Source organism: Hippocampus zosterae, chromosome 20 (genome assembly GCF_025434085.1).
Source record: "Hippocampus zosterae strain Florida chromosome 20, ASM2543408v3, whole genome shotgun sequence".
Taxonomy (NCBI): Eukaryota; Metazoa; Chordata; class Actinopteri; order Syngnathiformes; family Syngnathidae; genus Hippocampus; species Hippocampus zosterae.
The window spans coordinates 3821093-3893181 of NC_067470.1; the positions used below are offsets into that span (position 1 = coordinate 3821093).

Consider the following 72089-nt stretch of genomic DNA (forward strand, 5'->3'; position numbering starts at 1 on the left):
TCCTGCTTTTAAGGTAATGCTTTGACGCCGGTCAACACTGACATGATGCTCCATTACAGTTCAGCCGGTGAGGCCAATTTTTCACCGAAAATTTGGGGGTGGATAATTTCTGGTACTCTGGCGTGATCGCATTTAATTTTTTTTTTATGCTCTTTTGAGGCGGAATACTGTAGACTTGGGTCGGATTGCATTTGGGTTATGGGTTGAATGCAAAGACTGTAAAAATGGCAATGATTGTCCAACGTTTGAAATAAGTGTCTCAGAGTCTGGACACGGAAGCTGCCAGATGGCAATGATTGAAACGGACCTGATGAGCTGGCTGTGGTCTGGCTAATCCAATGGGCCTTGATGACCCATTTTCCACATAATGTATCCTGGATGGGAAATGAAAACCGCCACTATATGCGCGGCCAGGAAAATAAAGAGCCAGAAGAGACGCATACAAAAGACCGTTAACAACATAAGGAAAGCAGGACGATCAATGCGAAACATTTGGAGTGCCAAAATGTGGACAAAAAATTAAAGATAAATGAAGGAGAACTCACAAATACTTTTAAAATTGACGACAACAAAACCGCATCGGTGATGCGTGCTCGGTTTCCTCTCTGGGGGTGGGTCTGGATTCTTGCTGGTAGCCTGGCTCATGTGCCAGTTTGGCAACTGTGTCAGAAATAGAACTTTAGAAACACATTTCTCACACGATGAATTAGGCGAAGCCATAAAGGTTGGCTGGTGATTTTACGGATCTGGTCTATGGTGGCACACCGACACGACTTGGACCCCAAAACCCGACTCAAAACAATCCACCAAAGTGAGCGGCAAACAACAGCGCAATAAACTAAACATTCTCATCCATCTTTTTATGGACAATGATGGGAACTTTGAATGCGTCAGCATACCAAGCGACTTTGGACAATGAAACGTTCTCAACTCTGTGGGAACAGTTCTGAGGATGTATGTGGTCTCCTTGTTGCGACATAACTGTGCACCACTGCGCAAAGAAAGATCCATCCAGACGAGAGAGATGCATTTAGCGCTGGATGAAATCATCATTGATACAAGCTCTGGACACGTGTACGCTCATGCGCCCGTAACTTCCTTTGACTTGATTTCTTTCCTGTTCAAACAACAAAGACAGACCACGTTCGCATTCGGAGCACAGATCTGTCAAAGTTGAACAGCGAGCACAAATAAATAAATGAATAACGTGGCGAGCGGGATCTTCCGCAATCGACAGAGTGCCCCCTGGCACGCGCGAGGCGGTAAATGACAATCAATGGCCTCCTTTGTGAAGGCCGGCTCAAAAGGAAAAAAAAAACGGCCGGGAAATATTTGGGGCTTGTCAATTAAACGCGACATACAATACGTCAAACATAAACATCGAGCCAGTTCCATTGTCACTCTGTCAAAACGAATTTTTTTCTGTGCATTTTGTAAGCAAAATTTGCTTGCTGAATCATGATTACCAGTACCATTTCTTTGTAATTGAGGTTTTGGAGTGCATTCAGCAAATGAACTGCTTCAAGGCAACCATCTCCGTTCTACCTTGAGAATATCTTTCAACTGTTGGACTCAATATTTTATGTTCGAAAAGTTGAACAGTGTCCGCGGATGTGGAAGCTTTGGGCTCTCCTGTTCTGTTTCATAACTAAAGCGAAGTAGGGGACACATCTGAAATGCCACTGTCCTAAGGGAAATGGATTTATGGCTTATTAACGTTGTGCTAAGCTTAGTCTTGACATTTCGCTGCCCTTTCTCAGTCAAAGCGTTTGAGCGACACTTTTGTTCCATGTGTAACGTAACATACCGGGATTGATAATGCGACTCCAGCGACGTCTACTATGACGAGCAAAGACACTCCGTGAGCCGCCGTCCCGCAACTTCCATGCTCAAAATGAATATACGCTCAGTTGAATTTTAAAATTGCCATTTTTGGGGATAAAATTAAGGACGGTTCATGCTTAAGAGAATAAATGCTAAAAATGGAATCGAAAGCGACGCTTCTATCACGGCACTACACAAGACACGTTCCATTGTAGGCATTGATCTTTGGGCGACGACTGTTGGAAATGTCCCCCCCCCCCCCCCCCCATGATGATTCATCATGTTTTTAATAAGAGGCGTAGTGTGTTTCGGGTTGTGTCACCATATATACGCAAAAGACTACTTTTACTTTTCCCCTTTAATAAAACAATCCTTAAAAAAAAACGAATCCAGCGGAACTTGTTAGCGAGGAAAATAAATGGATGTCATAAATAATTTATAGAGCGAAGATGGCAAAGTAGCCTCTTCCAAAGTCATAGACTGGAAACCAAAACCGTCACCGTTGGGTTTGCGGAAAGCATTTTCCTCACAGGATAATTTGGATTTGAGGAGCCACCCAAGCACAAAAACTCTCCTTCACTACAGCCCTCTCCTGTATTTGTCAGTTTGCATTTCAAGCAAGAAAGTGTTGTTGAGACTCATTTTTGGGATCTTTAAATTGACTGTATCTTTTAAAAAAATATGAATGCCCACCCAGGAATTTTCGACCAAGTGTGCCAAGAAGCGTCGTAATAAAATCCTTCACGTCTCCTCATTACTCTGGAGAGTGACATTTTTTTTTTTTGCAGGTAGCCCTCTGGAGAGCATCTGGGGAGAGGCTATGACAGAATGTAATGAGTCTGTTGCAGACATGGCTCCCAGAATGGCCTGGAGTTAACAATGTTTTGCGCTAATTAAAATGTTAATTAAACCATTGCTGTAGCTCGGTACGGCGTGGCGGTGCATTTGGTTCGCTCGATTTTATAGCTACAAATGTCACGGTGGAAGCTGGGGTGGTGGTGGTTGGATTTTCCGAAACGTGAATTGGCAATGTCCCTTTTTTTTTTCATGTAGAGTTTCAACATGTAAATATTTATTTTGAACAAAGCTCAGGGGCATTTTTGTTGAAATCACATGCGTTATATTGCTCTTTTTTAAAATCAAATTGTTGACATACTGATCAACATTATCCTCGTGGAGGAAGAATGGAATGGAATTATACATCCAAGTACGGGCGAAAACGTCGTTGATGTGATGACGTCGACGCGCCAGTTGAGTCTGTGTTTACCAGGTCACGTGTTACCCGCGCAGTAAAATGTTGACATTTCAGTCTACAAGAACTGCAATCGGAACTTGAGAGAAACCGAATCACGGACGTCGTCGAAGAAAACCAGCAGGTTCAATCGTGGGCACGTGAATGCAAATGGCAGCTCCTGCGACCGAATCAAATCCGTTGGGAACTGTCTGTTCCTCGCTGCACAAAGGCCCCCGCGCGCGTTCAAAAGGAACGCGGAGCTAGCGATCTGCGATGGATGCGCGGCGCCGAAGATAAAGATAGATGAGTAGTTAGTCGGCGCCGTGGTGCTGCCTGAAGGAGAGTTGCTGTGTGTGAAAATAACTTGAACCTGAGAACTACGCCGCTATCTTCCTCCAGATTGGACACCTGCTGTGCCGCTGAGAGGATTTACATCATGTCACGGGAGACTGCTCAGTCATTAGCTTTTGGAGTCCTCACGCCTCCGGCTTGTTTCAAATCAAAGCTTTGTTTTGCATTGTTGCCCTATTCCGTACCAACCCTGGAAAGTGCCGAAACATATTCACTCGATTTCTGCCTCGACTGTCAGGTCAGGTTGTTGTCAATTGTCGGAGTCCCGTTCATATTTCGCTTCGACGAGCAAGTCTTTTGACTCCCACGTCCGCTGCTTTGCAAATGTCCATTCGAAGGAGGAGACACTATTCTTGTTTGACTGAGTCCCGAACCACAAAAAAAAAAAAAAGGCCGACGGTGGAGGTGAATAGCAGTAAATCTCGCTAGCTTCTGCTCGGCCAATTGCCGATCCATTTAGAAGATTCGTACCAGTGGTACTTTGGGACTGGTGAAGTGATACTATTTGTTTCAAATAATAATCATCATCGCGATCCGCATTCGTGGGATTCTGTTGGAAAAAATACGTTGCCATCCACCCTGCTCGTTTCTGATGAGTTTCCTGCTTTCTGCGGTCCCATTGGCATGCAGCACCGCTCATTTACCCCGCTTCCGGACTCGTCGGCTGTTTGACCACATGGCCCGCCATCACCTCACCGGGACGTCGTAGCCAACTTGAAATCCAGGCCATTGATCATGAAAAGTTTGACTCGTATGCCTCGGGCCAAACAAACGTTTTTGTTTTTTGTTTTTTTCACCGTACTGAACTCGGAGTCAAAATCAACCCAGGCTGTTACTTTTTTAGCAACTTCAGAGAAAAATAAAGAAAAGAAGCCTGAGCGAAGAACACACATTGGATGAAGGGCTTTTGACTAGTCAAGTAAGAGGGAATGACAATAAAGGCCTGCTGTGACCACCACACAAAGCAAGGGGAAGGCATCCCACTGCGCTTGCAGTACGAATGTGCAGAACGTGTGCAAAAAAACTCCATAGGGACTGAATAATTCCTTTGCCCCCTGCAGTAAAAAAAAACAACAACAATAACAAAAAGTCGACCAGATCACATCACGAAGGACTGGAGTCACGCCAGGACGTCGCCATAATGCTAACACTTTCCCCGCAGCTGTTGGCCATGATGTCAGTCTTGCATTGATTGCAACCAAATTCTTTTCTACGCTGATGACGGCCGGCGTCCTCCGGGAAACACATTGACACCAAATCAGACCATGACCCAAAAAAGGGGCGAGCGCATCTTCTTGAGGCGTTTGCCGGAATTTCATGTGCAAAATTGCAGCGGAAACGATCTGTTGCAGCACGGCTGCCTTTTATGGGTTATGCCTGTCATACAACCGTCATTTATGGAGCGTAGGAGGAATTCTGAGAAGGCCCCAACGACGCCGGTACTGTGTATTCTACTTCAGGGTGTTTACCCAAGGCCATCACCGGCGGAAAATGATTCCCGTCGCTGGCATATTCAATAGTGTTGAGGCACACTTGGGCCGAAATTACACTATTTAGTCTGCAATTGATTTTCATTTGATATCTTGTCTGTCCGTCAGGGTTGTCGTCCAACTAAATGATGAAGCGTTTCCCAACTGCTCCTTGGCGGTAGGCGTTTTGTGAAACAACTGAAAAATGGCATCCTACTGGTGATTGAGGTCACTTTTGGCATGAGTCTGCTGATCGATTGTCACGCAAAATCCAGAAAGCTCGGCAGCTTGTTCACTCTCAATCAACCCCCCCCCCCCTCTCCGATGGATTTGGCAATAGATTAGGAAACTGCCACATCCAAACAGCGGGATGCATGTGATCAGAATTGCGAGAATGTATACGCCCGCCACATCCTCAATGGACAGAATTGATAGGCTCACCGTTTTCCACTTTTTCCCTGGAACCTGGGGTGCACCCAGCAGCAAACTTCTTCGGAAAAAATAATCATCTTGAGAAATTGAAAATGATGCCCTCAGGTAATTACTTGTGCTGAATAGATGTGAGGGCATCCGCTCACCAACATTTATCCACAAATGCAAAAACTCACATTTTTCTCACGGGAGTGCTCTCAAGGTGGCGACTCTGCAATATGTATTCAGAATTTGTATCGATTTATTTATTTTCCGCTTTGGGGCGCTCAATGAATCCGCGAAAGCTTCGTCGCGGCGTCTCACCGCAGACCCTGCGCCATTACGCTTGCCGCGAGTGTCACGCACATCACCCCCCACCGCCCATTTGAGTACGTTTGCCATCTGTTAACAATGTTTCCAACAGCAGGTGATTTGTCATCACAAACGGTGCCGAAAAAAAACTGTGTTGTAAGTCAATCTGCCATTTTAATTTTCGCGGGTCATGGTGCAAAATGACGCAAGATGGAAGATGCGCTTTTTATCATCTCATTCCAGCAGTTCCTTTCGGGGGTGGTCCAGACTCGGTGGTACAGCATCACTGGCCCCTGTTACCTCCGCCGAGAACCGCTACTGAGTGAAATGCAGCCGATAGCATGAACTGGACATTTAAGATATCCTTTATTTGTCCCGCAATGGGGGAAATTACAATTAGACTTCAGAAAGGAAAATGCTGGGTAGGGAAAGGGAAAAAAACACGCTCGAACTATCCTCTTCTGAGGATAGTTTAAGTGCAGGATAAAAAAAAGACCCTAGCACATAAATAAGCATATGACAGTTACAACAAGTCACAAGACATAACATGTAATAAGGGGGGTGGGGGGGGGGGATGAGGGAGGTGACCGCGATGTGGCCGTCCTAACCAGCCGCATCAATATTGTGGTTGAGCTCAGTCCCCACTTGAGTCCGAGTGTTGGACATTCGCGCCAAACCATCCAGAATGACCGGCAGCCTCTTCACTTCCAATAAAGCCGCTCCCGTCAGTTGAATTTTGCGATAGAACAAAAAGCTGCCAACACCAAACAGCAGCATACCTGTTATCAAAAGGCCAATAATGTAGATGTCTTCCACATCCTCCACGGACAGTATTGCTAGGCACACCGGTCTCCACTTTCTCCATGGATCCAGGGCGTATCCGGCAGCAAATGTCCCCGGAGGGCAAGCAGGCTCCCCACTGCCTGCTCTTTCCGTCGAAAAAATTTTGTCGATTGCATCAAGAGACCAGCCAACTAATTCCGTAGTTCTTCGGATTAAAATACGGTAGGAGGCTAGGAAAAAGTTAGACAAAGACAGCACAAAGACTAAGTGGCGAGCAGGGAGAGGGTGCGGGGTGGGGGCAGGAGCTGTGCAAAAAAAGCGTCCGCCTTCGTCGAGAGCCAAGCAGAAATGATTTACATGCTACATATAGACAGACTAACACTATTTACACTCATTAAGTGGGTATTGATCCCAAGTGTCCTGTCTGTAAATAAGGCAAGTGAACCAATACCAGCTTACACGTGCACAAGGACTCCGACTGGTCATGCACAGTATAATATCTCAATGGGCATATTTGAAGAAGAGTGCAGCAAAGTGCTGTCTGGGTAAGAGGATCTCAAATGATATGCTGCTGAAGGGGAAGAATCTCATTTTGCATGTATAACTTCAAAAAGGTCACAAGAGGAGCAGGCAGGCGTGAGAGAACCCGGGAACCATCGGGAGACAAGAAGTCTAAAGGCACGGGAGGCAGTGTTGTGCTGCTCTGATATTCTCTCAACACCTCGCGTGCCCGAAAACGTTTTTGCCCATCATGTGTGCCACTATGTGCCTCTGGAGTGATAAATGCTTCATCCGGGAAATACACAGATGAATGACACATGTATTGAATTTGGATACACGTGATCCAACATAAGTGATATTCCTATTCAGAATACCGATCGTGGGAATGATTTTCCACATCCCCGAAAGCTCCTCCCAAGGGCAACGAGAGTGCAATGTTTGTTTCCAGTTGACAATCAAGTGGTGCCATCTCAGTCCTCCCAAAATACAGCTTTGCAGTCTGAGACGCGTGTACACAAGACTGCTGAAGGTCAACTCTGCCACAGGATGGAGTGTTCATGGCCGTACAGCTGGAAAATGGATGGTCACGTTGCGCAGGGATACAGGGAGATAAACCCATGCAAATAGCGGTCAGCGTGATGAAAGGGAAAGCGCTTGGAGATTGAGTCTGCCTTTTGTGTGTGCGTGTGTGTGTGTGTGTGAATTGTTTTTATTTGAAATACCCTCTGCCTCCGTCCACCATGAGAGCAAAATCTAAGCCTCAAAAAGTCCAAGTTTGTCAAAATGACTGAAGGGATGTAGCACAATTGAATCTGTGCAGTAAAAAAAAGAAAAAAAGGATATACTATATATATATATATATATATATATATATAAACAAAATAATGTCTGCAATTTAAATGAACCATTGGTTTATGCAGCGAGTAACATCAGTTCATAAGCTGCAATAATATCAAATATTCATTAGTTTACCCTTGCATAAATCTTCTACATCTGTAATTTGCAAATTAAACATCCCATTTGTTTTGGACAGAGATCAGTGATAAAAGTAATGCCATGCTAATGAAAGTCTCTCTCTTCCTTCGAGATGGCTTTGACTCTTCCTCCAGGCACACAATGTGGATGCAGCATACAAGTATATCTCCAGCTTTAATGACTTGCCCTACCTCTGCAAAGAAACAAAACAGCCAATGGGGATTTTTTTTTCCCATTTATTTTGCATATTATGCAATATTGTAAAGACGCCGATTGAACACATTTGAATCTAACGGTGAACAATTAGAAGTCTAGCATCGACGCGTTCCAATATTTCCATGGGAAAATGATGACACACTTGAACTAATTGCAGTGAATTAGATTGTAGCCATTGGGGACATTTGCATCGAATAATTTACGAACTCAGAAAGAATTTAAAATGAAAAGAAATGTTTCGAGGACACGTGCTCAATGAAATTCAAATATAGCAGCAGGAAGTTAAGTATGCGCTAAAAAAATAAATAAATAAAATAAAGAAACAGAAAGCCATCATAGCACTTCACCGACAGCCACGACGACAAGGTGCGACTGAAAGCGGTGACATGAAAGCTTTCTGCCTAATCACGCAGATGAGAGAGAGCTGTTTAGACGGCGTTGGCAGGCGAGGGCCGGATTAGCCGGCGCGGAGCAAGCAGGGCAGGGCGAAGGACAAGAGTGAAATCTGACAGAGCGGGTGAAACAAATCAAACCAAATGAAGGCAGCACAACAAACAGAAAGGAAAACTATTGTAGGAGAAAAAACGTGGCTCCTTTTGGCTGGACGACTGCAAATCCAGACATTCTGAGCGGCTTTTTACCAGTTAGCGTGCGAGCACTAAAGGTCAACTTCTGATGAAGAAAAATGGGCACGTAGCAGCTGAATCGTAAACGAAGCACAAGTTTGAAGTTGTGATGGGAAATGACGTTGATCATATTTGACTCGACTCTAAATCCACTTGCAACCTGAAACGTTTAGCGGCTCCGTGTTGTTATGGCAATTATTCAGCCCCCCCGGGACGATTTGATCTGTGACACCCGTCAATGGCGCGACTCCTTCAATTGACGTCTTCATGAAATGATGACATCGAGGTGCAACCCATCCATTTCTCCAAGCTGTCCCTCCTCGCGACTCTGTTTCCACCTGTGACGCCTTAACAGGATTCTGAAAAGAAACTATCATTGATTTTTTTTGTTTTTTTTCCTACTCTTTGGTCATCTGCACACATTGTTGTCTCGCGTATTCATAAAATGTAAACAGATATGGACCACATGAACACCAACGATGTCAATTTATGAACGTGGGTGGAAAAGTAACTTGATAGACGCTTAAATATGCAGTGAAAAGGTGGTCAAGTATCATCTTTTGAGTCCTATTTCCTGCATGCTATCCACAAACACAAATGAATTCCCCATCGTGGAACTAACAACTATCTCCATTTAATACAATACACAATGAAAGCTACTAAACATGGAAAGGGAAAAAAAAGAAGATGAAAAGGAGAGGAAGGACACACAGAGGTCAGCGCTAACAAGACAAGTGATCTTCCAGATCAGAGCATGCCACACGTGGGCTACAGTAACAGGAAAGGTGGCTTATATAACATGCATCTCTGCCCTAACCCCTTTCACCTGCTTTATATATTTATTCCTGGGCAAAAAAAATAAAAATAAAAAAAGTGCAGTGGAGAACATCAGAGCCATTAGCGACATTTCCTGAATCAGAATATATGCATTGTGAGCGCTGTTCAGAATTAAGTTCAAGTCTTCGTCCCAAGTCCGGAACGCATCCGAGAGCAGGACTCTTGATGCAAAATCCAATCGTTGGATGGCAAACCGGAAGCTGTTGATATCGACCAAAGGCAATAACGAAACAAAACAATGGAATGGATGCACAGGCAAGAACTTGGATGCAATTGCATCAGCTCGTGCAGTTCAAACGAAACGTGGCGACACAATTTAATGAATGAACGCACAAAATGGGAGGGGAACAAAATATTCATCATAGTACAACTTTGTCGTATTTGTGGATCAGGCCCAGAACTGATGGCGCAATCGAAAGTGAGAGTCAAAACCGCAACACCGAACAGAACTTCACCACGACACAGGAGGGGCACGCTGAAATGAAGATAACGCCTTTCCACTTCACCGACCTGAAACATAAACACTTTGCCGCATGACAGTTTTGCGGGTCAAATGACGAGGAGACTTGTTTCATGAATCGATAGTTCGGCATGGTAAGTACAGTCAAACGGTGCACGAGAGCGAATATGATACCAGGAAAAAAAAAACACGAAAAGACAGGATCACTTTGTCAAAAAGACTCCACACACAATCATCTGTTCTCCTTTCAATATTCACGCGCTGCACATTTTTGTTTTTCATATTTGATTGAAATATGAACACGGAGTGGCCTGCAAAAAATTAAAATAAAAAAATCATATTCACGCGTAGCCCCTTGTACGTTTCCAGATTATGCCGGGTTACAACCACAAATGTGTATCATTCGGATTTCGTGTGATAGACCAACACAATATGACGCACAGGTGACATGGAAGTAAAATTATTGTCGTTACGAATAAAAATCTGTAAAGTGCCACATGCAGAAGTAATCAATCTCAACAATCTGGTCTATTGCAGTGACATTAGCAAATCTTAAGTGGGCTTTATCTGGTTTGCACATCTCGGGGTTGACATTTTTGTCTATTCTTCGTTGTGGATGCAAATTTCTTGGTGGCTTTGCACTTTCTTTGTTTGCATGTCCAAACGCTGGTTTAAGCTTCTCCACAACATTATCACTAGACTGTCTTGTTTTTTGCGGGTTTTTTTACAAAACACTTACAGGGGTCATCAGTTCACGATGATGCCGAAAAATGTGGATTACAAATCCGTCATACACGGATTAAGTTACAGAATCTACAATTGTTCATCCTGTACTTATCACATTTACTGACAAACATACAGATTCAGGAACCACTGATGTTCTACTTTCCTAAAAAATGCATATGGAAAATTGGAGCTCACAAGTCCAATCGGAACGCCTACTTGTTCCTTGTGAGGAGATTTAATTGATTGACAGCCAAGTGCTCCAATCATGACAGTGCAAATCCCTGACTGGCAGGCCAAAGCTTCACTCATGACAGTTTGCTCCGGCGTCGTCTCATTTGCAAATTGATTGGATATTTTCTTATTTAAACCAAGCATTAAGATGTCTCAAGTCATCATGCAGTCACCCAAGTCAAAGTCAAGCCTCATGCCTTTGTGTGTTTTTTTTTTAATGGTCTCAAGTCATCAAACCAATGGCTCAAAACTAAGTTGACTAACTGTATTTTGATTGAAGCATATCAGTCACGTGACGATGAAAAATTGACCACGTTATTAAGGTTTAGATCCGTTATATGTCACACCACCCGAATGCCCCAAATTGAACTTGAACTAATCTGACAGAAAGGTGTCTCCTTCATGTTCTTATGTGCAGACACTCGGCTTCTTTCCTAGTCCCCGAGGGTATGAAGAGAAATGAGAATTTTGTCGGAGGATCCTTGTTTTTGCGAGCTATAACCAAACAGGATTTGACAAGTGTTTGTTTTTTTTCCTCCCTGCAATCGCAATACAAAACACAAGTACATTTTTTGGACTGATTAATAAAGAATGAAGCCAGGACACCCACTGCCAATGGCACTGTTGGTGTTGTGCGGACATTACTAGATGTCATGTAAGGGTAGTGGACATTAAAAAATAAAACAAGTGAGAAAAATACAGAAAATTCTCCACAAATGACTTGAAAATAAGGCAAAAAAAAAATCCGTTAAAAAATTGGTTGTGAGGCTGCACCTTTTAGTTTCATAGCATAATGCAGTCTTTTGAGGTATTGCACATCCTGACATACCTAATTTCCATGCAAAAAAAAAAAAAAACCTCCCACTCCAAATTGGCAGGCACTCTCCTTTGCACAGCTCTCTGCCAGTCAACCAACAGATTCCTTCGGGGCATTCCAAAATCTTAATCTTCTTCTGGTGAAGCCAGACTTTTGTTCATTTCAATTTGCAAAATGAAAGTCCTTTCCGCATCCATGTTTGGCTTTCCAACAGATGGCTGAAAGTTTGGTTTCAAGATATGAAATGTTCATAAAGCTCAGAGACATTTAAAACACACTTAAACTTATAAATATTATAATATGAGGTCAGAGTACTAATATGATATGAGCAGTACTTTTTAAAGTATTCCTTAGTTTTTACTCTGGCTTGCACAGTTCACAAAGTAGGAAGTACAGCGTGCTTACTTCAAGATGTTTATTTATCCCTTTATACCATTGACCAGGCATACGTTGTTTTCCTTCAGTAAGTGACAGCCATCTGCAGTTTTGGCTGATGAGCCAAATTATTCTCTGCGTATTTGAGGTTACCAAATCCCAAAGCATTGCAGGGTGCTTAGCATCGATGTGTCTGCACAAAACACATTCTCATTCATTTGGGCCTTTTGTGGAACAAAACAATCAAGCTGGGCTCGAAAGGCACCAAGTACATTACGGTGAAGGATTCTGGAGAGCCCAATAAAGACCCTTTTATCAGTGCCCGTTTCAATTGATTACTTTTAATTAGTGAAAATAAATAATGCAGGCTTTGCAGACACACAGGCGTGCACGTGCTCACGTGCACACTGGCGAAGGAGAGACTCTCAAGGAAAGCCTCTGGATGCTTTTCCCTTTGTTGAAATTTCTTTGCGGACTTTCTCTTTACTGGGACTCAGTAACTCACGCGAAAATCCAATCGCAATCCTTTTCACTGGGTGATTTTTCGATATTATATAAAATACATATGATACATTGTTGCAGTATATAATCGAATGGCTTTTAACGTTTACATTATTAGTAAAATATATTGTTGCTTTCGTTTCCTCCTTTCTATATTTTAATCGTCGTGCGATAATCACGTGATCACGTCTGGCGTTGGATGGTATTGTTTAGATTGCCTCTGACGTCACTTCCTTTCAGGTACGTCGCAAGCCACTCACCTGTTTGTTTGGTTGACGTCCTGCTTGCAACTGTTGCCTGTATGCGAGTTGTAACTGCTTCAAACGCATTAATTGCCGGACAGATACGTGCCATTTGTGTTGCCCTACAACTTGAAAAAAAAAACAAAGCAAAAAGTGAACTGGTGAGCTCATTCACTTGTTTGTTTTAGCATGCTGATTGCTAGCCGCTGTGGAATGCGACCCGGACAGACGTTGTTGGGAGCGAGCATTGACCTGAGGTAATCTTATTTACGTTCATATCAACATGATGTTATTCAGTTTTTTTCCAAATGGTTTTGAGTTACTTTATTTCCATTTAGTACAATGCTGTTGCTTATTTAGTCATTTGAATTAGTAGTTGACATTCATTTGCCAATGCACACTTGATGTCTGCACACGTTGTGCAGAAAGTGTGACGCATTGATTCATGGTGCAATATTTGCAATGCAATGAAATTCAAAATTACATGAAATTTGAATGTACGTCCACTGAAAACTGAAATGAATAATGTTTCTAATCCTATTCCAATTTGTATGCAAATATCAAGGGAGTTGATGGTGAACGGCCATAAATTAAGCTTGAAGAACTCCCAACGGCAACAATAGTCAGACAATGCGCTAGGAGGCCTTGCAACCTGCTCTCCCTTGAAACATCAAGCAAAACCACTTAATAAACTGAACATCCTAATGATATTTGCATGCACTATGTGGATATGCAGGACTCTCAATTGGCAGGGGGTCTTGGTTTTATGAATTTGTTTGTATAAACAATGTAGAGATTGCCTTTTTTGTTCTTGTCATTTTTGCATTTTGCATCACAAGTCTGTGTTTGAAACAATTTCATTCTTCCTCCGTGAGCTGAACCTGAGATTTCTGAGCCTAGCTTGTGTATTTGTGTGTGTGTGCATGTACATTTTGGTTCCTTTATTAATTATTATAGCATCTGTACACTAAGTATATGGTGGTTACATCAACAAGAGGATATAAACGCTTTTACAGTCCCTGATTTTTATTTTTATTTTTTCAGGGGTGGGGGGAACAAGAAACAAGCGTAACAAGTCAAAAGACAGGAAGACTTTTCGTTTGGGTGTTTTTGGGTCAGGATGCCTAAAATTTCCAATTTAATGTTCTTGAGTCGTGATAGCTGGAGACATTGTTGTGGATCATTCGGCCTCTGGACCTTTAAGGACTTTTTGCCAATTGATTTGTGGGGCTGTTGGTAAGGACTTTGTGCACAGTTTTTTTTCTTTCATCACGAAGAATCCATTTGAATGAGCTTTTTCTCTTCTCAAGGTGTCTGTTCATCCATTGTGTCGTTACAAGATATACCTGTGCTGTCATTTTGCTCCTGCTTCTGTCCAGCTTCACGTGTCTCCTCAGATCAGCTCTCTCCCTCCACTCGCGTCGCTTCCAGATATGCCATGGCATTTGAAAACGCGGGCTATATACAATACATACAGACACTCGGGACACATTTCACATTTTTCCCCTGCCCCCCTTTCCGATCAAGGTCAGCAAAGGGAGGATGTCTCTAAAAGATTATCCTGACAGATTATCCTCTGATGTGAATTATTTTTCCTCCGCAACTGCTTGCGCAATGTTGATGCATCACAATTGATACTATTCAACCTGTGAAAAATTCTCAATTGCAAATCCAGACTTCAGATTGTGACATGAAACAGAAAATAATGCCCATTATGACTGGAAGCTTATCCTCCTGCCGGAAACAAAAAGAGGACCAACTGGTTGTGTTGAATGTTTGTGCAACTGTCTTTCAGGTCTTTCACCAGAATAAAAAATGACAATTTCATAACTGCAATGTCGTTTGCGGATGATTTGGAATTTGCTTCCAGCAGCCTCCGTCGGCGTTTCAATGTGAGTGAAAAGGTGAATGTGAGGCTTTGTAAATTCTTTACAATTAAACAAGTGTACACCGTTTGCCGTTTTCTATTCACGATTTTTGCCGTTATATACACGTAGGCCAGTTCGAAAGACATACAATGACACGGTATGATATCAAACAGACGGAATCCCAGAGGTTTAAATTGCACCGGTGAAAGTGATTTATTTGAATATTCGTCTGGTACCTTCAGAGTACAAAATGTTGCAATGTTTCAGTACAGTTGGTACACACAAACACCAATTTGTTTTTTCTTCAAGAAACTTAACAGCTCGTCAGACAAGACTACATTGAAACAAGGAAGTACATTCTACTTGAAAACGCAACTGAAAAAATAAAACGGTTGCGGAAAAGGCATCCTGAGCTCTTCCACTTTGCTGCAAGCGCCCTTCCGTTTTTGGGAAGCGGCCGTGCTGCTTCACGGTAAGCCTCTCGCAGTCCAGTCACGCGTCCTTATCGTGCAGATTCAACAGCTATTTGTCATTCATCTGTACCAAGAGCCCAGAGTCAAAAGTTATACTACAGATGAATGAAAGGAAAAGTTTGGATGCCCCCCCCCCCCCCCGACCCCCTAAAATACAGTTTCCCCATGTTCATTTTGAAGAGATGAAAACCCACTTTGAACTGATTACATTTCACTGAGTACATGGCACAATTTTTACACATAGTCAATCACGGGCCTTTTAAAATGGAAACAAAAAAAAAACCATGCAAATTGACACGTTGCACAGATGTGTTATTCATTACATCTAAAAGCATTTTTACCAACCTAATTTTCTCAATCATCTTGTACTTTCCCCACGTCAAAGACTCTGAAAATCTGCGTCAATATGTCTTTTCCAAGCACAGCACAATTACAAATATTTCGACGGTGATTCAATAGTGACTGTACAAAACGCCCCGGGGGCAGTTAGGAATCCGAGGGATGGGACGGACGGGCCTGTCCTTCAGTGTCCACACATCACGGTCATGGGCAAGAAAGTTTTTGACGAGCAGCCGTCTCTGATGTTATCGCAAAGCTTGACGCGCTATCGGTCGTTTCAACCGCCGTTCTGAATTGAGTTCATGTCGTCTTTCTCTTCTGTTGAGACCGCAGCTAAACGATTGCTTTGTCAGCGCAAGTGGAGTCGAGACTCGGAGGCAAGGCGAGCCCACAGTCCGATTGAGTTATTTTACCCTCATTATGAATGTTACCATTCTTCGAACCGAACAAAATAACCGGCAGTCCAAAATTTGGGCAGCAACCAAAATCTCCTTCTCTCCTCGCGTTGCAATTATCACACTAAAAATGATTACCATTTTTAAACCTGCAGTTGGCTTCACTAAGAATTGATGAAGAACAGCATCATTTAGTTAATGGACTCTTTTCAGGTTGAAGTCAGACCATTTCCACTCTGTCATTTTCGGGGTTTGGCTTCAAATCTCCCCTTTGTAATAAATCAAGACGCAGACACATTAAAAAAATGAAAGTATGTGAGCTTATTCTTGTTCTTACAAAGACAACAAATAAAGTGAAGATTGCAGTTATGCTGCACTTTCTTGGCTGCTGTTGACAATTTTAATAATACTTTTCAATAAATTAAAAAGTGGTTTGTTGGAAGGTCCTGCCTACTCTTCCATGTTCTGTGAGATGTAGCAGTGCCAATTCAGATTTGCGTAACTATAGCAACCAAGGACAGAGTTGTTGAATTCCATATTTGGGAGCATGGCGAGCATGTGTCAAAACAGTATGAGCATCGGTTGTATTTTCAATTCTGGAGGTGTGACTTCATCCACATCCAAATTACACATGTGAATTTCTATTACTACTACTACTCCTACAATAATAATCGTTAATTCAATATAATCGATCACCTAGACCGCTCACTCGAGTTGCGGGTGTGTCGGACCCCGTCTCAGTTGACTTTGCATGAGAGGTGTTGTACATCATGGAGTCCTCCCCAGCCCATTTCAGGATACAAATAACTATTGATAATTCATTAAATTTATAAAGCACCTTTCATTAAAATAAAAAAAAAAATCAATATATATCTCAAAGTGCTACATAGCTAAAACCAGCCAAACCAGAAATCAACACTAAAACAATTACCGTAGATCGAAACAGAAATAAAGACAATTATTTGCTAAAAGCCTCATGGGAAAGTGATTTCTGGGCAGTTTTGGTTATAAATTAGAATAGAACTTGCCTTTATTAGTCATTTCATGGGTATATTTGGCTTTTACAAGAGCAAAGTGGACAGTAGCAGCACAAAGATAAAGAAGCAGAAATGTAATCAAAGTATATATTTACAGCATCAGTCAATGAAGAAAGAGACAACAATGGTTAAAAAGATACTAGAGTATATTCTATAAAATGTGATTATTGTGAACCGCAAAAATAGTTAGCAGCATTTTAAGACAAACAAAACTATACAATTTGATAAATAGCACGTTTTCAAGCTGTTGGGAAGGAAATTAACACTTGGGTCACTTGCAGTAGCGTCATCAGCAGAGCCTTGACACCTTTCAAAGAATACTATGTTCAGAATACTAGTTGCAAATGTGACCAAAATCACACCATACATGTACAATTAAGATGAAAACCGAATTATTAGTATCAGCAGCGGATTAGAATCTATCGATGAATTAATAAAAACACAGCAGCAGGAAGAAAGGAGCTGCAGTACCTCCTGCAAGCATTTGGGGTCAAGGAGTCCGACATTGAAGCAGCAGCTGAGTGCTTTGATGGCGTCCTGCATTAGGTGGGAGTCGTTGTCCATCAACCATTCCCATCTCTGCCATTCTCCCAAGGTATGTCCCAGGACAGACCTGGCCTCCCTTATTAGTCTGTGACAATTTCCCCATCCCAGCAACCAAGATGCCACTCCCAGAAAAATGTCTGTTACCACAATTGAGTCACGCATGCCCTCAGGAGGGGCCCACATTATGCCATATGATCTGAGCCTCCTCGGCAGATAGCGTTTGCACTTGATTTGTTTGCACAGACGCAGTAAAAAAAAAGTGATTATAGTAATTCCTTGTTGTCCGCCCGAACAACTCATTTGCTGTAAGGTCCACTTGTTGGAAAGTACGTTCTTTGCCGAGCTGTTCATTATTTGCAAGTGGGTAGGCTGTTTCCATCACTGTCTCCTTCATCTTCTCTGTGTTGATGTTGAGCCGTTCCATGAATTTGGTCCTCTCTCTCAGAATCGTCATCCCTGACGTGACAAGATGAAGAGGAACGGGACGGGGATTGTTCCCTGTGGGACTCCGGTGCTGTTGACTACTGTATCTGAAATACGGTGTCCCGACTTTGTAAACATGCCCATGAGAAGAACATGTTGGATGGCAATGTGGCACGTCATGGTCGTCAGACAAAAATCTGATCGGCTTGATTATTGGATACATTCGAATACAGGCAACTTTTAAAAACAAAACAAAACACTCAATTGGGTATCTCCACATTTTCCCATATGTTATCTATGTCAATGCTTTTTTGTGGATACTTTTAAAAACATGCATCTTGAGGTTAAATGCTGACTCAAAGTTGTCCATAGGTGTGAATGTTTTTTTTTTCTTTTACGTGCCCTGTAATTGGCTGGAGACCTTTTCAGCCCGTACCCCGCCTCTCAAAGTCAGCTGGGATAGGGTCCAGCTCAGCCGCGATCCGAATGAAGTGAAGCAACCCGCGACAAAAAATGAAAGATGGCTGTTTGTGACTAATAAGGAGTCGCACACAGTGATTTATTTGTTTTCATCTTATTCCATTAGTGAAGACTCATAGCAGATATGACAATGACCTCTGGAAGAGACAAAGCGGAAGTGGTCTGACGTCATGAGAAAGTGGTCTGTAATGCAGCGGCATCACTGTCATTACCTGGTTTCAAGGCAGTTTTGCCTTTCAGCGTGAGATTGTCGAAGCAATTAGTTAATAAATGCTCTGCATGGATGTTTATTACTTTTTAGATCTTACATAAAGTAGTTTTGCCTCCCAAACAACATATTTGCTCAAGAGACTCTCTGTCATAACTTACTCAGAAACACAGTGTTTTATTATGCAAGGTGTGTGTCAGCAAAATGCAAAGTTGGCGGAACCCCATTATCCCCTCTGGCCAAATACTCAAATTATCTTTGTAATGAGATATCTATCATACAGGAAGGCAAGCAATTTCAAAAACGTTCCTTGGACAATAAACGTCTTGGTCAATTTAAATGAATTCTTCAGTGGTCACATACTGGGAATTATTCATGAATTGTGACATCCATTTTATTCATTCAGAGGGTGCAATACAAATAAAAATGGCAAAGACATGTTTTCGTTTTTTTTTTTTGTCACATCAAAGCTAGCACATCGAAATAAAGCAAAATCTCAAGTACTGAAACACTGAACTCCAAGTGCTGACTCATGTTCAAATAATGTCGTTACACTCCTCCCCTTTTAGGCCTTGATCAACAAGCATGCACATTTGAATCACAAACGAGATGTAAATGTATGCGCACGAGATCATTTGAACAGCTTAAAGACAAATGAAATAAATGAAGGCGAATGGTAACAGTCAAAAATGAAAGTCGCTTGATCTTTTTTTTTTTTTAAAGTTGTTGAAAGGGGCCTATTCACAATGAAAGGCAGGGACCATCAGGTGTCAGTGTGAGCTACGTTTACGGCACAAACATTAACTCTAGGTGTTTAAAATAAAACAATGTATATATAATTTCATATATATATATATATTTATAACACAAATATAGATTCTTATTTTTCCTTGTTCATTTTCACCAATGAACACATGAGCCCGGAACAGCGAAACCATAAGAAAGTGATTCCTCCATGTGAGTTATCTAACAGGAGTCCATTTTCACATTGGAGCATTGCACCTTGGGTGATTTTAAAGATGACCTTTATACCAAAGGTAATCCATTTGATTCCAAGGAGGCAGATATAGATATATTTTTTTCTAGTGGCTAATAATAATGTGCTCCGTGCAAGAGCTTGTAGTGGCTGGGAAATGAGGCTATACTGTGAAGTCCGCATGGTGGTGTTGGAGGAGGACATAAAACAAGCAAATCTCTTGTTCACTTTAAGAGCAAACAGAGAGAATGTGAAATCTGGTTTCAACCGAGTCAGTTCCTCATACATATCCCCTCTGCATATTATAACAAGGCCTCCCTCACCAAACCGTAAGCCAGAAGGATGACAACAAGTCGGTAGCAGGCTGATATTCTTGTACCTGTGAAAAGAAGAAAAAACGAGTATGTTAAGTTAGCCACACATTCATGAACACGCTGTCACCCTAAAAATTAGCTCGTTCGGGAAAACGGGTTCCCTCCAAGTAGACATTGGACTTTATTCTGGGCAGGCAGTTGTAACAGGGTTCTGCATATTCAACTTACAAATGCATTTCCATGCCGAATGTAGCACAGCGTTATTTCATTCGCTTCAGTCCATTAGGCTGCAGTCGCAGTATTTATCAAGATCATTTCAGAGTCTGCAAACAGATATCGCGCTAATGATTTCCTGCATGAGTGTGTCTAAGAGGCCACAGCTGGAACACCATCGTAACTTTTGAACTCAAAACTTGAGAACCCATCACGACTGATTCATAGGTACAGTTATGCGGAGCAGTTTTTATGCTCAACGTAAGAAATGAGGCTCGGCTGGTCCGTCAAGTGGTATTAGGACCCTGCGATGTGATGCCAAAAGTTGATCTTTTTACATTCTTATGACAAAATGATGATCTACAGTTAAAGGGGCAAGCTGCAAAAACAACCCCAGAAAAATGTCATTTCAAGTTGAAATTGCCTTGCCAACAACACTTTATTGGCATTCATATGACTGCCGGGTCAGATGAAAATAGGCTTCTAAATGGCAATTTGTAAAGGGAGACCATTTTCTTTTCTGTCTGGAAGTGTTGTGGGGCGGAGATCCAAATCACAGCTTATTAAAATCTCCAAACCATATCTCTCCCCACAACACAGTCATACATAAGCACAGATTGAAGTCAGACAAACAGAGCCACAGATGAGCTATAAACACTCTAAGCCCAACTGAAGCACGATTACCTGCACGGACAAAGTTTCTTTATCTTGATGTGGTGTGTCTGTTATTGTTTTCATTTTCCCATGTTTTTAATTAAAAGAAAGTCTGCTTAAGTGTCAAATACCATATTTGACCCCTCTGTCCACGCTCCTCCATTAAGCGACTCCAGTCGGTCCAAAATGCTGCTGCTCGCTTCTTGACTGCTCAGTGTAAGAGGGAGCACAGAACTCTTATTCTGGAATCCCCGGACTAGCTCCTTATACATTTTAGAGTTCATTGTAAGATTCCATTATTTGTTTTCAAATGGCCACGCCCCACCTTCGCTCTCTGAGCTTCTCCGCCACAACGCTGCCTCAGATCTGTGGACCAGACACTTTTAGAGGTACTGAGGACGAAGCAAAGGCTCAGAGGGGTTTGCACCTTTTCTGTTGCTGGTTTCTTTTGACTCTGAACCAAATAAACACAAAACTACTTTTTCTTATCTTAAAAATGATGACCCATTTTGCTCGGAGTCTTGAAAATACACACACACATAAAAAAGTCAAACCACTTGCCTGATAAACATAATTTCCTTGGTTAGACAAGGGACATCTTGTTATTTGATAAAGCTTGCCAGGCCATGAATGAGAAGCAGTGGGAACAATTCTGTGTTTACAAACGACTCAAATCTGACTTTGGCAGGCAAAGGTTTCGGATTAGACGTGGGCAAAACACGCACGCTGGAAACATGCCCAGCCTGTTTATCCAAAATACTTGTTCATACTGTCTTCACGTTCGTTCATTTGAATTCATTTTGAGGCAAGTCAAGTTCACCTCTCCAGCATCCTAGGGGGAACATTTTCTCCTCTTCCTCCTGACCTGCTTATTCTCTGACATAACCTTTATTTATTTTGTGACGCAAGAGGTTTGGACTTACTGGTAGTAAATATTCATGATCGACATCCAGGACAATAAGGTGAAGTTATTTTACTCTTTCTAAGCACGCCTCCAGTGTTCAATTTATTTGGCATTACTGTACTTGTAAAGTGAGACAGGCAGTCAACTGCAAAAGCAAAACTGAATCGTTGGGGCACAATGTTGTGCGTTCGCCCATGTCGAGCTAATGTTGAAAATGCCAAAATTGGACCATTTTGTTCTATTTAACCAAACACAAGTTTGCCCAAATGTTTTGGTCGAGTGAGACGGTCCCGTGAAATATCGATTTCAAGCCTGCGAGGCAAGTTAACAAAGTGACTCACCAGCACCTCCATGGGGAGCTCAGACTGGTTTAGAGCCACTTTGATCTGTCCTGAATGGGCTGAAGAGGTACGTGTCTCTTTGACTTGTTTGCCTTATTGTCTGGTGACTTTGTTGTAAATTGTGTTGTCTGGTTTGTTTGAAGTCTGCCTCCTTGGCGGGGCCATTTGTTAATTTTTGGCTACTTCCAAAATTGGTTCTTTTAGTCTTTGTAGTTGGAGGAAATGCGCATTTGTTTGCAAGCGTTTCTCCATTTGTCTCACGACATCAGTGAGCGCACATTCTGTGATGCTCTGAGGGCTGCCGTCTAAATCATTCCATTTTCTTCCAATTTTGGGGGGATATTATATAATTAAACAGAAGCGATTTTATTACTTTCGACAGGAGACAGCCTCAGGAGATTTTTGGGATTTGACAAGGCTATGCTTTTTTTATTTTTTTTTTAATTGTGAGGCTGGACGGTTGCCCATGGAAATAAAATGAACAGTTCCACTTGCTGTTCAACACCGAGACATTCAGAAGTAAAACAACAAATGTTCCATGGGGTCATTTGAATTTGTCATTACAACCAGCTGGTAGAACGATGCTCATCCTGGGGAGAGGGAGGGGGGGCATGATAAAAACCTCAGTGGTCCCACCTGTGTTCCTGTTCGCCAAGGTGCCCATGGCCCCCATGGCTGTGCAACCCCACAGAGACACATTTATCAGCGTCAGACACATAGCACAAGCGATACCCCGCGACATAGTCGTCAGCGTAATGTTGCCGTCCGATAATCTGCGACACTGCAGCCCCCGGGGGTTGATTGAACTTGTTCCCATCGTTGAGTCGTAATCTGTGTTTCGCTTCGGGTGCGGGAGGTGTTCCCAGCCCATCGCGTGACTGACTTTATGTTTCAACTGCCTGACCGCTGGGGAAATGATTGACATTTAAAGGTGGGCCAGTAAATTTATGAGTGAAATTAGTTTGATAGGGAGAGAAATGGGGAAAAAAATATGGAGCTAATGAGAATTTAATCTCCTGGGGATAAAATGTGGACTATCGCAGTATAACGCCAGCTCTGCCGAATGAAAAGCTGAAGAAAAAAAATAATAAAATCCGACTGCAAACTATAAAATGGGCAACATTGCTTTTTAACTTGTCAGTGAAATTTGAAAAGAACTTTTGTATTCAAGGTGAGTTGAATTCATTACTGAAGCCGCATATCCAACCAAGCTTGCGTTTTCACACCGGGCGTGAATTAAAAGCCTTGCGCAACCACAGCTTCAGCATGGCCAATGTTCTGTGATGCACATTTTCCCGCGGCTATCTCTGCCTCCTCAGGATTTCATTTGACGCGGTAATAAATGCATTTTTGTAATTGCCTTTGGAATGCAGCTACAGTTTGCTTTTCTTCTTTTCACTCACACATCATGTATAGTATTGGCCTGGCCCCAAGATACTGAAATATTATCTAACGAAGAAACACATTTTTTTTTTCTGCGGGGAAAAAAAAAATATGAATGTATCTTTGTCTAAATAAGTGTTGGTAGTGCTCCGAGATACTGTTGGTTTAAATGTATTTTTATTTATTTATTTATTTTATTTTGGGAATGGCACAGCGTCGAATTCGAATGGAACAAGGTGCCCTTGTGTGGCTCAATGCGACGCGGCGATATTGTAGGAGCCGGGGCTCTGAATTGTGACGAGCACAAAAGCAATCCTGGAACAAGGGAGAGACAAGCTTGCGCTGGTGAACAAATGAAATAGCCATCATCTCGAGCAGATGGCCAAGACCACTCTTGCACGCAGGAGATACAAGAGCCATGTGGATGCATCATCAATTGGCCACTAGGGAAGCACATTTCGTCAACAAGATGATGCCACCTATTGAATTACAATGTTGGTTTGTGGCTTTTATCTTCATCCAAGGCTGTTCGTCAACGAGGTGAAGGTTTTTGTTGTAACTCTTATTATTCAGGGTCATATTTTCGGTTTTAATGATCTCTGAATATGGATACAAATAATATTTTCATTGGTGGCGATCAATGAAATCAAACTCGAAAGCAGAAGTGTTCGCCTCGACTTACTAATCGGCTAATGTTGTGCATGGAATCCGCCCCTGACTAATGGTTCGGAGTTCGGAGTAACGGCAGATTGCAGTGAAGAACGCAAAAGATGCGCAATAAACCAAACGGCATGTTTTTATCTCAGTTTGACCAATCGGAGCCAATTTAAAGTTGGTATATTTAAATGGTGATGCACATTTAACCTTTGTACTGACAGAGGCAGCCCGCTTGGCACTTTTGCTTCACAGCAGGAAGATTTCACATTTTTAACCACTTCAAGTCTTTGGATTTGCTTTTACTTTGAAGGGTGAGCACAGCGACTTAATCCCAAATCAAGAACGTGAGCTCGACTAAAAAGTAGAATGCGTGTACTGGTGGTTGCAATGGGCTCGAGTCCGCCTTTGCCAAGGATAAGATGTACATAAAATTGTGGCGCAAAACGATGTGTTCGGCGCAAAGGAGCCAACATCAACGATTGTACTCGTCATAGAAATTGTACGCTTACTGGAGACGCGTCATGAAGCCCCTTATCTGGAGCAGCACAACAGCCTGTTATCGCTACTGTGAGTGTGGCAGGCCGGCGTACGTGCATCTTTGCATTCCGTGTTTCGAAATTTGTTTGTCAGGTTGCACGTCTCACATTTTGTTTCATCGCTGCACGTAGGCCGACATCAATTTTTGTCACCTCCCGTATCTTTCACAGACGCAATATCATGTGATTTACCCGCAGCGCGGATTGATTTGAGAGAAGATCAAATCAATCTGGGGGATCTCAATTTGTTTCATTTCAGAGTGCATGTGTCCACGCGCGCATAAATAATCACTCCCGTTTAATCTGGCTGACTGAAGTGTGGAAACCCTCGGAATGGAGACATTTCCATTTTGTTCTCCCGGCCTTCAAGCGTGAGACGTGCATTCATCAGACCACACAGAGATCCCTTTGTTCTTGTTTTCTGCACCTATGCACACTGCCCCTTTAGCCTGATCAAGACTCTCACTGTGATTTTGATGACTCCCCGTTGTTGTTTTGGGAAATTAAGTCAAGTGAATTGTTAAATAATTTATGGATTTACTTTTTTGTGCCTTTGGAAGCTTTATTTAAATGATATGAAATGATACTCATTCATATACCTGAGCTGGGGGTGTGTTGATCCGCATTAGAGGACGTGTGAGAAGAAGATGAGGAGTCCACTTTCTGATCTGAGCTCATGCTGTCGTGACCCAAAGATGAGACGGACTTTCTCGGTTTCTTGTCTGTCAGGTGCAGAGGAGAGCTTTTCTTGGGGGGTTGCAATGGACGTCTGGCTCTGGCGGATGCATTGACCCTCAGCCAAGCTTGGGCTTTGTAATCCACAATCTCTCCGTAGTTGGCTTGTGTCACACGGCACTCGTACAAGCCCTCGTCACTCTTGCCGACTCTGGAGATCTGTAGCTTGTGGGAGATATCGTTGCCCTGCACTTTGACTGTCTGCATAAATAAACAAAAGAAGACAACTCTCCAGTTCCATTTTTCAACTGCACTTTTCACTTTGCTGTTGTTGTGAAAGCCCTATTGTTTCATAATTAAACCAAAGCAAAAAATAAATAAAACAAAGGTATGTGTTACTAATGAATCGTAAATTCATTAGTAACACAAAATACCGTACCGTTGACCTGTTCATTTGATCTTGGCCCGTCTCTTTTGAATATAATTAGCTTCTTGGATACGCCCTGCTGAAGACGGCCGTGTGACTTATGAAGAAAAGAGCATGCATACGAATTGGGGGCAGGAAAAGGGAGGATGTTGGAAACTGCAGTATGATTGAATGAATGGAACCCATTTGATGCTAATAATACCCCTGCCTCTATATTCGGCTGATGAGCTCCTCGGGAAGAAAGTGTTGGGGAAAATCAGTTGCCATTGTCTGGCTGCATGCATCTGCACTGGAAAAAGAAATGGCGTGTTGAATTGAAATGACAAATGTTATTTTGTCAAGTGGCTACACACAATAGAATAATTTGGATTTTGATACTCGCATTTTTGTTTTTTCATGCACGAAAAAATAACAGCATCATATTTTTATTTTGAAAAGAAAATTCATCTGATAAGCTCTACAAGTTCATCCTTGACCAACAGAAACTGTACATAATGGGACCCCTTATTTAAAAATAAAGAAATTAATGGATAGAAGTTGGTGGACTTTGGAGCCCGTGGGCACTTCATTTACTGAGTGGCTACTGGGACAGATGCTTGGTGATGGAAGAGAAGAAAGTAATAAAGCTAAAAATTGATCTGAGTCATAAATACATTCATTAAAATCGTTCACCTCTCTTTTTCCTTGAAATTATCATCGGACCAGTGTTCTCAATCAAAAAGAAGCTCTCTCTTGAGAGTTTGAGGAGATTCATTTATTCTTTGTAGGGGTCAGGGACAAGGCTGAGAGAGTTTGTGTATGTCAAAGTTGGTTTATCGGTAACCCATTGAGTACACTGGTTGGATTCATCAGTCGGCGTATGCGCAGACTAGTCTTTGATCGCCAATCGTGATTTTGGTGACTGGGTATGGAACATGAGGTGGTACATTGTAACATCTTTAGGCAAATGATCAGCAAGCTGCCGTTTTGTCTACGTCCGTTGAGCAGGCTTGAAATTTGAATCCTTGTCACTGGGCTGCCTTAATCAGATGCTTGAACAAAAAATGGTTCGCTGGACAAGCTGGCCTCAATCCACTCTTTGATGAGATCCTGCCAAAGGATGAGGACCCTGGTCTGGACTGCTGTCAGACACTGTCATTGGAGGGATTACATATGTGCCACTTGATAGTTTTGCTCACCAGTTGACGTAATTAACCGGATTCCCATATGTTCCACATTTCTTTGGTCAAGGCACATCCTTGCCAGTTAATCTCCTTTGGGATCTTGATGTCACTTTTATACCTTTTGGAGATAGTTGATAGTGCATCACCACAGGAATAGCACTCACATGTACAACCAGAGAAACAGTGTGATTGTCGAAGGTTTGGGGTATCTTAACCAGCGTTTTATTTGACTTCTGCCATTCGTCTGCGATAGTAGACACTTTGTCTTTTGTGAAACAATGTACTGTGGCTATCAGGATACCATCTAAACACAAAAGTTTGCCCCAACAGAAATGACCATCCCATACCATGGCAAATGTCATTGCGCTGTATTGCTCCTTGGAAAAATGCTATTATACACCCTCTCATTATCATTAGAAGGTAGAAAAATAATTACTGGGGAGTGAATGATTGTCCCCGAACAGCTGTTTAACTTTCAGCATTCAAGTATTTCTAAATTGTCCAATTTCTGCCACTTAGCACTCTGATTGAAATTCAAAGCGGACTTAAGAGAAGCACTGGCTTAATGGTTTTGGACTTACACTTATTTTTGTCCCCTCGTCATCGGGATGAGGCTCCGGTGTTATCTCCATCTGTGAACAAAGAAGCGAAGAGTTATTAGAGCTGAGAAAGTAGCCAAATCGCATTGGCTCCATTTATTTGGACGACATTGAATTGGAACCCCATCAGTATCGACAAACGCGACTTTCCAACAACAAAAGCTCCCATCATCATTCCAGTGGGAAAGTTTATGTTTTCAATTCTAAGCTAATATGTATGTGTTCTGATTTGTCACCATCGCCTACACTTTCCCATTTATTTCTATAGCCACCAAAGAATCTCAAAGGCCTTCACAGGTCCACTGTTGACAAATATTAATGACATATGGTATATATATTTTAGGTTTAAGCCCGCAAACGGTCCGCGAGAAGCTGCAAAACAACAGCGAGTCACATAGAGCAACATATACAGTACTGTACTCCATGTATATGTAAAAAAAAAAAATGTATATATATATATGTATATATATAGCTTTATGTAATATGTTTGAAAAAATCCGCGATGCACTGAACCCGCGATAAACGAATCGCGAAGTAGCGAGGGATCACTCTACAACGCTTATTTTTTGTGATTAATTTGTGGAATAATCACAAACGGCTGACACTCCCACACTTAAGAAACATAAAAGGGCCTTCGTAGCAGAGCTCTGCATGACATGGTACTTCCAGAGAGAGAAATATGCCTCAAGACCATCAGTCTCTACTGTTGAAGTATTATCACCGAACAAAGCTGATGGCAATAATAAAAACTTGAAAAGTAGTAAAGTACATGAAGGAGTTACACCACAGGGACACCCCCCCACACCCCTCAAAAGTTTTTTGTTGTTGTTGTTGTTGCACTACGCTAGCATCATTCTGGACAACATACAGTGCCTGACTTTGCATTGTTTTTAAGAAGCATTGCTTGAGGTTGAGTGATGCACCGGAACGGGCTTGCCTCATGCCTTCCATGCCCGAAATGAAAAGAAAAGGGCTCCTTCTGAGCATTTGCTGCAGAGAACGCTTGATTCTGCTGTAATTAGCACGTCGAACCCAGCGCTGCTCTCGGGAGGCCGCTCTATAGACAGGTGATTAATGAGCTGAATTACCGCCGCGTCCGGCTTTCTCTGTCCGCATGTAGCGTGACTCTGAACGTCTTGGTTTCACAGATGGACCTGACATACTTTATTGTATCGGAGAGACGTGGTGAACAGGGGGTGGGGGGCGAATCATCCGTCGCCCTCTGCCGTGGCGTGAGACCGTTTCATGTCATTAATCTCAGCCTTCCCCTCGACAAACTTCACAGCCGTTTTATGGGCTTCCCGCGCAGCCTATATTTGTCACCTGAGAAGGATAAAGTTTTGAGGGTTTCACTGGTGGAGAACTGTTCGGCCGGCTTTTAAACATGAAGCGTTTGGAATGGCGGATGGCATGTCGCGACGCGGTGCATCTGTGCAAATCGTTGTTGAAAAAGAAACATGGCGAGTGACCGGCAAAAGATGAGCATGACCCGGACGCTCCTGAATTGTCCCGACTTTATTGTTCAAGTCCTTGTCCCGATTGCCTGATTTTAGTTGCCTCGGCTGAATAAAAATCAAAGCACCGAGGAATACCAATGTAGCGGGGTCGTGGGAGTCTTGGTCAGTAATCATCATCAATCATACTTGGAGCCATCTCAAAGATATTTTCAGATGGGACTTTGTGAATCGGGTCTATTTTCGCTTTCAGGCTGGTAGAGCGTGTTCCCGAAGATCCTGATGGTGGAGTTTCAGTGGCTCGGTCATGAGTGAAAGGGTCATTATTTCCTTTTTTCCTTTGCGTGACGTTTCTCTGCGTATTATCCGGAGGCCTTTCTTAGTCAAAGCCACCAGCCCTTTAAAAAGTATCTGAAATTCAATCTTCCGCCTCCCCCGTGACAAAGCTCGTCCCCTGACATACTCGGCCCGTGCTTCGCGAAAAAAAAAACGTTTGAGTACTCGTAAAATATGCGCTACAATTACCCGGTCTAATAAAGCCTCGTTGATGCCCCGAAACTCAATTATTATAAAGAAAAGCTGTCAGGACTTCCACTGGAATAGAAATGAGACAATCCCGTGTTACATGACAGTTCGTGATGATTTTCACCCATGACGAGTTAAGTGTGTGATCGAAAGGATTGCCAGAAATGCTAGCATGCTAACAAACCTGCGTGTGATATCGGCGGTGTACGTACGTCCATGTTAGTTCAAGCATACCAGTTCAATGAAGGGAATTCATGTGCAACAACAACAAAAAAGGTACCCCGTAGGAGGTTTTCATGTTGGAATCTACTCTGGGATCTTGAGTCGGCTAACAATTGTCAGCTAATGAAAGCGCTTTGATGCGAGCGTGGACCTGCCTGAATGAATGAATGGAGGACTGAATAAAGCAAGCATTGTTCTTCCTTTGGGGAACCGAACCCGGCGGGGGTTCCCTTCTCTCTGGGTGAACAAATCGAGAGAGGAGGGAAGACAGCTGGGCGGGAGATCACAGGCAAGCTGTACTCTCCAAACTCTCAACCAGCCACTCGCCCGTGTGGAACAGGGCGCATATATATTTTTAATACGGTCATCGTTCGCACCTCATCGTTCGCACCTCATCGTTCTTTTCTGGAAACGGCCACGCGTTAAGGATCAATATCGTGCAACATCGATTCATAGAAAGAATATTCATCTGCAATAAAAACTTCTACTCAAAGATTTCTCCTACCAATCCCCTCTTGGCACTGAAGTATGGTAATGTCTTTTAGACGGAATTAGTTTTTGAAACATGACTTGAGCGTTCAATTTAATTTTATATTTGCGTGCGAGTTCATCAAAAATAAGAGTGTGATGCAATTATCCATCCTGACCTGTCATTAAATTAATGGGGTTTTTTTTGGACTGCTTGCACGTTGATGGCAATTGATGTACTTGAATCACTGTTCAGTCAATACAAGTTTTAATCACCATTTATAGGGTGTTTGGAAAGTCACCGTGCCCTAATCAAGTTTTCCTATTTCAGATTCCAACCACGATACGGGTTTTTAACAACAGAAGTACGTGAGTGCCAGTACAAATCCAACGTTCCAACTGTCTAGATCACAGCTGCTTTGCTTATTTTTTTTGAGAAAAAAAAAACACACCCTTTTCTTATCAATGAGTTGACGGATAAAGTGTAATGTCACAGAGAATATTTGATCACAGTCGAGGTGGATTGTAATGCAATGCCTCATTACAGTGCTCGCTGACTCCTGCTTGAAGATGTTTTTGGGTCGAAGCTGAGTTGTTCACCCTAATTACAGCCCACAGTTGACAGGAGTTCCTTTCACATGCAAACGCTAATCCCCCCTTCACAGCCCATTGCTTTATGACAGGGGACATGTTAATTACATGTAAAGCCTTCAATTGTACGTGTAAATACATGAAAGCACACTGTTACTGTTTTTTTTTTTACGCCAATGAGGGAATGTTCCCCGGACAAGTAAGGAAGTTAAGATCAAATAATGTTTCCCAGTTAAGGCTTATTAGCACAACTCAGAACATTTCAGGAGTGGCATCACCAGAAATTGATCGTCTTTCACATCATGATTTGCACCTTCAGCCAAAGGTGTGGTCCCGTTTAGCAGTTCAGCACATGGATGGAAAACTGTACTGTGTGCAAGTGCGAGTTGCCACCGCAAGCAGATGCATCAGTCCCCTCAGTACCCAATAAATTATCATTCAAATAATGACACTAATTAAACCACACAAAGATTGTAGTTTGTATTTACTGTAACTGAGGTGCTTTTTGCTGAACGGGTTCATTACCTACTTGCCAAATGAGATGGCCATATTCTCACATTAATTAAATGCAGCCATGCAGCGTGAAACGTAAACGGCCTTGATTTGAGAGAAAGACGATACACGGTGTCTTTTTTTTTTTTTTAACAATACAATCACCCAAGTCCAAATATCTAGCTTTGAAACTGTTTGCGCCCAAAGAAAGAACAGAAATGGTTACATTGCTTTATAGAACACTTTAAATTGTCCCTAGGTGTAAGTATGAACGTGAATGTGTGTGCAACCAGTTCAGGGTGTACCCCACCGACTACCCAAAGACAGCTGGGATAAGTTTCAGCACACCCCGCGACCCTCGTGAGGATAAACGGATTAGATAATGGATGAAAATTGTTCATCCACTAGTTGTGAATGTGAGCGTGATTCATGGAGATGTGCCTGTACATCAGAATTTATGTAACAGGTTTCTCTCAACTGTAGTGAAACCAATCCACACCTTGCCTTAAAAAGACAGCGCCTCTGTTGTTTTGGATCTTTTTTTATTTTTATTTTTTTTACAAGGCACTTCTGTTGGCAGCTTTATTGTTTCACAAGCCAAAAGCCAATGCAGCTTCTGACTATTTACGTCTGCGGCAGGCAAGGCTAAAACATCAGTAAATATGTCTAAGTTCGAAGCAGAGGAGAAGAGATAAAAAGGGTATTAATGGGATCTCCCTTTAGTTTTTTTATTGAAAGGAAGTCATTGTAGCTCATCATTTAAACCGGGCGGCAGTTGCCAATTATTCAGTCAGTGGAAGATATCAGATGCACTATTAATCTTCAGTTTGGGGGAGAAGGTAAACTAAGGGGACTTGTTTTTGAGTAGGCATGATATAATAGCGTACATTGATTGCTAGATATTTGTGGTTCGGCATTTGCAAATGTACTTTAAAATTTGCAAAGAGCATGTCCGTGGTTATTACCTGAAAAAGTTTCGCTCTTTTTGGGCCAAAACCATGTCCAACATAAAAATATCACTTTGGCACCATTTTGTGGCATCAAGTGGCCGAAAAACTACGTGGCCGTGACGAGAAGAGCTCATATGTTATATAATGCGTCAGGCATGGTCAGCATCAGTTCATTCCGAAAGAAAAAACATTGTGAAGGCCCGGTGACGTAAATTTCAGGAGAGGCATTTCAAAGCGCCACACGGCGCTGCAGTCATCTGACTGTCATCTATTATGCAAGGCTGTTCAAGAGAAACCCGAGGGCAGGTAAAATAAAGGAGCAGCAGCTTGAAAAAAAAAAAAAGTATTTGAAATCATAAATGAAAGCGCTGAAGACATTCTTACCCATTTCAATTAGAAACAATGGCGGCTTGTTAATAGAGGGCGCGAGAGTGCCACCCAACACTCCACTGTCATAAGACAATAATGTGCTGTCTATTTTTAGATGAGAAGAATGAATAGTACAGGAGTCAAGTTGTTTGCTTCAGCTCAGTGTGATATATTTTTTTAAAAATTCTGGCCTGGGCCACTTAAATCTTAATCCATTAACTCTGGTTAAAAAAAAAAAAAAGTTTGACATGCGGAGTCGCGCCTCTTCAATGCGTTACTGTAAATAGGACAAAGGAGCAGAATTCAAATGCAGCTTATCAACCAGTTACAGTGCTGTCATGGTCGGAAGACTGTCGTCGTGTCAACAGCTCTCTGTGACATGTCCGTCCGTGGTTGGGCTATTGGAAAATGGAGGAGACAGGAAGTCATTCGGCATATTTACCTAAGACCTTTTGAGAGGAACCCTGACCAGGAGATTAGCAGAACCTCAACGAGAGAGAGCGCTGACTCATACGGCGCTCCATAGACAGACGAGGCTAAGGCTTTATTTTGCTTTACTACCTTGTTTTCAAATGTCAGGATATGACTCAGAATGGATTGAGACCGATATCATAAGGTAATATATTGTTTTGTATCCTCTCTAATTGCAGCATGACACCTTCATGCTTCCAAGGGAGTGTGACCCAAAACTGGTTGAGATGGTTTACTGTTGTTGTCTGTACGATGCCGTCAACCTGCTCCAAGAATTATCACAGTGTAATTGATTAATATACTGTAATAGAAGACATATAATAATAATGGTGACTCCTGGCTGGAGAAAAACTTAATTTAAAAAAAAAAACTTGAACTTGGAGACAGTCACAAGAAGGAGTCATGCATTATTGCCCATGACGAAAAAGTTTTATGCCCATCAATCAGGATGCCCCCTTTGTGTATGATCAGCAATGGTGCTGCCCCCCCCCGAAAATTTTGGGTGCCGAGAGGGGGCAAGGAGGCCCCCCTCAGGTGCCCTTTGCACGCCCTTGGTAATATCTTTACAAAAACAGCTGAGTTATGTGAGTGTGTCAGCACCGAATACCAGATCAAAATGTTGTCGATTTAGCAATTTAATCCCAAACGATACTTTCAATTTGCTAAACAGGAACAGACTGTACTCGACCTTAGCCGTTCCACTGTGCATCTATTGCCTAGAAAATTATCTATTATTTTGGAGTTGACAGAAAAAAATGGCTAAAATTGTCATGCATCAGTGCATATTGTGGGATGCCGGATGATATCCCCACTGTCACGGTGCAAGAAGCGCGAGAGACTCAGGCCAGACCAACAGTCACGACAGACTGACACATTAATATTCATACATGCTGGCAAGCAAGAGACTCCAATTAACCTGAACTGATGTTTTTTGGTCTAATGGAGGTTGGCGCTCGCACACACAAACCCAATCCTGACATAAAGTAGCCTTCACCCAGTGGAAGTTTTTGCTCTAATCTGACGAGTCTAGGTTTACACTGCTTTAAAAATAATGTCTTCTAAAAGTTTCTGCAAAAAAAAAAACTTTCAAAATGAAAGGGGTGGGATTATTTTAGTGCAATACTGTGTATCACACTGTTGAGGATGATTTCAACGGACAACGTGAATGAGTTCAAACTTGCTTTGAGATACGGGGGCTTTGAACAATTTCCTGCCCGTCAGAATTTGGATCCTTTCCTTGCATTGAATCCACAGCAGCAGGAGGCTACAGCTGTCGAGATCACAGATGATATCACAGCAAGCCTCATGAAAGATCCTGTTTTTTTTTTAACCATCTTGAGCCACAGTATCCAATAATTGTACCGGCATCTATCCTGGCCTTGAAAGTCGACAGCAACCTTCTCGTGACCTCACTCGAGCATGAAGGCAAGGGTATTGTTTTGGCAACGTTTTTGTGTTTGTGAGTGATATCACGCACTTCCCAGAAAATGCAACACATTCGTATTCTCAAGTGCGATAGTGTCTATTCAATACAATTGTGCTTTTTTTTTCTTCTGGCACAAAATTGGAATCCAGCTTGAGAAAACCTTTTGCAATGGTCATGAGGTGTAAAGATGTACCGGTATATTAAAAAAAGAGCCAGCTTTTATCATTCCAGAGAGGTTCTGTGAGAAAGTGATGAAATAAAAGGGAAAGGAATTTTTTTATGATGAAAAAAGGATAACCACGGCAGGGACATTTTATTTCTGATGACCTCTAAATATTTCAGACATCTCGCTTTGACAATGCCCCCATGATGAAATCCGACGAAAAGTGCGAGCGACGGATAAAATGACGTGTGCGTTTGGCAAATTGGAAAATGGACAGAGGTGCCGTACGGGTCTGACTGCGATCTGATATTTTGGGATCGGTCCCGACTGATCCGACAAATGACGGCGCGCTCGTGACACACGTGTCCAGTACGATCACTGTTATGACTGCTCGAGTGCAACAATACATTACGTGTAATATCCTTGGACTGCTATCCAGCCAGCGGGCCCAAAAGCAATTAACGACGGAATCAATACCCCGAGTCAAAACACTGTGACAGCTCTATTATCCCTGGATGTAGGAGTCCGAGTGGGGTGCCATTTTTTTCCCCCCCTGCGTGTCTACATACGTACACTGTATATCAGTTACTGGGCACAGTTTGGCTTGGGAGCGATCCGATGCTGTCATCGATTGTTCTGAATTGGAAATAATTTGAAATCTAAAGCATTCGGATGTCAATCAGCATCCGGGAACAGACAAAATGCACCACTGTGGCATCACAGGCATTACCTGCGTTTGATTTTTATTTGATCTTTTTTCTTCTGAGAGATTTTCCACCTCTCGTCAATCCTCTTGCTAATTCCTTTGCTCTCCTCGCTCTCCCTACCTGTCAGCATCGGTCTTTTGCTGTCGAAATACAGCCCGTCATCACATCAACAGCACTTTTATCGAATCATACTTTTTTTTTTTTTTTTTATGTGATCCGACTCATCTCGTCCTCCGATGAACCAAAAAAGTCGTCACATAGCAGTAACTGGTATGACACTGGATGTCATTTATTACAATTTGGAAGGATATTTATGAAACACGACATTTGGATGGATTTGTTTGTTGAATAGCTCAACATACCTATCAGAGTTAACTTCCTCACTTATCTATTACAGTGCTCTTTTTTTTTTTTTAATTGGATTCAGCATTGTACATTTTACTTCAATCAAATAAAGCATTTCAATGGATGGAAGGTTAAAGGATTGTTTTGTGCACTAACCCTCCCAACCCCACCACCAAATACAATTCCAGTTTCATCTTAGACAAGGGCGATTTAATTCTCGGTTAAGATGAATCCGACGACTGCAAATCATTTGAGAAATTAATCATGATTGCCCATAAAAGTCCTCTCCATTGGCTGTGGCCTCTTCAGGCAAAGCATTATGGTCTCGACAAATCACCCTCTTCACTTGATTGGGGCAGGGGCCAGCGGCCATTTGCGATCGAAAAAAAAATCCCTTGTCCCACCTCATGGTGTCAAGCCGTCTCGTCTTCCAACATATACTCGATTGCCATTTTCTTGCTGTTCTTGTGCATGCGGTCCAATTAGGTATCGACATTTCGGTAAAGCGGTCACGCCGGGCACAAAGTGTTGTTGTTTATTTTCATCTTAGTTTATTTGTGGTGGTGTTGTAGTTGCGCTTGTGTGTCATTTATTATTTTTTTAAGGTGATAAGTGCTCAAGCATTCTGTGTAGAGTGGCGCAATGTTCCATTCCCGGATTAAAAATCGGAAATGTTTAGAATTGCCAACGGATGAGACGAGACGGCGGCAAAGCCCTAATTTTTTTTTTCCTTCTATATGAAACTCCTTGACTCACTCCCACATAGTTTCCTGGCACTAAGAAGTCGCGGCATTTCAATCCAAAATGGAGCCCCTCATTTCACTTCAACATGGTGTACTTGAAGATGAATGTATACAATTGCATAATATATAATATGGCTTTCATGTCATCTGCTAGAATCTTGGTTCCACACTCGAAGTAAATTGCGGAGGGTCATTTTGTCAAATCTAGTCCTTTGCTCCCATCTTCTGGGATCTTGAGGCAATTACAGTACAGCAAACCTTTTTTGGGATGGGTGGGGGGGCGGTGTCAATGACTTGGCAGCGCTCATCCACAATCCCCCGCGAATAGCGGGTGGTCTCTTTCAAATTCTTTCCATGTAGTCGAATGATTAAATACATTCATCAAGTATTTGTCTCCGGTGTCTGTCTGTTTTAAATGTTAATGCATCATTTCAGATCACCCATTCATAATGAGGACCCTGCAGACAATTCTAATCCGCTTTGTGAGCCCCTGCTTCGAAAAGGTTTATTGTCAGCCGAAGTCCTGAACAAGAGGACGCGTTTAGTATTACGATGACATGAATACTACGAGTACAAAACTAATTAGAAGAATGAAAACAAATGTACAATGACTCCGTTTCTGTCCGGGCGCCCATTAATCAAGCGAGCGCGGCAGCGCAACTGACTTTGCTGCTGAAAGGTCGCCATCCCAGTGGATGGGGAGGACTCTTGTCAAATCAAAAGCCTTTCTAGGGGTTCCTACACCAGCGTGAAAAAGCGTTCCCGTGAATTTGACAAGTTGTGTCGTGGCACTGAATCGGATGAACTTTCCTCCAGTTGACGGTCTCGCAGCGGCGTCAGGACGAGGCACTGGCGGCAGAGAGAGAATGATATCTCCAAGATGGTGTTCTCTTGCGTCACATCTGCTTTTAGTTGGACCACACTCACTTTCTGACCCCCTGACGTGTGAAGATGCTTTAACCTCTGTCATGTACAAGAGGATTGAACACAGACTTGGAAAATATGTCCCGTCAGTGAATATGTTCACCCCTAGGATGAAAAGAAGACAAAATGGAAGCTCATGTCATTTAAGAGGCGTCTACGTCATCTATACCCCATTTTCAGAACTCGACAATAAATCAATGTTTTGTTTTGATTTTGCTTCAACATATATGTCAGAATTGGATTCATTACACTAAGTTGGACACTAAGTTGAAACGTTGGCGGTTGTTTATAACGCTCTGTCCCTTATCTTTGACATCGTTGCCCGATGTCAAAGTAAGAACCGTCTCGTTTTTTAACTCAGACAACTTGGGACCTTTCGATTCAAGGCCTGCACCCAGAATGAACCCCAGATTGTAATAAGGCTTTGCCACCGCTTCAGTGATGTGAAATTCTGTCGCTCCACTTTGGCAATTAACACATTACATTTTTTTTCCATTACAAACCCAAGGCTAAAAAAAAAAAATAAGAAATGAAAATATGCGCCCGGTTATTTGGAAAAAGTCAGCCATTTCACTTGCTGTGATTACATTCGGAGAGACCATTTGGAACGTGATATAATTTTACGGTAGAGCGCGCAAAGAAACTACTGAGGCGCTCGACGCGGGGTACATGAGCAACAGTTAATGGTCTAACAGGGGGCTTAATCCGGCTAAATTCCACATGGCTGAAGGAGATTTAACGTCGCGTGCCCTTGCGGTTGTCGCACCAAGCCATTCAGTAAGAGACGGCAGGCGGAGTACATATTTCATTGCATCTGCAACGTAGCGCGGCCATTGGAACGGTGACGGTCGCAGTTGCCATGAAGCAGGCCAGCCAGCTCGTAATGAGCAATTGACGTCTCACTCAAAGGCATTCGCTCGTCTCCGGAGGAATTTAAGGTTAAACTGATAATTTTCCGTCTCCTTTCTGCTTGGCTCTCGACGAAGACGGACACTTTTTGCATTCCTGCCCTCACCCCACCCTTTCCGTGCTCGCCCCTTAGTCCTTGTGCTGTCTTTGTCTAACTTTTTTCCTAGCCTCCTACCGTATTTTTCATCCGAAGAACTAACCATGGAATTAGTTGGCTGGTCTCTCGATGTAATCGACAAAAATTTTTCAACGAAAAGAGCGGGCAGTGGGGAGCCTGCTTGCCCTCCGGGGACACTTGCTGCCGGATACGCCCTGGATCCATGGAGAAAGTGGAGACCGGTGTGCCTGGCAATACTGTCCGTGGAAAATGTGGAAAACATCTAAATTATTGTCCTTTTGATCACAGGTATGCTGCTGTTTGGTGTTGGCAGCTTTCTGTTCTATCGCAAAATTCAACCGACGGGAGCGGCTCTATTGGAAGTGAAGAAGCTGCCGGTCACTCTGGATGGCTTGGCGCGAATGTCCAACACTCAGACTCAAGCGGTGACTGTAGCGTAACAAGTAGCGTTGTGCCCCCCGCCGTTATCTAATCACCAACAAGACGTGCTGGAAAGCTTGCTTGAATGAAGGAAGCAAGTCCCCGCTTCGAGCGTTGACTGTCTTTATGTCATTGTTCGGCCAATCAAAAGAGCGATTTTGATTCACGTGGGAAAGTAAATGAGAGTAATGAGAATTATTTTGCACGCACGTATGACTCTTGCACTTATTTCCCTAGAGGCTCCAAGGACCGCTATTGCGTCACAACCCCATATGTTGCCCCCCCCCCCATCTGCTCATCCCTGCACTCCACCATCTTATTCGTCCAAATGCAGACAAATACAATCAACGCGGGTCAAGCAGTCGCTGGTCAGCCAAGGATGCCGTTTTAAAATCGGACTTTTGTAGGCACGCGCAAGGGAGAGTAAGATCCAGATCGAAAAAGGTTCGGCGAAACCCGTGCGAGCGTGTTTATTTGTTGATGGACGGCAACAGATGAAAATCATCATCGTGCATTCCAAAGGTCATTAATTCTGTGCCAAAGATGTCCGAGCAATGTTGTCCCTCACCCGGTTTCACTCGGAGCTCATCAAAAAGTGATGCTTGATGTGACATGATGCCGCTAATAGAGCTTTGATCCCACCGGGTCAAACTGTGACACACTGTGTCTCGGGCGTGGAGCCAATCACGCTGAACCAAGACAATCACTGTGACTTCACCGCGAGTGCTGCAGTGCGCTGCGGATGCAACGGCGCCGCTGCCACCCACTCGCGCTCGACGCTAAATTGCTATTATTTGATAGGAGCCGCAGCGATCCGCACGGAGGGAATCAAGCGAGGGAAGAAAGTCAGCCGTCAAAACTGCGCACCATCTGATTTAGTCTCCATCGCCGAGAATTCACATGTGATGAGCAAAGATAACATTCCAAACGCATGACTGAGCGGATGTTAATCATGGACATGTCGAAGCAAGGATGTGGGAATCCCTCTGGACCGTGATAATAACGCAGCTTGTCAGTGGAACCTTACAAAAGCGGCTTACATTTGATTATTTTAAATGAAGGCCTCGATTGTTCTTCTTAATGAAACTTTTGAAGCTCGCTCGGACCTTATAGCTCGCTTCCAGAAATGCTGATAGGGCCCCTTGGGTTCTGGGGAAAAGTTGAAAACGTCAGAGCGCAGAGCTAGCTCATCTGAGAGAATGAGATTCCAGAAGTGGACGAGGGAGGATGCTCGAGCTCTTCGCCGATATGGTCAGAAGAGTCATTAAAATATATATATATATCCAAAAGGCAAAGTGTTGACTGATAATTTTTGCTTCCTGTTTTAAAATGTCCCAGAGTGAAACTAGTATTTGAATTGAGTCTGTAATGATTCAATCTGAAGGGCTTCCGGACACAAACGAGCATTTGATTAATGAGGTTTATTTTGAAAGTGGCATTGTAATGAAGCGAACAAAGTGAAGCTCCTCCCCTGACTTCAACATAGTTGCAATGGTAACAAAATGGTGGCAATATTCGAAATAGCTGAATAGGTGAGCCCACGTTGGCTTTCAAATTACACTTGACATAATCTTGCATCAATACAATGTTACAAAGAACTGAAAATCAAATAAAGAATTAAGCGCAATTGCCCACCCCGGGGAATTCCAACACACGCCGGGGCGAATTTGCATCACAATGCGAAAAGAGTCGCTGCCATTGATTGTAAAAGAACAAAAGCTTTTGTGACCGCTGACTGTACCTGAGCCTGACAGGGAGCTTCAAGCAGTTCAAGAGTGAAATGAGAACAGGAAGCATCTGTCAGTGTGTGAATGTGTGTGTGTGTGTGGGTCCACCAAAACGCAAGCAGCATCCCACAGCGAGCTCATGTTCACCGCAAAGCATTTGGAAAGCATTACAATCATTACCGACCTGTGTGGGCTACGAGTCTGATGGCAATAGTTACTAGAATGATGCATTGTACATGACGACTCCGGGTGGCGTGATGTCAGCTCACGCGCTGGAGGAGGCTGCACTTGGGCAGCAATCACGGCGCCAGACGCACGCTAAGGTCCAAAAGAGCACGGCGTTTCACGGATTCAATTATTACCTTATTGTTGCACCCACCCCATGCAAAATAGATGGCGTGCTATGATTAGGTTGCATTTTCTTGTCTTCTTTTTTTTTTCCTTTGGTCAAAGAGGGCCGGTGCATCTGTTTGGTAATAGTCAATTAGAGTGCATTTATATTCGAACCACGGGAGTCAGCTTATCCCGTATTTAGCTGCAGGGCAGTCTTGCATGATGTCCTCTCTGCTATTTTCTTCTCTTTTTTTGAAATATCTCCCTGAAATGGAAATGCGGTTGAACGTAGCCCCCATCGGGTACCTCCAGCTGCAATGCACTTCAGGCAGTGTTGGGAGGTATTAAATGTAAAATGAATTTGTTCGAAATTCAATTGTACAAATGCGCACGAGCCAATTTCTGTAGCGCGTTGGGCTATGTTATCTCGTCCTGTGCAGCACTAGTCTTTAGAAAATGATGTTTTATGATACGGCAGGTTAGAGACATGCAGATGCACGGAGAGAAAAACAGGAAGGTTTTCAAACAATATCAGCTCGTTCCCTCATTTTTTTTTTCAACAGGAATATTTTGATAGCTCCATATCATACAGCATATTGTCGAGCTGCTACGTTACATAACGGTATTCATGACCTACGAGCGTCATTGTTTCCTATTTTAGGCTCCTGCCGATATTTGATGAAGCAATCCATTGATTGTAAGCTTTTACAAGTCCTCTCTGAAAGGAGCAAAAGCTCTCCCTTCACATATCTGACTCGGCTTTTCTTGTTTTTGTTCCTTATATCCAAGCATAATCCTAAATCAAATAGAATTAGCTGTGGAAAGGGATTGTAAAGATTTACTTAGTGTATTGACTTCACGGCAAACAGCAGAGGCCGGATTAGCTGGGGCGAAAAAAAGGAAAAAAAAATGTGTGATCAACTTTGACATCATCAGAATCCACACTAGCAGAATCGAAGCCTCTGAGGTCGGGAAAGAAAACTTTTGTATTCATGAGAATTAGTGCCATTCTGAAAAGTAATGTTTTCAATCTTCAAACCCCAATGTTTGTGTTGACTTGTTTTGTCAAACATTACATAAATTAAAAAAAGAAAACACCCCTTCCAATATACAAATCCATTGGTGCTGAGTTCCAGGGGTCGAATGTAGTTTTAAGTTGTAATATTATCACTCACTGCTAGATGGCAGAAATGTCTTTATTACACTTACACTAGGTCTTAGATTAGGGCGGCCCGGTAGTCCAGTGGTTAGCACGTCTGCTTCACAGTGCAGAGGTACCGGGTTCGATTCCAGCTCCGGCCTCCTGTGTGGAGTTTGCATGTTCTCCCCGGGCCTGCATGGGTTTTCCCCGGGTGCTCCGGTTTCCTTCCCACATTCCACAAAGGCTGCCAGGCTGATTGAACTCTAAATTGTCCCTAGGTGTGAGTGTGAGCGCGGATGGTTGTTCGTCTCTGTGTGCCCTGCGATTGGCTGGCAACCGATTCAGGTTGTCCCCCGCCTACTGCCTGAAGACGGCTGGGATGGGCTCCAGCACCCCCCGCGAACCTCGTGAGGATCAAGCGGTATGGAAGATGAATGAATGAATAGGTCTTAGATTGCGATTTCGCCCAACATGGTGTCCGCCTTACATAATTACATGGATGATTCCGTTCATTTTAATTCCATGAGCGCGATATTCTTCAGAGTTCCCCTTTAGGCGAAGGTTCGAATTAGCACCCAATGCTAAGTGGCACGTGGGTATTTTCACAAACGGTTAACCCGCAAAAAATTTAGCACGTCGTCATTTGAAACTAGTCCAAGTGTAACAATTCCAAACCTTATGGGTGTCAATTACCCGCATATTTTTGCTATTTTTCAACAGGGCTCAGGATTCCTATCCTTTCAGCGGAATCCTACTAGTAGTGCATCGATCTGTTTTCTCTCCTACTTACAGTTCAGTTCAGCATGTACTACTACTCCATAAGTGGCTTCCTACTCCTATTATTAATATTGGAGGGAAAAAACCACTTTACATAGTACAATATGTATGAAGTAGTGCCCTTCAATTATTTAATATGTGATAAACAAACAGCAGCGAGAACCCAGTGAATAAATTTGTTGTTCACATACAAGCCAGTGTTTATATTGATTAAAATGAAATGACTCCTGACGTGCCTCATCCACCCACTTTACTATCATCAAGGGTATTCTCGTATGCATCCTCCATTAAACAGTCGCTTTGTAGAGACGTTTTCATCGAGGGAGCCGCAGCAACGCGCAAGACTGTGTTTTGTTTTGAATGGGTAATATATTTCAGCCTTTCTATCAATAAAGTTGCCATTTTGGCGAAGGTGGGGAAAAATAGGGGGGCTTATAGAACACCTTGATTTAGTGCCGGATTGAATCAGAGCTGCGGCTGCCATACCCTCAGTAACGAAGCGGCAATTTGTGTTTTTTTTTTTCAATAGCAGCAAGCGCCTCGCTCATATTTGGTTTACCGCTTCTCATCTTCCCCTTTCCTCCGTTTCTTTTGCTCTGACTTGAATCAACATCATCATAGTTGTTGCAAATCCTTTCAGCAGCGTGACTACTTTTTCTTTTCGGGGGAGGGAGGGAGGCGGACGAGGGTGGGGGCTGATGCTTTTTTCCAGCATGTGAGTGATGCTGTACTGGCAGCGTCTCATTTTAAATGCAAAAAAAAAAAGAAAAAAAGTGGTTGTGAAAAGATGAGTTGTAACAATGCCGTCCACATGAATTGTCCTTTTTTTCGGGGGTGGGGGGGGGGTCGGCACTTTTACGTGTGCCAAACGATTTCAGAGTTAAGAAGCCTTTCTGCTTTGGAGAAGATGCAACGCATGTACATGGAGTATGCCATCCATTCAAATTGCTCTGACAAAACGTTCTGCCACGACTGTTTGTTTTTGGGCATCTCTCAAGTAAATGAGTCACTTGAGTTGCGGTTCCAGAAGTAAGCCCTGTGTGCAACCGAGAACAATTTGTTCATATTTAGTGAGGATTTTTCAAGGATTAAAAAAAAAACATTTATCAGCTGCCCCCTTCTCTGCCACAGCCCCCTTAGGTTAGAAACTGCTCTTCTGATGTGTTATCGGCTCCACACAGGCCCTTATACTGTACATTCGGTAAGGTTGAGTTAAGTGACAGAAATAAACCCGGTGCCAAGTCAAAAGTCTCCAGACTAGTGTTTTTTTTTTTTTGGCCTTTGGAACACTTGACTATATAGTGCGGCTCTTCTAGAACAACGCTTATTTACATTTGATGTCACAGCTTTAGGCTACATTGTACTTGATGTTGAATGAACAGAAGCTGCATATCGGATGCTGCGGGGCATCGCAGGCATTGTGACATTGACTGAATTATACATGTACCGTGGTAATGTTGGATCGTGCAAGTACTTTAGTATGTAGCGCTCGTCGTGAATATTGATCGTCGTCATCAGTCTGCAAAAGTCAATTTCGGTATTTGACACGTTCAACGTGACTTGAACTCGACCTTCACGGGCTCTTTTACAATTTAATGGTGCACACATCGTGTCACGGAAAAAAAACAACAACTATTAGTTACTAGCTTGGCTGTATGTGCGACTTTGTTTTGTCCATAGCATACCTTTATTTTCTTTTTTCTGACACAGTATTGACACCAAAGTATTGTCAATACAGTGAAGGAAATGTTATTCACCACTTAATTCAAAAATTGTATTTCCAATAATATATTCTATTCCACTCCATGTGTCCAAACATGTGGACTAATATGACTTGGGCAGCAAAATTCACCTGTTTTTATCCATCTCAGGGGGGGGAGCGGCCATTTTGTCACTTGTTGTCGACTAAAAATGACATCACAGTCGCCCAGGGCTCCGCATGACTCGTGTGTTTTCTAAGCTCGGTAGAGGGCCGCAAACACATTTCAATTTTCAAAGCTGCACCCGCACGGTTGGCTGACAATTGGGTTTAATCATCAGGGCATAGATCCATCCCGCCTTGTATCACTTGGCAGACTGACGTGGAGCAACAGTCATTATGTAACAAAGATATATATTGGGGGAGGGTGGGGGGTGGGGCACTTGAAAAGCGTGCCAATATGGTGGCAAAATAGAGCAACGCAGCACGCCGCCGGCACAACACCGGACCTCCCCGCCATTTTTGAAGTGCACTCCCACAAGACTTGCCGCGAGGTTATCACTGCGGATTGTGCCCTTTTGAACTCATGCAAGTGCAGTGATTGCCGTGCTGCTGATAAATAGTTTACTTTCAACCATCTACTATATCATTTGGGATTTGTGAATCTCAACCGAATTGTTAAATATGCACTCGGTGTGCATCCTCAAAGAGGTCCGATAGCAACGCTGTGTACAAAAAATAAAAAATAAAATCCAACAACAATCTTTAGTCAGTTCTTCCAAACCCATGAGCGAATTCTCAGCAATATGTGTTGACTCGCTCACAAAAATATATGTCCTTGGATGTTGGAAGTAAAAGCACCCAACCCACACGTTCCCGCTCTCAGCCAATATTTCTTTGATTGCCTAATTGCTGCCAGTTTGCTCCAAATGTCAGGCACATCACTTGGCATTCATTTGCCGTGAGCTTATGCCGTCATCGTTTTGACAAATTCCGCTCTCGCCCTTCCCCTACTGGACAAAACAGCCTTCCAAGTAATAAACGCCGGGTTCGAGTGTAATGTCTGCATCAGTAGGCCTCTGAAGCCCAACACCCAGGAGTCATATGGGATCAAATCCACATCAAAGCCTGGCCAATGATGTTATAAAAGCCGCGCAACAATAGAACAATAATTAAAGCCTCATGGATTTCCACAACAGTGTCGCACGCGCACGCGTGAACGCGCGCTGTATATCGCCGCTTCTCGTTGCGGTGATTGAAAGAGCTCAGCCTGATGCTTGTCACAACCTGACGCCAACCTTTTTGTCAATCTTCTCACATGCCGCTACCTGCCACACAATACGCAAGCCGCCGTTGCCGTCCATCTTGAATGCGGTAAACATATTTGAAACACTCTCATCCGCTAAGCGGTAGCTCATTGGCTCAACATCAAGCTGTCGTGAGCAGCAGCAAAACATGAGACGCTGAGATGATTTTTGTTTTTTTGTTTTTTTGGAAGGCACTATTTCATGAGGCAAGCGTCAGAATGTGCTTTTTGGACACAGGAGGCATTTGCATGAATTGCTCGGCTCGCTCGACAATAGCGCTTTATTCAAATAGCGTTTCTCTGCAGCTGCAACAAAGCAGTTTACATATGACATAAAATAACAATACAACAACAAAAGAAAGTGAAAACAGTAAATTAATGACACCAACACACAAATTGCAGACGCCAGAAAACCCCAGTTGCATCTTAAAATGAAGCCTAACATGTTCTGGAAGCCAGTGAAGGTAGTAAACCAGGATTAGGGCAATGTGCTCCCTCTTCGGAGCTCCAGTTAGGAGGCGAGCAGCAGCATTTTGGACCAACTGGAGACACTTGTGGGAGTACTATCTGACTCCCAAATGAAGTGCATTACATTCACCCAGCCGAGATGTAATGAAGGCATTATCATGTCATTAATATTCCAACTGAGCAAAATGGTTTTGTTTTTTTGTTTTTTTTAATCCCCAGATTAGTCGTGAAATACGAGTTCCTTCTATTTTCCTTGGATGGTTTGACAAAAGCAAAATCTTAATCTTCAATATTAATACTGTTGAATAGCAATGTGAGGATATGGATCGATATGTGATTCTGCTTTTTTTTTTTTTTTTTTTTTACCTCTTCGGTATCCACATCGTCGGCGGCCTCAGTGGGTTCCGGCGCTTTCACGAACCACCACTGGATCTCCAAATAAACTGACGTGGTTCCGCTCTGGAACGCGCACGCCATCTCTATGTTTTGTCCCTCTTTAACCGTCATGTTAGAGGGTAGATCAGTGAAGCGACCTGCAGAAGATGGTAGGGAGATGCGTGGGGGCGGGAGTTGCGGAGATAATGAGTCAGGGGAAGATGGAGACCAGGGGAATGAGAGAAAGCGTTGTCGAGGTAAGTTGGTGATGTCTGCATGCATAAAAACAAGCAGGAATTAACTCCCGAGACAGTTTTATTTTATTTTTTTTATTTTTTTAGGTCTCTGCCCCTCCCGTCTTCACATCAAAACAGCTCAATTGCTCAATAACGCCACATCGTAAATTACAAGCCGTTCACTATTTTTGCACGTCATTGCACGTATTGATAGAGAGCAAGAGACAGACGTGACTTTTGGAGGGAGCCCGAAAGAAATTTTGAATAAAGAAAAACAGTATATCTGGCGGGGGGGGGGGGGGGGGGCGATATTTGTTTTTTGTTTTGTGTGTGTGTGTGTGTTTTTTTTTTTGCCGGGGCGTCTAAAAGGTCGTTGTACTTAATGCCGTCAAGAAGCAGTGAGAAAGTGGAATCCAATGCAGTGTGAAGGGCAGGTGCTTTTCAGCACCTCGGACAGTGACAATACGTGGCGACGAACATTTTGCATGAGGCAGATTGAAAATGTTCCTTCTGACTAAAAAAAAAAAGAGATTTTGGGCTCGACGCGTGAATACATATCAAGCAGTCACCAGTTGCATTTTTTTGTTGGAGGGGGGGGGGCGGTTGACGACGTTGCCGGGACGTTTTTATAACACATCTCGCTACTAAGATTTCCCGGTTTCCTCCAAAGAAACGCAAAAAAACCCCCCACTGCGCACTTTTTTTTCTTCAACAGTTTCTCAGCCCTTCGCAGCCTTTAAAAGTCTTACCTTCAAAGGAGAATCCGAAATGCACACAAAACCCAGCCAAGAAAATAAATCCAGCGGTATCATGAGAGGTCCACATCATTGCGCTGCCGAGAGCTTTCTTTACATGAGCTGTAGAGGGCAAGAAAAGGCGGAGGGAATAAAGCCAGCGAGGGGGGGTGGGCAAGGGAGCGGGGGGGGCAATCAAACAGTTGCTGGGTCGGTGTTTTGAAACGGAGGCTGCCGCAGGTTGAACATGCCGCAAACTAGCGGCCGCCGTTGCTCAACTTCTCGCCGTCCTTCTTTCTTTTCCGTGTGTGTTGCTGCGGCGTCTGTCGACTGCTCGGCTCGACTCCCAGTGTGCAAAATAAGCAAGCGGCGAGCTGCGGGACTTGCTGTGCAACAGCGGAGAGACGTCAGTTAGTCTGCTGGTAATTCACAGTGTGGCGTTCGCACTTTTTTTTTTTTTTTTTTTTTTTAAACCGAGCGTTTCCTCAACGCTCCATCCTCTCGCTATTCAATTTAAACATCTCCTATCTTGATTGCCACATACCAGGAAATGTATTTATTCAGAAAAAAAAATAAACACTGACCGCCGCATCTCACTTGTTCCAAATTGAATCTAGCTGCTTTTAAGTATTTTTTTTAAATGTAAAGTGGGCGTGGCTAAAATTGCTGGGTACTTCAGCCCAGGAAAGTGTAGCATAAAATAGGAGAGGTAGGGAAGGGGGCGGGAAGGGGGGAGGGTGGGGCGGCGTCAGGGCAATTGCAGCAAGTCATAAGTCATTAGTATAGAAAGGATTCCGCTGGAATATTATTAGTCTCATGGGAAGACTGAGAACATGCAGTCCTTTTGCATTATGCACTCCTCGTGCCACTCCTTGGATTTGTGGAAATGTATTCAGAGTACAATCTGGGTGCATTCATCCGGTTAAATCACCTTTTCTCTGTCTTGAAAGCCATATTCGTGTTGTTCTTTTGGAGGTACATACCGGTAGGAATAGGTCCCTGAGGTTAGGACAATTCAGAACTAGGCCAACATTTTTTCAAATGTATGCAACCAACCATTGCAGTATTCAGGTTCATCTTCACAACACCCTGTATTGAAGAAATTGAGGCATTCGCTTTTTCAACACTTTTTGCAGTAATTCAAGATAGACGGCGCTCAGAGGCGCGTGCCGTGTTGCGACACAGCATGCCAGGTAGCGCTGAGCTCTTCTGGAAGAGATTCAGTCAAATAAGAGGACGCGAAGAAAAGCCCGAGAAGGTCCCCTACCGAGCTGTAGTGAACCCAAAGAGCCGAGAGAATAAAAAGCGACAGCGACCGGCTAATCTCTTCAGCAATACGTGCAAAAACATGAGAGGAGTCGTTGTACAGTATCACGCATGTCTTCAGCTTGATATTCGCTTCTCGCCGGACGGTGATGATACGCCTCCTGTAACATGTAAATGGGATTATGGGTGGATTATTACATAAACAACTGATGTTGTCACTCAAGATATTAGAAACATAATGTGGTGAGTGTTTTTTTGTGTTGGCATCGACCGCGATAAGGCCCCCCCCCCCTTTCCTCTTGCTGAAACCCTCAGTAATGCATTCATCGCCGACCACCCGCCGCCTACCTGTGATCGCTTTTTTTTCAACGGCTCTTCATCCAAAACCCCTCCAAAAAATGTAATCAAATAAAATATATGTGGAGCTCAACAGCTTGCAGTCTGCCCTGTACTTATATGTACCCATGACCAAATAAAACCTGCCCTAAAGAAAAACCCCCCATGAGCTCTCACCACTCGAGAGTATCCGCCACAAACTCCTCTTTATCATCTCCAAAGCCTTCTCCAACCCGACTTCACCCCAAGGGCTGCATTCCACTCTCCCAATCCCTCAGATCAGCAGATGACACTCAGGTGTGGAGACATGATGTTTTTTTTTGCCATCTCATGTTGACAAGTTAAGCAAAACGGATCGAAACACAGTTTGAAATCATTTTTCCCTTTTTCGTTGTTTTAGCCAACTTTTCTTATTTCTTTACCTTCTATACCAATGATTTAAAACTTTCCCGCAAACGTGTTTAAATGTTGCCAGTGTGTGTTCTCTTCAGTACCCCCCCCCCTCCCCGCCCCCCCCACACACACACACTCCTGCTTTGCTTCTGAATGTCATTAACAATTGTGTTGTAAATGCTGGTCGCTGGAGCCTTGTGTGAAGCACTTTGAGTTGTCTTGCGTGTGAAATGTGCTACATAAATAAACGCGCCCCCGCGTTGCCTTTCTTTGCTATCATGCCAAATGTACTTACTTTTGAACCAAGCCGACTCATTAGTAGACACCTTGAATGACGCACTTTTCACAACAGAGGAGCTAGGTTCTGATTGCTACATAACATGCATAGTGTGTGTGTGTGTGTGTGTGTGTGTGTGTGTGTGTGTGTGTGTGTGTGTATCCATCCATCCATCCATTTTCCAAACCGCTTAATCCTCACCGGGGTCGCAGGGGTGCTGGAGCCTATCGCAGCCATTTTAGGGCACTAGGCGGGGGACACCCTGAATCAGTTGCCAGCCAATCGCAAGGCACACAGAGACGAACAACCATCCACGCTCACATTCACACCTAGGGACAATTTAGAGCGTCCAATCAGCCTGCCATGCATGTTTTTGGAATGTGGGAGGAAACCGGAGCACCCGGAGAAAACCCACGCAGGCCCGGGGAGAACATGCAAACTCCACACAGGGAGGCCGGAGCTGGATTCGAACCCGGTGCCTCTGCACTGTGAAGCCCACGTGCTAACCACTGGCCTACCGGGCCGCCCTGTGTGTGTATATATATATATATATATATATATATATATATATATATATATATATATATATATATTATATCAGCCTCCATCGGCTGAGTCAGACAGTTCATGATAAATATGAGAGCGACTCAGTCCACTGGGAAACTCATGGCCTTGTGTTGCACATGCCACGAATACACATTGACAAAACCTGTGCAAAACAGTTCCATTTTTCCGCTGCATTTTTTTTTTTTGTAAGAATGCGGCACATGTGGTGGTCTTTTGAAGTACAGTCTGCGAAGGAGACTCCCCGCAGCGCTTGAACTGGTGGAGGTGGGGTTGCGGAATGGATCTCAAGGAGTGCGAATGTGTTGCAGCTTTGTAGTTTCCAGGTGGTGAACTTACCACCTAGTAGGTTCCCGATTGTATTGTAAAGATGGGGGTCGGGGGGGGCACACAGACAGACACCGATGGCACTTTTGCTTCTTTTTCATTGTGGTTTTCTTCCGCATGGGCGGGCATCATTCATTTGTGAATGGTGTGGGAGAAAAGAGAGGATTTACAGTTAAAATACAAACGCCGAGCAACCCGACGTGGATTGACAAATCTATCAAAGACGACATTTCGAATGGTGTATACGACTCTGGTGTTTAACCTCCCAAAGTCAATCATGATCAGCACCAAAGTTTTCATTTTCCCTCCTGAAATGATGTCAGTTTCGGGATCAAACTGTAGTTTGAAGAAACCCTTATCGTACTTCTGCATACGTAAACAAATGCATATTATGTATCTTTTAAGGTTATATTTCGGGGCAACTTGGGGGGGTTTGATGTTCTTTGGGAGAGAAGATAGTGTTGATGTAAAATCCTGAATTCCTTTTCACGCCTAAATGGGCAAACGGTATCACACCAACCACCACAACAGCCGTAATAGCTGTCATGTATCTCGGGGGTATTTCGACTGCTGCCTGAAATCCGACCAAATAGACGCTCACGTCCAAACCTACTCGAGGCAACATTAATATTCGATAACATTGCTCTGATGTTCCACGACAATGCTTTGATCAATCATCGGACAGATGAGTAAGAGTGATGCTGAGTCACTTCCGATGCGGTAGTTCTCACGGTTCAACTCGGCGCACGGCGAAGACAATCTGCTCTGCCAGTACACTGACCATTAGGCAGTGAAAGCACACTTTTAGCTGGTTCCCTGCCAGCATCCGTTTTGTCAGAATGCGCACGATGCTCCCCGAGTGAAACAGAGCGCAGCAACAACAACAACAAAAAAAAATATTCAACACTTTTTTTTTTTTCCCCCAGCACGGTGACGCAAACGGTTAATCGGCTAGGAGGCGAACACCGAGACATTTGTGTTTGGCGTGCACCACGTATATGAAAAAAATATATATACATATGGAGCAAATGTTTTATTTGATTTATTTGATTTGTGTGCTTTAACAGTGAAATATTTTCAGTGGATATTCCGACAGCATTTGAGAGCGGAGAGAAGGGCTTGATTTTTCAGGATTTTAAAACCCCACGTTATATAATTGGTGGGTTTTTTTTCTGAATCATTCACAGGTTGGCAGGAATATTCACAACATTTTTCACAAGTCCAATTTCTTTTCACTGTCGAGTGGCTATTTTCATTTCATTGCCAAATGAAACACCAATATCAGGGAAACAAAACATCTGGGTCGCTTGTGTCTTGGCAACCTGATTCGCGTCGGCGACTTTTGGCAAACGGCATGTTTACGTGCCTGAATAGAAAGTGTGATGTTGTCCCCGCAAGTCCATCTTATCAGCAATGATTGAAGCAAACACAATCAGCGGTGAGAGGTGCCTCTAAGCCTCTCCAAGGCTCAAACGCAAAGCCAGTCACACATCAATGAAGAGATCTCATCAAACATTTAAGCTATCAGCTGCACGGCAAATCAATTTAAATGTGTCGAGCCTTCATGTATAATTACAACCCGTGATGACAAACAGCCTCTTCAGCAAAAGGTAGAGGGACACATGATGGCAACGCGCTACTTCCAGCCAGGTGATGAGTTAAATGACAGCAGCATGACAATCTCAACACAGTTTCTCGCTTAATGATAATTGCTTGCTTCACCACGGTGGATTTTGCCAAGAGCTTTAAGGTTGACGTCACCTTCCTGCTCCGAGCCCGCCGCTGTGCGGGTGGCAAATTATATCGTGCAGAGAAAAGAGGAGAAAAAAAAAACGTATTGGCATTACTGTCTGGGGACGTTATCATCACGGGATTGAGCACGGCAAGCACGGTACAAAATGGCGGTACTTCTTATAAACCCCAAAGTGCACGACGGGTCGGCCGGTATGCACAAAAGTCAGGCCCAGAAACGTTTACATCCAACTCCAGCACAATTCACAACTCTAACCTGTCACAATGAAGCGTATGTCAAGGAAGGACCTTTGAGCGAATGAGGCTGAATTTTTTTGAATGCATATCCACGCATTAATTCTGTGACCTTGGTACATGTGAAAAGACATACAATAGTTTCCGGTGAAAGCATATTTTCATCCGTGTGAATGAAACCTCGTACAAATAGAAATACTGTCAAGTTTATAGATTTGTGTATATTGTGAAGCCTTGAAGTCATTGTCGTCACAGATATGAGTGCATATAGAATTAAATAAACAAAGGGAGCGCACTCCCCTGAACAAGAAACATGGTGAGAAAAGCTGAATTGAAAACAGCAGTTAAGAACCTAACTTAACGTGTTTTGTGTACGCGCAACAGCAACAAGAACTCAGCATCTTCCTCCCCTGTGTCATGTGTCTACAAATTCTGTGATGTGCGAGGCTCCGCCCACTGACACATCCCGATAAAACCGCAATCAGCAGAGCGCGGCAGGCTGGCAACCGGTTCGTCGAGGGTGTCCCCCGCGTACTGCCCCAAGACAGCTGGCATAGGCTCCAGCGACCCCCCCCCCCCCCCCCGCGACCTTTGTGAGGATGAAGCAGATTGGAAAATGGCTGGATGGATGGATGTTCTGTCTATCTTGAGTGTGTTTGAGCTCCAGCTGGAGTGAGGGGGCGTTTCCCTCCAGCAGGCGCACGTGTGTCACATTTCCAATCAAGCCTTGCCATGAACTAAGACTAAGGACTGCCAAGCTGCCTGGTCATTGTTGACCTCACTCGTTGTTGTGCCTTCAGTGTTATTTTCTAGACCTCTCGATATTATTCATAGTCGCTCTTGTTTTGTTCATAGATTCTTGTTTGTAAGTATTTTATAGGATTCAATTATTGCGCTTGATCATTGTTTTGATGTTACTGGCCTTTTGATATTTTCTTTGCGTATTCTCGGTGTTCTATTGAATCTTGCTTTTTGCAAGCGCTTTTGGTTCCGTGCGTTGTTTTGTGGGTTCAATTTTCTATCATTATTTTTGTAATCTCACTTTGTGTGAAGCCTGCACTTTAGGAGTCCAAAAACATTTTGCTTTGGTCTGACGCATGAAAAATGCTTTGCACTTTTTCTCTTCTTCGTCTTTTTTTTTAAAATGCGGGTTTTCCAAGAATTCATACATTTGTATGGAAACTAGCAGGTTCGATACTACTGAGAAAATGTTTGTGCTATTCAACTTCGACACCAATACCTTTCCTGGAAAGTCCAAGTCCTCTGACTTTCTCCGATTCTTTCAGTGTCTCTGTTGCAAGCCGCTGATGACACTCTGACACGCGAAGCCGCGTGGGCACTTCCCTGCGTGAACATCCTGTTCTGAAGCCTTGCAATGGCGAGGTACTGTCGAGCAACAGGTAGATGTCGCCTCACCCTGTCAAAATGTGAATGCCGACCGTTTTGACAATTATTGGCTCAAAAATCCGTTGTGAATAAACCGCGGGGCAATGTCGTTTTAGTCAATTCTTCCCTGATAACATGGCTTTGCGGACTCACTGCACCACACAGACAAACCACAGCTATGAATCTGTGAGGAAGGCTGGACTTGATGAGGTGTGGTTTGAAGTAGGTGATGTCCATGAGGTCATCATCCATCACTTTGCATGCCCCCCCACCCTCTGATCTTTGTCTCTTCATCCTTCCTGTATGACAGAAACAATATGTGGCGCTTGGCCTCTAGACCGCCGACCACAGAGTTCATAACTGCCCTCTTTTCTTATCATTCATTCATTCATTCATCTTCCGAGCCGCTTGATCCTCACTAGGGTCGCGGGGGTGCTGGAGCCTATCCCAGCCATCTCCGGGCATTAGGCGGGGGACACCCTGAATCGGTTGCCAGCCAATCGCAGGGCACACATAGACGAACAACCATTCGCACTCACAGTCACACCTAGGGACAATTTAGAGTGTTCAATCAGCCTGCCATGCATATTTTTGGAATGTGGGAGGAAACCGAAGCACCCGGAGAAAACCCACGCAGGCCCGGGGAGAACATGCAAACTCCACACAGGGAGGCCGGAGCTGGAATCGAACCCGGTACCACTGCACTGTGAAGCCGACGTGCTAACCACTGGACTACCGGGCCGCTCTTTTCTTATCATGACTTACATAAGTAACTTTTTGTGTGCGGACAACTATTTAAGTGACAAAAGGTCTCTGACAGAAAAAATGATGGATGGATATTTATTTAGTCAAGTGGTGACGTATGTCTAGGTTTGTTGTTGGTTTTGTGTGTGTGTGTGTGTGCGTGTGACTCTCAAGGTCAAATTTCGCAGAAAGTTCGCATCTGTTGGATCAAGGCAATTTTCATATTTTCTTACCTCAGTGATGTATGCTTAATTAATTTAAAAATTTGCAACGATCCTTTTTGCACAAAGTATAGGAATGAAAAACAATACTGACAAAACTCTTTGGTTTATTGTGTACGCTTTCTGTGTACGGGTTTGCTCTGTCCCAGTAGTGCGCCGTACTACAGCATCAAGCGTCCTTGACATGGATTCGAGAAGTCCGTCCAGCGCTAATGAAGACATTAACCTCATTCATCATTTCATTCATCAAATTTATAGCATTCAACTAACTGCGGACTGTAACTTAAACAGAGACGGTGGGCGCTAAATCTAAATGAGGAGACATCATTGTTTGTCCCGATCTGTCATCATTTGTAAAATGTTCAAGTAAAATGCGAAAAACCCTCTCCATGCCCGCCAGGCATTAACTAATTTCTTTTTTATGATTCATTAGCTGTCCCGTTTACGTCTGTGAGACCAAACGCGTAATAGATTAGAGAACCAATTTCTTCAGCCAGATAGATAAATACAACGCAGAATGTCAGCGAGTCCAAAAGGTGACACCTCTCCTCAACAACCCCACCCGTCGTCGTCCCCAAGTCCTGCTGCATCATTAACCTAGTTTGTTGTGATGCCCTGCCACATTTTGAGGTGGTGTTTTTTTTGGCACGTCGTGTTATCAGTAGTGATGGCCAACTGATTGCAGCCACACAAGGGAGAGAGGACATTTCCACAGCCCATCTATCACAGGGTTAGATAAACAGATGGAGGACTGTCAGCAGCACCGGTAAGCCATCCAAGCTGCACGTTTGAGCTACGGCTTTAGTCAATGTGGAAAAAGTGTTCAAGACACATAAAAGGTTCAAAGAAATCCTTTCTTGAGAAATGCATTTGCTTCTTGAGAATATACTTTCAGAGCAAACGCTCCAAATGTAAAAAAAAACAAAAAAACAAATCTCAGCCGACTGATCATTAACGGCGATGGAGGTTCATTAGGCTTTGCGCAATTGCAGTAACCGTGCTCGGTGACTATTCGCCGAGCTACGAAAGGGAGAGGCTCACAAGTTGGGAAACTAGGAAGAGTGATGCGAGGAAAAATGGCAATCTGGAAAAGCAAGCATTGGTAAATGAATTGTGTGGGTACTAAGAAATGATTCATGAATACTCCCAGTGACTCACCATATAATAATGTAGGACAAAGAAATAATTTAGCAATGATGATAATAATAATAATATTCATTCATTCATTCATCTTCCGTACCGCTTGATCCTCACTAGGGTCGCGGGGGGTGCTGGAGCCCATCCCAGCCGTCTCCGGGCAGTAGGCGGGGGACACCCTGAATCGGTTGCCAGCCAATCGCAGGGCACACCGAGACGAACAACCATTCGCACTCACACTCACACCTAGGGACAATTTAGAGTGTTCAATCAGCCTGCCACGCATGTTTTTGGAATGTGGGAGGAAACCGGAGCACCCGGAGAAAACCCACGCAGGCCCGGGGAGAACATGCAAACTCCACACAGGGAGGCCGGAGCTGGAATCGAACCCGGTACCTCTGCACTGTGAAGCCGACGTGCTAAACACTGGACTACCGGGCCGCCGAATAATAATATTATTATTATTAATAATAATAATACATTTTATTTGAAAAACACTTTGCAGTTTGGGTGATTTGGGTGTTGATCGAAAGAGAGGTTATTATCAAAAATGACACCGAGGTTGCCACAGTGAGAGGAGGGGGACAAAGCAAAAAAAAGAAGTTTCGAAGCGGTTACCAAATGACACTAAAACACGGCCAATAAAAAGCTTGGATTTAAACGCCTTTGCCTCTGCTTTCTTTCATATTTGTTGGTTGTGTGTTTGTTCTCTACTTGTGTGTCTTTTGTCAGTACTTTTGAATTCTATTGATCGTTTTTATTTCTTTATTTTTCTTCCAGTCACTGTCACCTTCCTTGTTTGTCTCTATATTTGTTGTTCCCATTGGTGTTTTGATTTCCTGAAATATTTTCCAACATGTTTGGATTCGTTATATCTCAACATGTCGGGTGGCAAAATCGGGTGCTTATTAAGGCTCGTGAAACAGGAAAGCTCAATGTTAAAGTTTCAGAAAGGTTCGGAACTTTTTTTTTTTTTTTTGTGGATTCAAGAGAACAAACTTGAAACGTACGTGGCGGCAGGATTTGCGAGAGGCAAATATTTAAGCCTCGGCGTAGGTATCCATTAATAATCGTATTTGAAATGCGAGTCACAGAGAGCGACAGAAACAGAGAGAGATTTCATGGCATGTGTGTCAGGCGAAGGCTCAAACCCATTACATACCTGAGCAGATTTTATTGATCAGGTGTCTGGATGGCACTGCGAGAAAAATCCCTTTCGAGAGACGGCGAAAATGAGAACCACAAAGAAACGGAGGAGGACAAAGTCAATTTAATATTTGTTGATGAGCGCATGCACACCGGGACTGTCGTTGTTGTTGCTCCTAATACATCCAAATCGTGCACCGGGGTAGATTCAGTGGCGTAAGGGATAAAGAAAACAACATTGACAAATCTCTAGAATTTGAACACGCTAATCCGCGATGACATTTCAACATGGAATGCCCTCACAAGAATTACACTCCAACTCCAAGTGCGACTTGACTCCAGCGGGGTATAACCTTGCGCATTGCAGTTTATCCATAAAACATTTTCATTACTTAACACGGCCATGAAATGATCTTTATTAGCCCGTGGATATGAATTGTGAGTGCACTGAAAAATGTTGTGATGCAACCATAAAATGCCAGAGTACCTTGCGATACCACGGCCTCTTATTAATGATCCGGCGGGTCTTTGCCGGCCATCATGACAGTGTACATATGGAGAGGATAACGAGTGAATGATGACGCCGTTGAAGTCGAGGTGCGTGCGGGGGTGCGCGTACGGAAGCGCGCCCGTGTTTGTCAGGAGCTTTGCGAGTCTGTTTCACTCTGGTGATCCCTAATGAGAAGCAAATGAAACACTTGGGATGTTTGCATGATGGAGTGAGTGAGTTGAACGCGCAGCCGAAACAATCGCGGGAGACGCGCACGCAATTTCAATTTCAATGTTGACTGACCTTTGCTTTCACCTTGAGCGTACGTGGATTTTTTTTTTTCCTTCTCATGTTTAGAATTTACTGCCCGCTTCAATCCGTTAATAACTCTCGACTTCAGATTTACTATGAGTACTAAGAGGCGTTTATATTTACACCATTGCCTGTTTTCAAAGTCAAATGGCACAAAAGTCCTGAAATTTGGAAAAAGACTTGAAAGTGCAGTATTAGCATTTTGACATTCTATCAACTTTTACGTACCGAATTATCTTTCTTGGCCCACAAAGTGATACGCCAAAATTCACCTTTTGGATATTTATTGATGGCCAGTAGCTTGGTTGTAAGTAAATGGTGAGCAAACGGTGCCCGCTCTTCATCAATCACCGCATTGAACTGAAAATGAGCCAAAGAGGCAAATAATAGTTTGACATAATTACCATTCGATATGTCACGATTGCCCTCCAGCTGACCATCCCCACCACTCTCATCTTCCTGATCTGTTTAATCTCTCCCACTGCTGGACCCTTTACAGCCAGCTATAAACAATAAGCCGAGCGACTGTCTTTTGTGCCTCGCGCCGCAGTTGCAGACATCTCCGGGGGTCATCTAATTAATGCAAAGGATTACGGCCGGGTCCCTGGGCCAAGGCTGAGCATAACCCGAGCCGAAATGAGTCATTATGGGGGGGGGTGAGCAATCAGTTATGGGTCGACTTTGAGGGCCGGCGGGGGGGAGGGGCTTCATCTTCAAATGTCAAAGTCACAGTGTAATCATTTTGCGGCACTGGGAATGCACTTTGTTTTCTTGTGGAAACTAGATTGCGTTATCAAGGGGATGTGATCCAGAGGACTAAAAGTGCGCCGTTGCTGGTGCAACCGCATGTATTTGACATTTTGGCCGCTGTCACATAAATAAAATACACAAGCGGAGAGTCATTTTAGTTTTTTTTTCTAGTGGTTTTGTGAAGAACATGAACCTATCGTAGCTGACCAAGGCCTATATGTCGCAGATACTTTGGAATCACCACCGGGCGATCACAGGGCTGGATCACAGACCAAACACTTATTCACACCTCTCAACAATTTGGAGTCTTCAGTTGACCCAACATACATTTAATTATCTTACCACAGAGCGGCATTCTTGGTTTATTTAGATGAAAAGTCCTAGCGAGAGCCTTTTTTTAAAATCTTGAGGTGAGAGTACCTCATTCTCTGCAAGGGCTTGGCTCAGGGACTGGCGTGTCACAGCTTTTAGGCTCACTGAGAGGCCATTAACTTGTAGACAAAATATATGGGATACCCAATTGCTGTTGGAGAGATGCCAGTTTGCTTCCTGAGCACTCGTAATGTGTCCTTCAGCAAAGCATTGATTCCCCCAATTGCTTCGAGGATCCTCACTGGAGTCGCCCCTCTTCCAGACTGTTGTGTTGCTCGTGCATATGAGTTGTGTGAATCGACTTTGGAGTATTTATTGTTGACGACGAAACTCCCTGCTGGCAGAAACCAAGCTAAAACACATCAAACACACAGGGCAACTTCGGTAGGATTGCTCGGTTTTATTTGACTTTTGAATCTCTTTTATTCAGCATGAGCCTTTTATTGAAATGACGGCATAGCTAGCGTATGCATTGTGGAAGTCAAGTTATCAAAAGTGAAACTGGGATTGGGCCGAGCAGACGCAGGTGGCGCGGGATCCTGAGAGAAGACTCTGGAATCAGACGGCAAGGTGTCCAAACTCCCTTCCCTTATGCTACCCAAAATATTGACATTTGAGGTTCTGAAAGTTCATTAAAATTTAGTTTAATACATTAAGTTTTTATTTTTAAAAAAAAAATCTCTCTAGATTACTGTTGGCAAAGTACAGGTTTTCCTCTCGACAAGTTTATCTGACATTCCATTTTAAGCTGGTTGGATTCAATCAACATATTTAGCTAAAAGTAACCACTTCACATTTGAGAGACTAAATCTGTTCTGTCGCGGTTGTAGAAAAAAGGGGGCAAAGTGTGATTTGTAATCTTTGGAGATTAAAAATGACAAGACTGAAACGGAGTTGTGACATATTTCGTGTCATCTGGATGGAAAAACACGAAAGGCCGAGTCGGTTTCGAATGGCGGCGAGCCTTTGCGATCACCGACAGGATCCGCATATTTACGGGACGTCTTTGGATTAGCACAAAACAACTGACGGTAATAAAAGCAGCGTTGCGGTGCAAGCCGGACTTGACTCGAGCCGTTCAGTTACACCGATCAAGGTAAAGTTCAGTCAGATTCTGTACCTGCCACTGTTTCCACATGAGTTCTTGATTATTCATAAAGGCGCTTCAGTATCCGATTAGCAGAGTCGGAGCTCCCAGGCCTGAGACCATTAAAGCCGCCATTCCCCACCCACTCTCCGCTGGAAATCTCCACTAATCTTCTCATCTCTCACCGCAGCAGTATTGGATACAGCCGATATTGCAAATAGTGAGACAATCGGGTAAGGTAAGCGCGGCAAGAAGAGGCGACTCCATCCGTTTGTCTATTACAGCGTTGGACGAACTGCAGGTTACGAGTGCTTCAGGATCAATGAACGACATTCTAGGATCACAGAGGCTTTACAGATTGTCATGTGTGGAGAAGGATGTGTTCTGAGGGAGTATGTTTTAGTTTGGCTAGCTTGAGGTTGGATGGACAGACTTGTCATTTATTAACTCATTCAGTACCAATTGTTGACCAAGTCGGAAAAGACGTTTAAAAACGTCTTTGGGAGTGAATGAGTTAAGAGCAAATTTCACACGGATTCAAGAGACGGAGAGATAAACGCGCCGGCTGACCATGTGATGACGCGCACGGTTCGAGCCTCGCCATAGATGCAATCGGCTCAGTCTCTGTAGCAATAACAATCGTCATTTGTGGGTCACCTTATCTCTCTATTTGAATTAGTTGGTGTAATGTATGTAAGACTTGCAAGTTCTATCAGATATAGGTAATTAATATGAATTCCACATTGACCAGACTGATTCTTTTCTGCAATCACATTTCAACCATTATATTTAATTATACAACCTTCCAGTGTGGTTCGAAGCAAAAACATTCCACTCATTAAAAATCTTCACAGTTTCTCAGTTTTTCAATTTTTAATATTTGTTTTAATTTTTGGGGTTGGGGGTCAGGTTGATTTCCCCATTCGCTCAGCAATTTGATTGACTTGCAATCTATCCAGCCAGTTGTTTGACCTTTGACCTCAGTGAGCCCAATGGTGCATTAAAACCAAAATCTCCACATTTATTCCTTGGAAAGAGAAATAAAATTGGGGGGGGGGGGGAGACATTTTTCCATGGAACACAATTGTAAAAATTACGAACAACAGCAATTATTTTCGATTCAATGCTTTGCGTCAGACAATCATTCAGCGCCGAGTGCAACGTCAAATTGAATATTCAATAAATGATATTGCATTGTAATGACTTCAATTTGTCCGGCAGTAACTTTGCTCAGCGGGCAATTGTCATTTTGTTGGAGCGATTTCATCGTCTGCCGCCCCAGAAGGTATGCGGTTGGAACACATTCTGTTTATTTGCGTCAAAGTGATTTTCAATAAGTCGTTCATAAAATTGCAGAAGAGTGACTTAATAACAGCCAGCTTTGCTCATGCGCGGCACATAAAGGAATAAAGAGACGTGCTCACATCAGTAGCACAAAGCCAGTTAGCTCGGGGGCCGTGTGGAATCGTACCGGATCGCAAAACCCTGAAATCTACAAAGGGAAACGTAACACGGATCTGATTAGATTGTGCTCTGTTCATCCTTTTTTTTTTTTTTTTTTTTGCTAAATGAATACACCGATATTAGCCGGATGAATATCTATTTGGAAATAAAATAATTGATCTGTCCATGACATTCCAGCCCGGGGCATGCCAGTGTCTATCATTTCCGAATTCCAAAACTGCCACGTCATTCCCAAATCCAGTGGGCAAAGACTTCTCAAGAAGCACTCAAGAGCGTATTGTAAATAAGTGGCAGCCGGGAGACAGACATTGAGGAAGAGAGAAAGATTTCAAGGACAATGCCGAACAATTAACTTGTGGTTTTAGCTATCTACCCCATTAGGCTTGCAGGGGGGGGGGGGGGGGGGTAACATCTATTGATTTTGGATGTCAGCCACTCTCATTTTATGGAAATGGCCTTAAATGGCAGGCCAACCAAAACAAATTGAATTTTCTGTACTGTTACTTGTATTGTGAAATTAGATATCTGGCCACGTGTGAGTGGACGAGCCAGCCTTAACGTGCACGGATGAATAAATCACATGGCATCTTCTGCTTTCCTAAGGCCATTACACAGAGAGAGGTACCGAAAACTCATCAACAAGAACGCATTACCACCATCATTAGGAAAAACGAATACACGCATGAGGCACGCTAAATTAGAAGAAACCCCACAACAACCATTAAAATAACGTAGCGCATTTTCTTAAATAGTAGTCTCGGCCAAATCATGTCGACTGTTTTTCAGATGAAGTGTGATCAGGCATGAGGCAATTCTTCATAAAAGACACACGGCACCCAAACGAATATTTTAGTCGCTCACGTTGCCGTGGAGTTGATTAGTATCTGCGTCTATTTGGTGGATGTAATATTCAAATGTCCCTCTCGCCACAATGGGAAGGTCAAGCCGGTGCCCCGGAGTATTTGCCTACAGCCCCTTCCTCAGAAATTCAGCACTCTGACTGGCGCTTTGGGGAGGTCTGCCTCTTACTGACCCAATTCTGTCTCTCTATCTTCCTTCTCTCCGTTTAGCTGTGGGAATATGCAGAGCACAGATGAATATGCATCACTCGAGACACGTTAACAAACATGCGGTAGTGCATGTTGAATACAATGCAAACACCCCCCCAGCCCCCCTCACCCCAATAGATCAATTTCTTTTGAGATTTGGAACCATCTTTCACCCAGTTTACATGGATTCATTTTTTGGGGGTAAATGTGTCATTTCATCTCACTTGCTTATCATTTCCTATAATTTCCGTCATTGTAAAAATCACAAAAAAAACCCCACACTGTCCATTGACTTCTGGAACTGACTATAATTGTGTAGCCTTGTCATTTCGTGCTGGATTTATTCCTATTCATGTCTGGCTTCTCCACAAAGTGACCAAGAGTGAAAATGTGCTTTCAGTAGAATGTGGGATGGCTGTAGCCACTCAGCCTATCCGACTATACATCATCATATCCAATTCCAATAGCATGAGTAGTTTCCATGTCCAATGCACGCCCGCATCAATAATCAATTGCAGTTGCGCCAAAGTGTGTTACGCTGAATTCTGCATGACGATATTGGATATTTTGTAGATTCATCACATTTCTAATGCATGCGAGGCTTTGAATTGCAACTGGAATTTGAAAAAGTAAATACGGTTTACAGGGAATCTGCTAATAACTGACGTCCTTTGAAATACAGTGGAGGGGGAGAAAAAAAATGTCTGAAATTTATTAGCATTCCCTGTATCGGAATGAACATGTTATAAACAGGACTTGATGGGGGGAAAAAAAGAAAAGGCTGTTCTTATTATTATTCTCTGTGTGTACACATTCTGTGTTGTGCTTTTCTTTCAAGCATAACAATTAATCACCTCTCTGTGATTGACACTTTTTTTTTTAAGTCTTCGAATGACTAATGAGTTAGAGTGTGGAGACAGGCAGCGCAGTGGAGAAGAGTGATTAGTGGTACAGAGCTTTGAAGAAATTGTGTCAGAGATTTTCTCGGACAAACTTAAAGAAATGACACGGGAAAATTGTCTTCAATATCGGCGGAAGCGGATCTCTGAGAGCGAACGACAGTTAGTTGCTCCGCGATCACACTCCAGCTCCCTTCCCGCCAATTCAGACTTTTATTGTAACATACAAGGAAAACACTGTCCCCGATATTTGCATACCGCACCCCCGGTCCGGCCCCTCTGTAGTGATTGGTTACCTGTTTTAAACATTAAACCAGCAGTACGTTGGCGGGAGTGGCCACACAATGAATTACTGAATAATACTCAATGGGGCTGGGGGGCTGAGGGGGTTATCCAGAAGCTCGGCGATTTGGTTAGCATCCTTCCGTCTTCATAATCAATCATAGCATCTTCAGGACAAAGCCAGCCTTCTTGATGAGCCCGTTTCACATTCGGTGTCACTGAATCTGATCGTGCTGCCCCAACAGATGGTCCTGAATAAAACTGCACTTGCGACACCAGAAGGTCAGAAACCCAGATTTCCCCAATATAAAGAGCTTTGGGGTTTTTTTGTTTTGTGTTTTTTTTTTTTCTTCTTCCCTTTCTCTCGACAGCCTCATAGGGCCCCGGTGCCTGTCTGTTGCCAAGGTGACACCACCTTCCGCAATAAAAAAAAAAAAAAAAAAAATGAGACTTATCCCCCCCACACACACACTTTGACACTTTGACAGTCTATTGCAACCTCATTTTGTCAGGGAAATGTTTAAGGCTGCATTTACACTGGAAGTGTAATTGCATGGCGCTGATTTAGATCAAGTATACAGCATCTGCTTAGTTTTTTTTTTTTTTTTTTTTTTTTAAAGTGCGTGTTTTGAAACAATGCCCGTGCACACACGGGCAAAACACATTGAGCTATCTCGTCACATGTCAACATGCATGAACAACAGCAGCAACGTATGGTCTATATCCTCCTTGTCGCCATTAGGCTGGGTTGGAGTTGGAGTCTATCCCAGATGACTTTGGACGAGAGGCGGGGTGCATAGTTCATATTTGGGCGTCTGCTGAAGGGAGGTTTTGTTGGCTATGGTGGACGTCAGGCAAGAGGGCGCTAAATCTGAAATTTGTGGTAGTCTTCTCAATAATACAATAGTACGGTACTTCCATTAATTCTGGTCGTCTCCCAGCATGCTGCAAAACCCATCGCGCTTGAAAACACCAAAACCCGCCCCGGGATCAATTATTTGGTAGTCTGCGGTTTGAGATTTCTCAGAATGGTGGAGACTTCGCCACAGTCAACGAAGCGGCATTTGACAGTAAGAGACAAGGTAACCGGCTAGGTCTGCAGACCGTGTTGAGTAATTTTATTTTCTCTGTATTCCTTAGTGACAACTGTACAGGCTTTTCACCACAGCCTGTTTCACTTGTTCTTTGTTTTCAACGCTCACTTCCTTCGGTCATGGCTTTCGCATTCAAAAAAACAAACAAAACAAAAAACAAAAAAATGCTATACAGAATTGTAATCTGGAGATTGATTTGGCCACTTCGAAACCTCCACTTATTTCTGCTGATGGACTTCTTTGTTGCTTTTGGTCAATAACTGGCTGCATGACGAAGGCGCTTTCAATCAATTTTAAATGCCTCTTTCTTAAAAAAAAAACAAACCCTTTGATGTCGTTTTTTTCCCCAGCCCCATCTCTCTACTTGATGTACATCAGTTTTCTTGCATCTTTCGTTACATTCCAAATGGTTCTCTTGGCTCTATTGGCTTTGATTCATTTTTTCCATCATCTCTCAGTTTTTGCAGTTGTTTGTTTTTCAATTTGAGCCAGCTCTCTGATGTTCAAGCTGATTAAACCTCTGAGTAGCATAAACTCAGTTTCCGTAGATCCTTGTTTTCGTAAATAAACGCGCCAACACCAAATAATCACCGACACCAACTTCAGCTATCGCTGCGTCATTCTCCAACGGAGTATTTTCCTTTTGTTAGTGCTTACAGAAAAGCATTCTTGGTGCTTATTAAACCAGGCGCCTTTATATGGTACACCTGCACAGTTTATCTGAGATAAATGAAGGGGGGGTGTGGGGTGGGAGGCTTTGGGCATCAAGCAGCAGTCAGGGTAAATTATTGCCAGGGCTGGTGTAGCAATTGCGAGACAATAGGATGCTTGTGAACCGGATGGTGGGATAAGGCCTCCCATCATGACACTCATTATGCAACCAGCATCTCTGTTTCCAAAATGTAATGCAAGTCACGGTCCATGTCATATCAATTTGAAAAACTGCAAAGAAAGGTCCAGGGATTGGACTGTCTACATGCAGTTGAAGAAGCAGAACGCGTACGAACGTTATCTTGAGTCCGATCGAGTCAAGATTTTGATTTGCCGCTCCTGTCGAAGCTCTCTTTTACGTTTTAAATGATGAATAGGTCAAGATTTGGGTGGAAGAATGATCACAAATGAACAGAAAGCAGATCTTTGGAAATGTTCTCATTTCTAAAAAATAATTGCAGGCCGTTAAATATGCAATTCAATGAAAGTCCGAAAAAGTGTTTTGACTGAAATGGCTTTACTCCAGTGGCACAATTTCGAGTGCTCTTCCGACATAGTGTTCGATATTTCTTTTTGGCAGATGAAATATTCAAAGAGCAAGGGAAATTCTTTATTTGACATGCTTTGAGAATATCAGGACAGCAAAGAGAGAGAGAGAGAGAGAGAGAGAGAAAATAGATTGTTGTAACCTTTAAAAAATTCCACAGAAAATGTGCAAAGATAATCATAATAAGAAGAGAAAGGTACAGAAAATGCACTTTCTTGAGAAAAAAAAATTGGCATGCCCAGAAATACATTTGAAACATTAAAATTGTTTTGACAAATTATTTTAGTGATGAGATTAGAGCCTTCCAGGTGATGCCATGCTATATAAGTACTCACCGTTCTTACCGTAAATTCCTCGTCTTAAAACTTGAGCGTGCCAGCACAGAGTCGCAGTCACCTCACCCATTAAAAGTGAGCACAAAAAAAAATTAAGAAATGCTGTTCTTTGTTTGACTTCAAATCCATTTGAGAAACAGTAATCCTTTCAAGCACCGTAAAAAATGGTTTAGGATTTTGCACTTGTACAATAGCAGTGTGAAAGATTGTCAACGCAACTCAAAAGCTGCCCAAACCGAATGCCTCATCATCATCATATTTTGTAAACGCTTTGAAGGAAAATGCGCACATATTCATCTGCGGGATTGATTTCAATCTTCACTTGAAATAATATTTGACAGTCATTCAGTTGACAAGACAAGCAGATATCTTGAAGCTTATCAATCATCGCTGACAAAGGGTTTGAAGTCAGACTAACAGCTCTGAAACACATTTCTGTCTCGTTTCACTGCTCTCGCAATGGTTACTCTGTCAATTTTACTTTTCGCTAAATCTACTCAGAGCACCTGCTCCTGGCACCTAGAGTAGTACACGGCTTCCATAAGTTATTTGCATGGCACGCTGGCCGTGGAACTGCTTTAACGCAGACCTTTTTGGCAAATCGGCAATTAGCATGCAGCGGCGTGATGACGGGGCATGTTGAATCCGCGATGCAAATGATCCCCATATGTTGCAACCTGTGAGAGGTAACTGTTGTTTACATTGGTCTTTTGATGTTGATTCGAGGATGGGGGTGCGAGGGACACGTTATGATTTCAAAGGTTAATGCACGGTAGAAATAGAACACGAGTGGGTTTGATAATCACAGGCAAACAAGAGGCCCGTGATGCACCGTGTCAGCTCAGGACGCAAATGCCTGCTTGTATGTGAAAGATTCGAGAGCAATTTGTTGAGACTCTAGTTGCAGTTTTTTTTTCCACAAGAACAAAAAAAATATGTACAGATTTATATTTTTTCGTTTATTACCGTATTTTCTGCTTTATAAGCAGCACGTGAAATCATTCAAGTTTCTCAAAAGCCGACAGCGCACCCTATTATAACATGGATCAATATTGTGATGTCTCGGACGTATTTAAAATGCTGGGTAAAGCGCTTTGTTGTGAAAGCGCTGTGTAAATAAAGCTGTATTGTATTGTAATTCCTTCAGCGTAGCTCCATCTAGTGGATGCATGACGCAACCCCCGCCAATATTGTAGCTTCTAAGTAATGCGCCTTATAATGCCGTGAAAACAGTTTTAAAATAGGCCATTTATTGAAGCTGCTCCTTATACGCCGAACCGCTTTTATAGTGTGGAAAATACTCTCACACATCACACGATTCCGCTGTGAGTATGCACATCTGTGGCCGGCATGACATCTCGGAAATGTGAACATCATTTTGGAAGGTGCCTCCCATACGAAATCTTGTGATCCAAATCATCGTTTTATGGTAACGACGCGATGCTGTGGGTGTGGGTGTATGATGGGTGTTCAGTTGTCCGACATGCCAAAATCCGTACCTGCACTCAGCTTCCTCCTTCAAGCGCTCCTTCAAGAGAGTTAACAATCCCCATGCCACCATTCTGCCCGCCATGTGTTATGCGCTGCGGCGCGACTTATATTTAATTATAACAGTCTCTTTCAAGATCAAAATGAATAGCAAATAGGCTCCGCAAGGATACATAATGCAAGCGGGTCGAGACCATCAGACAGAAGTGTGGCTGGATGAAAAATATTCCATCAAGGTAGATTGCGTTGCTGCTTAGCAGCCTTTGTTGTTTGGTGAACGACTTGAGGGACGTGGACTGACAATTGAAATGAATGAGCCTGCTTCTTTTTCTCCATTCACCCTGCCTTCTTAGGGAACTGTTTTTCCTTTTCCCTCCCACACCTTAGAGTCCATCCACCTGTGCTGGTGTGCTCGATGACAAATGGAATGCTGAGAGAAACATATCTTTTAGCGACATGTACTTAAGCTGAAAAAAAAGAGCCTCTGTGCAAATTGAATAGAATATTGAATATTACTTCAAGACAACAGTGCTAATCACCAAAATTCAACATTTTTGATCCAATGAGGACAGCTACAGAATGCCCTCCCGTTGGATGCGTTCAGGTGCAGTGGAGTGAAAAGTCTACAAACTTGCCCAATGTCGGCTGAGCTCCAGCTCAACTGTGACCCAAATGAGGATAAGCAGTCAATGGAGAGATGGAAATATCCACGATCACGCGGTCACACAAGCTGCTCATTTTCACCTCGGCTGCGTTTACTCGGGCAGACAACCATTGAATCATTTACACAGTACACAGTATATTTTTCTCAACACATTGAATATCAATTTGCTTCGTTTACTTGTGCAAAAAAAAGAATCTTGTCATGGAGATGTTTATACTTTATAAGTGCAAACAAAGTTACCCCAAAACTGAATTTGTGATTTAAGTGATTTATTTATTTTTTTTGTTTTATGTCCATTCAGATTTTGTATTAGATTGTCAGCATTCCCGAGAGACGCTTGACCTATTTTGTTCCTCATGAACCACCACGTAGGGACACGACATAAAGCTCATAAAAAATGCATTGGAGAGATTTGCCCTGTGGTACCGAGAAACCGATGCCAGATCCAAATGCACAAATAGTACGATACATTTGAAGTCATCTCACCAAGAATTACTGTGACAGCTTTTGTCTACCCGACCCTTTCACATCTGTGGCTTCCACATTTTCTATCCTCGACCAATTTCCAAAAGCTAAAGCTAACGCACAGACTGTCTGCTCTGTGCCGGATACTCACATCTCACTTTCAGAGCCAGCATAAAAGGTGCAAAGCCTCTCTGCTGAGGAATCATCATGCCGTGAGACGAGGAGACGGAGAAACTTGCTTTGGGAGCGCTTAATATAGTGAATTAGCCGCACTGTTACCTAACGCGACCTCGCACACTTATATTTATAAAAAAGAGGCTGATAGAAGAGCTTCCAAACTGAACTCTACATGATCCCTTTGTGATTTTCTGTGGAGCAATAAACAAAGAGCAAGAAATTAACGGACTGATTGGAAATTAATAGCCCCCCGTTTCGAGGCTAAACATGATTGTCTTGCACACTTGCACCAAACTGTACTTGATTAGTGAAGTCTGATGAGTCTGTTCCCACTCGGGCGGGGGTGAATCATGTTGTTTTGACTTGATGAGACTTAATCACGCTAATCAATGAAATGATGAGCTTGGGGTGACATGAAGCGGGGAAAAAAAAGAGTCCTTAAAAGATTGGAGCGAGGTTTATTGGAATCTTAATTTCTCATTTTGATGCAGACAAGTGATGACATTTAAAAAATTCTGGTGGTCAACTGTGCACGTCCGCCTCACTGTGCACAGGTGCAGGTGGAGTTTGCATGGGTGTGTGGCTTTTCTCCGGGTACTCTGGTTTCCTCCCGCATTCCAAAAACAGTCAAGGCAGGTTGACGGAACATCGCTTACAGAAAACGAATGGATACAATTCATAAAATAGACTATTTGTGGTCATTCATTGTCACTGGAAGTTACTCAAAGCATATCAGACAGAAAATTAAATCCCCTACATTTCATGGAACATGCAAAGTGCTGTTTTGTTTTTCACATAAAAAGTCCCTGAAAGTCACAAACGGAACACCGAGAGCGTTCATCGTGATATAATGAACATTAGAATCATTAACGTTAATTCCATGCCCCGCAGCCTCCATAAGCCTCGGGTGAGATTTAACCCAAAACTGCATTGAGCAAGTGCGGCCCCTCCAGAGTGTTTCACAATTCTGCTGATTGCCTGAGTTTAATAACATACCACAACGCCGTCAACAATTAAGGGTCGGACTGCACCAAGCTTTGAATACACACCGTGAACACGTCAGTCATTCAAATGTCATAGAAATGGTCGGACGAGGAAACAATAACTCACTCTGCCATGAGACAATACTCAAGGAAACCGAGTAGTCTATTTATATTTATGGCATGTCCCTGAAGCACCACTCGTGCACTTTTGGCGTGTCCATGCACATTTTGGTTGTTATCTGAATCATGTTGGTGAGTTGGAAGGTTGATGGAAGATTATACGGCAGTGCCTAACTACCACTTGGCCTTTGCCACCAATCTTGCATTGTTTGGATTGCTTTGGAGACTCCAAAAACTCTGCAGGCAGAAAGTCATCGACTGCTTTTTTTCCCCCCTTTTCTCCTTATACTATTTCTAGCATGAATGTCCACAGTTCTTTCTTTTAATTCTTTTTATTTATTATCCCTTGTAAAATTCGATAGGATAACATGGCATACAATGTGAAACCAAATTGTTTCCAGATGCAGCCGACGGGAGGTGGACTGAAAACAAACAGATTACAGAGAACACAATTGCGATTGAGGCGAGCGGTCCATCCATTTTCGATTAAAAAAGAAATAATAAGAATCCATTAACATCCATCGCTACCTGTTACGATTCGCCTGCAGGCATTTATAATTGCTTTGCGCTACGAGAAGAGTGGACACGTGCTTCTGATGAAATGTTCAGTACACATTGATGAGGGTTGGTGATATTTGAAGGATTAGTTTGACGGAGAACCCCCCAAGTGGTGCTGACAAGAGTAATTCCCCGAACTAATTGGTCAACAATTTGAATATCGGCTCTGGGCATTGACCTCCTGTTGTGAAAATGTCAGCAACAACCAGCCACTTTTTTTTTTACCTTGGGGGGATAGGAGAATGTCACCAATTGTAATCCGACACTGCCTTGTTCTAACTTTTGCTTTGTCTAACTTTATGTAAGCCCCAATAGTTGTCATGGTAACACAGCTTTGTTAAAATATGGTGTGCCGTGAATTATATGACCAAAAAAATATCTATTGCTGGCAAGCTACGTTTTGATATGTAAAATCTGGAAATGCAGGGCGGCAATTTGCTACCTGCTGCCTGCACGTGAGGCCGAATTTCAACTCGAGCAGTGTTATTCAACTCGGCAGTTGTTGCTGTCATTGCAAACATGAAGACCGAACAGAACAAACTTTGTTATTATGTTCCAGTTTAGCCAGCTGATCTCATTTAAGTCATTTCCAATCTCTTCATCAGTCACGGGTCTTTATGAAAACATATTCTCAAGGTGTGATCGCGAGTCCACACGAAAAATAAACAAGGTCTGCTTATGCAAATACATTAGCTGTTGTCGGGGAAATGGCTGCTGTGTGAATGAGTCGTTTTAAGTGATGCCGATGGCTGATAAAAAAAAAAAAAAAAGAAACGTGGAATTTGAGTTTGGTCTGTGTGACACTCAATCGCGTTATCAGTTCAGTCTATTCGCCGTTGAAGCAATAATGTGGCCGCGAAAATA

The 72089-nt window shown here is 43.1% G+C and overlaps 1 protein-coding gene and 2 long non-coding RNA genes across 3 annotated transcripts; 2 read left to right on the forward strand and 1 right to left on the reverse strand.

Annotated features, from left to right (window-relative positions):
* The first annotated feature begins 12877 nt into the window (after positions 1–12877).
* LOC127593025 (uncharacterized) lies at positions 12878–13690 on the forward strand. The gene is made up of 2 exons (XR_007960293.1): positions 12878–12948; positions 13080–13690. It is a non-coding gene; the product is annotated as an uncharacterized LOC127593025 (long non-coding RNA).
* Positions 13691–19040: 5350 nt separating this feature from the next.
* On the reverse strand, positions 19041–47938 carry vstm2a (V-set and transmembrane domain containing 2A). Its single transcript, XM_052054195.1, has 5 exons — positions 47611–47938; positions 46617–46783; positions 27485–27535; positions 25238–25574; positions 19041–20015 (listed from the first exon to the last, which is right to left on the reverse strand). The coding sequence occupies exons 1-5, from the start codon at positions 47687–47689 to the stop codon at positions 19939–19941; spliced, it is 711 nt and encodes a 236-aa protein (XP_051910155.1). The 5' UTR covers positions 47690–47938; the 3' UTR covers positions 19041–19938.
* Positions 41960–48070, forward strand: LOC127593026 (uncharacterized). Its single transcript, XR_007960294.1, has 2 exons — positions 41960–42073; positions 42447–48070. It is a non-coding gene; the product is annotated as an uncharacterized LOC127593026 (long non-coding RNA).
* The last annotated feature ends 24019 nt before the right edge of the window (positions 48071–72089 follow it).

What these genes read in the sequence shown, in the direction of transcription:
- vstm2a (XM_052054195.1), bottom strand. Translation starts at nt 47,689, where the DNA reads ATGATGTGGACCTCTCATGATACCGCTGGATTTATTTTCTTGGCTGGG. An exon ending in ACGATGTGGATACCGAAGAG is followed by an intron (nt 27,536 to 46,616) that starts GTAAAAAAAAAA and finishes CTTTGTTCACAG; the next exon opens with ATGGAGATAACACCGGAGCC. An exon ending in TCAACACACCCCCAGCTCAG is followed by an intron (nt 20,016 to 25,237) that starts GTATATGAATGA and finishes TTCTTTTCACAG; the next exon opens with GTACAAGAATATCAGCCTGC.